Here is a 72,089-nt window from a genome sequence, read left to right on the forward strand (position 1 = left end):
TTTAAATTATTTTGAGTGTTTCTATGAAGCAGTTCAGAAATTTAAGTGTTGAGTATACTACAACAGTAATACAGTGTTGAAGCAAACTTGCAACTGCACCAGGAGAGCTGAAGACCCTGCTAACCACCAGCTGCCAGTTCAGGCCTTGAGGTTGGTATTTCTGGAAAAAGTAGCATTTCTAACCCAAGTATCTTTGGAGGCTGGGCGAGACAGAGCCCTTGGGCACTGCACAGCTGGTGGAACTCAGTTCTGAAGTTTCACAAGCATTTTCCCTTCAATGTCCGAGTGAAGCCTCTGGGGATAGGAGATGACTTGGCCACATCTGTCACTTTTAAAGCAGTGTTTTGGGTAGCTTTTAGTTCTGTTTTCTCTCTGGGGGCAAAGCTTGCATTTTCTAAGAACAGTCAAAAATTAAATTAATTTTCAAGAGGACAAAGAAAACAAGAAAATGGAAAAGTTTCTAGTCGAAGTCTGGGTTTGCACTTATAGGTATAAGCTATGTTTACATCACAGTTTTCTCAATCCATTTCACTCATAAATCGGTCTTTGCCAGAAATTACCCTTTCTTTCATTATTGCATATTTACAGCTTTTTTTTTTTCACTTATTCTTTTCATTCTTCCCTGTTACTGTTTACATGTACTTTTTGATAACAAAATCTCTGATGCTCATTCCTCTTCATGCCCTTTGGCTTCAGTCTAACAATGCTGTTTCGAGACCTGTGCGTTAGCCTCTGGTGAAACCAGCTGCCGCTTCTGACAGAGGCGAGGTGCCGAGCTCTGATTTCTCAGAGCAATGTGTATGTACGTGACACTTAGCTGCTGATTTTACTCTCAGTTCTCAGTGCTGAAGCTTCATCTGCTTCCTGTTCCATCCATGAGAGCCATGACATCATCTCCATGGTATTCTGAAATATTGTCCAAGAGTCCTGTCTTTTTCCTCTCAGACTTTATTGAAGTAGTCTGTCAGCTTTTTCATGGTTGATGGTGTTGTGCTCTATGTCTCCTGTGAATTAATTCCTTTTCAATTAGTTATTTTTTCAGCTTTGTAATTAGACTTTCTTTGTAATCTACAAGTATGAGTGTTACTGTTAAGCTGTTCTGGATCTGAGGTGAGATTTTATCTGTTCAGGACCTTGTTTGAAATGCTTATTTACCTGTTTTCTATATTAAAACTATAGCTGCAATACTATTTTTTCCACCTCATTTATCATAGGTCAAATTTCTTATTCAAAATCTTGAACTTGGTGGGTTTTTTTACAGTGAAGATAAAAGTACTTGCAGTATCATCCCAGTGACAGCATTACATGCTTTCAGCTAATGCAGTCTATGTACCTACTTATGTTGATCAGCAGCAGTAATGCTAGTTCTTTGAAGAGTGAGGTCATTCACAGATGTGTGCATAAAAGTGGTCATACTGTCTGCACTCAAAAGATAGTTGTTCTTTGGTGAATCTCCACGTGCTTTACAGAGGTGGTAGGAGAAAGTAGGTCACGAGTAATTGCCCAAGAACTGGTGGGTCTTTTCTATTTATGCTATAGATGACAATTGCAACTTCATCACTGCATTAATGCATTTTCATTATTTCCCAATTGCTACTTTCCAGTGCCTTCTCTCTTCTAGGAGCTCCTTCGGATCAAGGACCCAGTCCTTTTCTCTGGTTTGCTCTACTTCCCTTCCTGCTGTGTGTACTGCCTGGTCCAGAAAGAATGAGCTCTCCTAATTAACCATAAAAGCATCTAGGCACATGATGCTAGGTTTGATTTCTAGTCTGGATTCCAAACAAAAGCATGCAGTTCTAACAGCTGCAGTAGCCAAGGTCAACTTTTCCCTTCTTTCTCTCTTTTTTTCTTTTGAATGTGGCTCCAAGAAAGCACATCTGTTAGGCCCATAGAGGCATTTAGGATAAAAAATGAGGTGCCTATTTGATGATTATATATGTGGGCCTCAAATACATTAATCCTGCTTTCAGCACTAGTTTTTGTTTGGGATTTTGCCTTTGGTCATCAAATATTTCCAAGGTGCAAATCCACACTGATTCCAATAGGCTGACATCTGCTTTCATAATTTTATATTACTTCTAAACATTTAAACTATTGTTTACAGTATTGTCTCACATACATTTTGTATTGCAATAGGAAAGTAAGTAGAGGTGAGCAACAATACCTGTATCTTCATTGTGCTTGCCTTTAGCAATTTGGGGATTTCTTAGGTGTTTTTTTTAATAATAAATGTATAGTAGTTCTGTGTGTTAGTGTAATGAACTGTGTTCCTTTATGGAAACCTGGATGATAAAATGATGGTAGTGTTTGTCACGGATGTCATTTTAAAGTCCATCAAATGCTCAGTGCAGCCCCGATAACAAGAGTCCCATGAGAAAAGGTTGGATTGTTTCGTGTTGGTTAGTGAAGTAACAACTTTATCTGCTCACAATCTCCCGAACAACATTCTATTTTGAGATATATTTATCGTGGCATAATGGCGGCCAATGAAGCCACTGACAAGGTTTAGACAGTGAGCACAATTCCCCATGCGGGCAGCACCGACGAGAATGTTTCCAGGAGCGGGACTCCAACAACAACTCGGCCTCGCATCTCGGCAGGTACCGCGAACGAAGGCACTGCGCTGCGCCCCGACAGCCTCGACCCGGCAGAGCAGCCGAGTCCGCGCTCCCGATCGCCCCGGCCGCTCTCTCCCTCCGTCCTGCCCCGTCGTGTACAGCGCCGCGCACCTCCGGCAGCGGCCCTGGCGGCGGAGGCCGAGGCGGGGCCGGGCCGCCCGCCCCTCCCCCGGCAGCGGCAGTAGCAACAGCGTGCACCCAGCAGCGGCGGTCAGAAGTGGCTTCTGTTGCGCCGCCGGGTGCCTTCGCTTCCCGGGTCCTCCCACTGCCGTATAAAGTCTGGGGCGGGCGGCAGCGTCCTTCGCCCGTGCCCGCAGCGGAGGAGGAGCGGCAGCTCGGGTGCGGCGGCTCCCCAGGCACCGGTTTTCCTCCTCGTTTTCCACCCCCGCCCCCTTTCCCGCCCGCTCTCGGGGCTGGCGGCGCGGGGAGCGGCGGCAGGCCGGTGGGTGCGGAGGACGAAGATGGCGTGGAGCGGCGCCCGGCCGCCGCGCCTGCTCCTGCCGCTGTTGCTGGCCCTGGCGCTGCCGGCGGCGGCGGAGCGGCGGCCCGGGCCCACAGGTGAGGTGCGGGGCGGCGCAGCGCGGGAGTTGGGGAGCGATGGCGGAGCCCCGCGGTGCGGTCCCTCGCGGTCCCGCCGGCCGTGGGAGGTGTCAGGGGATGCCCTGCCGGCCCGGCGATACCGGCGCCTTTGTGCCTCCCGGCTCGGTAACATCCGCCAGAAAGGGAGAGCCCTCCCGGCTCCTCTGCGGACACTGGAAGCCGTGGCTTTCCCCATTTATTATGTTGTTTTACATTTACCCCATCCCACTCCGCTCCGCAGTTTAGAATGCCGCTTGGGCGGTGCGGGAGAGGGCTGCGGCGGCGACCAGGACAAGGCTCCCCAGGTTGCTGTCGAACGGAACCGCTTGGCTGAAAGTGCCAAGCCGCCGGTGCGAGTAGATGCATGACCCCCCTTGAAAAATGTTCCTTAATGGGAAGTGGGTCTTCCTGATTCTACTCCACCCTTCCCTTCTCTTTCCCTGAGACAAGGTGTTGATGAACATGTTTTTCCATGCTGGGAAAAGGATAGCGTCATTCTCTAAACTGTAGGAACTGCTGGCGAAGTTTACTACTAAATGTAAAAGGCAGCTGGAGACTTCAGTGCCCCTTGCCGTCCCTCAGAAGCTCACTCACTTTCTGCTCATGTTTTGTAGTCACTTTAGCTTCAAGGAGCCAGAAGATAGACAGAAATTTTATCTTCAGCCTGTAAAATAAAAGAATGTGTACAGGAAATTCTCTCAGAGAGAGGTGTCCAAGCACATGGATGTCCAACTATATGCCAAAATTTTGAACTGTTTTAGAATCTGTACTTGTAATTTCCATTCTAGGCATAAAAAGGTATTTCATCCTACTAGATTATTACTGCATGAAATCAAAAATAGTTTCATTTTTTGACTCGTCTACTCAAGAATGTAATCAAGTTATTTTTAATATGTAGCTTAATATTCTTCTGGTGTGCAGAAGGAGCCTCCTTTTTTGAGAAGCAGCCTCTGACAGCAAGTTTTAATTGGGATAAGAAAAGTGCTGACTTGGTTGATAACTAGTGTTAAAAGAAATATTTTTATTAAAAAAAAAGTGTTGATGAATACCAGACTCTACTCAATGAGCTTCTCATTTCCAGTTTTCTTAATGCTTTGCTGTTTTTAGTCGTTCAGAGGATTTCTTTGAAGGTTATGATGTGCACTGTGGTTCGCAGTCTGTCAGGGGCGTGTGAGCATTACTGAACTTTCACTGTTCCATGGAGGTGCAGCCTAGGGGGGGGGAATGTGGTGAGTAGAAAGTCGAGCTCCTACGCCTGTCGTAAAGGCAGTGAGATTGCAAGTCAAACTCCTTTGGAAATTGGTTGTTGAAACCGCATTAATACTTTCTCAAACATTTACATTCAAATAATGCTTTTTTTTTTTTAAACCACACTGTTAATATGTGAGATCTCAACCTGATCTGAGCTAGTAGCAGACGTGGTAAAGATTTTTCTTTAATCATGCTGACGTTCAGAACTGTGAAAAGTAGAGAGTGCATCCAGACAGCATTGTAGGATTCAGCAAACTAGAAGTGGGCCACTGTGTCTAGTCTATATAATTAAAATGATGCTACACAAAGTGGAGAGCTACAAAGCATTGATGCATTTATATTTAGGTATTTACACAGGAAACTATTAATTTTTTTTTAACCCTTATATCTTTTCCCTGAGTCTGTGCTGTGTTGCTTGAAGAGGGGCAGACCTTACTGTGCCTCCAGCACTAGGAGTCTGTGTTTTTATAATTTTTAGTCCCTTGATACTTTATACAACTTGGTCTGAAGCAGCAGGCAAAGACACTGTTTGCCTGATGGATTTTAAAGTGGTCCATTAGCATTGCTTGTTTTAGAAATAAGCTGGGTCTGAAACCAGCTTGCCAGGCTTTACTGCTTTGCTCAGAAAGGCTTGGAAAAGTTATAGCAAGAGAACTGCCTGTTGCACAGCAGTAGTCACTTGAGTAATGAACAGTCAGTGTAGCCCTGTTGCAAACTGTATTTGCGGAAATCTGTCCTGTGCTCCTTTGCCACAGGCTTATGTTTCAAGCAGTCACAGAGACCAGCACTGTTAAGCTGTGAAACTCTGACTCCTGTATGGTGCAGATACAAAAGTTTCCTGTTAAAACAAGATGTTACAATATTTCTGTTGTGCCATACTTGCTATGTGCACGTTGCTTATGGTTTAATGCATTCAGGATGTGTGGAGAGCAAGTGGAAAAGACATTTGTCATTGTGCTAGTAGCAGACACCACTCTCAGCAATGGACATAAATGGTGTTCCTACCTAAGATGTTTTATTAATCATCAGTTTGAATAAGAAATGGCTTTGCCACCTTTGTGTCTGTTCCCCAGAGTGGCTGTGGGGATTTGGCTGGGTAGAGCGCAGCTGCACTGAAGCGTTCAGGCTGCCTGTTGTAATGGTGACAAATGGGTAGGTTTTGAGTTAGGCCCCACGGTTTGTTGCTGCCTGTCTATGCTCCCAAAACGTGAGCGATGGAATGATGGGTTGGGAGGGAGTTTTTCATGGAGAGGGTTCTGGCAGTGTGACTGGCTTTCCAGAGCATGCCCAGGTGGAAGGCTATGAGAGCACTCGGAGCCAACAGGCTTTTGTTCACCCAGCATCTGTCAGATGCTGGTCACAAACTTTTCAAGCAGTGATTGCTGACTGGTCTAGCTGTACAAGGCTTCACTTGGAAATAAAGTGTGTACTGTTGACATTTCTGTGGAATTGTTGGGGTTCAGCCAAAATGATTTCTCTGAGTGACAGCAAGCAATCAATAGACCTTTCCTTCTGACACGCCTGTGGTGCACAAAGAAATTGGCTGATTCAGCCATCTTGATATACTTACCAGAAGTACTGAAAGACTTGGCTTGCATGGTGGAGAAGAGGCTGTTAAGTAGAGCACTCTATGCCTGCTGCTGTTTCTCTGCCTCACTTTCTGTTTCTTTCCCCTCTTCAGCTGCTAGTTTTGTCCCATGTTGTCACCACAGTATCTGAAACTGTTACAGAAATCTGTCTTGGGGAAAAAAACTAGGTCTCTAGGGAGCTTTATGCCTTTTTTGTGAGGATTGTATGAAAAAGCTGCCACCTGTCTCTCTTAAGGTAAAGGGTAAAGGTAGTGACAGACAGGTTGAACCCAGCAGGAGACTGTGTTTGGGTGCACCATCATCCTGCCTCCCTGATGAGTATTTGAGAATGTATGTAGCATCGGTGTACACCACTTCAGATAGGTAATGATTGCTCTCATAGATACCTTTAGGCTCCAGCTTTGAAATAAATGGTGAATAACAACGTGTGCAGAGCTGCAAAGTCATTCTTCCGTCGTGTATTTTTCCCTTGAAAATACTTGTTCTTGAAAACACCCAGAGTTGGCAGTCTTGAGTTGTTCTTAGCACACTGGTTTAGAAGGCTGCACAATGCCAGTCTCTGTTGCAAAATAAAATTAAAAAAATAAAAAAAACCCATTTTTGGCCAGACTTTTCTTTCGTTCTTTAGGTGGAAGGAACAAATAACCCATTGAGGTAGACCACAGTGGTGGATATGATATTGTTTCTTTCTGTGCTTTGCAGTGGGATTAGATAAGATCCCTGCCACTTTGACTGTAAAATGCATTTGTAATTAAAACAAGAGAAAGTAAAACAGTTGTAACGTTTATCATTACTATTTGAGGCTGTCAATTGCAGTGCAAAGGTATGGCAAAGTGACCACCATGGTTTTGTGTGAAATGGGTTTCTGTGGAGGATCTGAACCAACATTATTTCTCAAAGTTTTGGGTTTGGTTTTTTTTTTTTTTTTTTTTGCATTGGTGGCATATTCTGGAGTCATGATTTATGTCTGAGCTCTTGGCTTTTTAATTCACTGCTGCTTACTTAGGCAAAAGTGACTCAGTCTCTTAATGGGGAAGTGTTTAGTTCATCTGTTGAATTAGCAACATTACATTGTGTAATCAAAACCAGTATCTTTCCATTTGTGTAGAGCTGCTAGTCTGAAAAATGTAAGTTACTTGATACACTGCTCAAGTGAATTCCATTGTTGTGAAGAGTAAGTATGATTGCAATGAAGGCATTCTTGGTTTAATTTAAAATGTAAGGTTTTATTACAGTTTTTGAGTGACCAGTTGCAAGGCAAACAAGTTTGAAAGTGAAAAATATTTTCATTTGAACATAGAGCATGGTCCTCTCCAGCATGAAACACAACTTGACCAAACAAACCAGTAGCAGGAATGTGTGTGTAGTTGTAGGAATGCTGTGGGTCTAGAGAATAAATGACAGTCATCAAGGAATACGTGCTTGCGAGCACGGCCTGCCACCACAAGTGATTTTAGTTGGTTTAATAGAACTGCTTCTGGAATATTTCCCTAAGGTGACTCCAGTTTGCAAAATAAGGATTATATTGGTCATGAGGTTGCTAAATATGTAAAGTTACTGCTTCATCCCAGATATGTTTCTTTTTCAGGAGATAGAATTATTTTTACAATTTGTAGTAGAAGGAAAACCAAACAAATGACAAGTCTACTAATGAAACAGTAAAGGTTTTTTTTTTTTTTTGATCAGAGTAATCTGGCTTGTCCATGTTCTCAGTGGATGTGTGTCTCTACACTGAGACTGTAGAAGCTTAGGTACATACCAATTGCTGAAATTTTAAAATTGTTGACAAATTATACAGTTGACCTATTTGATCACTTCATTGTGTTTCTGCTTGAACCAAAATTAAAGATATTGTGGATTACTGTATAATTTCTTTTAAAACACATGACTATTTTTGTAGCAGAATACAAAGTAATTACAGACCAGTTTCCTTAATAGTTTAAGGCTAAATAGTAGAACCCTGCCTTGGCTTAAAATTCTACATTCAAATTCATACGATAATTCTGAAGAAGCCCCTTTTATTTTAGTAGTTGAGTCACCAACTCTCATGGTCTGCCCTTTGAAAGTATTCCAGGATTTCTTCTCAGACAATTTGCAAATCTTTTGATCCATGGCATATATTGTTTTAGAAGATAGACATAGAGAATAAAAGGCAGGGGAGTAGGGAGTCGGGAGTCCTTTTTGATGGTGGTACTCATTCTTGTAATGTAACTGCAATTATGATTTTAAAGCTGAAGTGTGCTATTTGTAATTAGCACAAACAAACTATAGGAAAGAAAAAAAGAGAAATACTGAAGAAATTAATTCTGAGAATTAACTCTGTACTTGTAAGCCTGTTAATGTACCCAGTGTGTTAGGGGTTCTCACTGAAATAATCTGTGCAGAAAATAATCTGCATCTGCTAGAATTGCTGTTGTATTTTTTTTAAGTAAAGAAGGATTGTTTATCTTTAGTTTTGTAGTTCACATGAAACTTTAATACAGCAAAATGTTTCCTTAAGCTATCCTCATAAACAGTTTACTAATTTTGTTTCACATCACTGTAAAGCAATTGCACACGTGTTGGATCAGAAACAGGCCAATAAACTTAACTAAAGTTGCTGGGTCAAGTGTCCAATGTGAAAAGCATCTCTAAATCTATGTCATACGTGACATGTTATGGTGTCTTTTGTCAGGACTAGGACAGAATGTCATGATGTGAAGGAATTTCATGATTTGAGTTGTTCAAGTTGGGGCACTACCTGTACCTCACAAGTGCGGAGTTTAAGTTGCTGCATCACACAGAAAATCAATCTTTGAAATGTATGGGGTTCTCCCCCCCGCCTTTCAGTGTTACATGGCCTGTGTTTCTTTGTAGAATTTTGCGTGTCTGGTATCTGGATGTTGGGGCAGATGTGAAGCTGCAGGGCAGCTTTTTCAAGTAAACTGACTTACTGAGCTGGTAACATCCACTGGCAACCATTGAAGGAACCGTGGTGCAGGCATGAAGGACAGTTAGGTGTCTTCATGATTACTCTGGGTCCAGCTCCATTTTTTTTTTTTAAGCAAAGATTAGTCTAAGGAGAAACTGTTATTGCAAATCTTAGCTTCTGAGTTTCATTGATGGATTGATTAGATGAATTTTTGGAAAATATACTTTAACAATGTCTAGTGCTGTATGTGATGGCTCTATTTAAACAGCTGGATTTGTTAAACAACAGCTTAAGAAGAGGCATGCTTTTCTTTTAGATACATATTTATGAGGGAGAGAGAGAGGGCAAGGCTACAAAAGGCAGAAGCTGAGTAAACTTTCTCACTTAGACAGCTGATGTTAATTGTGTCCCACTCTCAGCTGCACAGCCCTGATGACAGTTTATAGCAGGGCCATCCAATCGATGCGTTCAAGCAAGACCCAGTCTGTGCCATGACTCCATCCGCTCCCACTCTGCAGAAAATTTTTGTGGTTTGATTGCTATCTGGGCACTAATAAACAGCTGTAACCTGATCTGTTCCCTGCTTGTCAGGAAGTTAGGCAGCTCTTGTTGGAGGAGTTGCTTTGTGCATGGCAATGATGTCATTTACAAACAGTTTTTTTTCTTATCTGGGAACTGAAGAACTGTCTTTGCTTTACTACAGAATAACTGATTCAGTAAACAGTGTCTCATCCAAGTCTGCCAAAGCTGATGGAAAAAGTCTTGACTACTGCTGCCTGTGTCTGGTTTTGTTCAGCTATCAAAATAAGGAAATCTTGCATTAGAGTGTGGGCCTCGGCACTGGCCAGCACTGCACCCAGGACTGGTGTGAATGATTGATGAGTGCACATATAGGTCTTAATGAGCTCTTGTTGACTATATATTCAATACTACTAAATTAAAAGGAAATTAATTAAAAGCAGAAACAGAATCAGCTTTCAAACATTTTCTGAAATCAGTTGTATATCAATATTGGAGTAAGTGCTAATCTTTTTCTGAATGTGTGTGTATGTATATGTGCATATACAGAAAAATAGTTACAGGTATAGTGTGTGAGTGTTGTCTTTTAATATTTCTTTTAGAACTGTCTCTATTCAACAGCTGATAATTTCCCTGTAAAGATTTTTAGGCACTGTATCTATGTGACATCAGAAACGATGTGATAAAAGGTAGGCAGTAAGCAACAGCTCAGCAGGCTTGCCATTTGAATCAGTGTACATGGAAGAGAGAAATGCCTATCCAAATCCCTGGACACTGTGAATTAAAGCACAGGACAGTTACTTTGCTTGAGAACTTCAGTATTTTCTTAACAGACTTTCAAATGCACAGTTGCTACAACACTGTTCACCTCTTCATCAATGGATTTAACTTGTAGATGATGTTTAACAATAATGGGAACCTTGTTTCTAAGTCTTGGAATACTTATATTCCCAATAATAGGAATCAGTTTCTAAGTCTTGGAATACTTATATTTGAATTCAGTTTGTAGAAAAGGAAAAAAAAAATAGTGTCCTGTCTAAGGGCTGTGCTATTCTAGAATAAATTCTACACTGTAACAAAATTCAGAACAGCATTTGCTTAATATAAGCATGCGTTTCTGCTAATCCAGCTTCTTTGTTCCTTTAAAACTGTAACAGGCAACATTTACTGAGTGTGCAACAGTACTAGCTATTAAAATGTAACTGAAACTGGGAAATTATACACCCTGTATTTCTTTCCCTAGACAGCTTCTGAAAACTTCTGCCTTTACCAGTTCTGTTCCCTGTGTTGGGACAGTGTTGGGAGTTTTGATGCCAGTAGCTGTTGCTCTGTGACTTCAGCAAGGTCTACAAATAACCTGGAGTAGTACAGGAAGGATTATCCATGGACAGCACATGCATTCAGTGATTCTTAATAACCATGAATGCCACTTGTGGTCATAAACTGTTTGCAACAGCTTAAAGGCAGGAATATATTTTCCTTTCTGCAGGTTGAAATGTTTTGAGGATCAGGTGGTAGCTGAGGTGATACTTGTGTGCCTGAATTAGTTCTTCAATAACTATGGTTATACTATCAAAAGATACACTTCTATTTGGTTTAATGTGTTTGATTGAAAGTGGAGAAGGTTCAAGTCTGCTACTAATTAGCCAAGAATAATCTCCAACTTTTTTGTAAATTACATAAAGGATGTTTTTTCTGCTCTTCATATTTTGCAGTAAGACATATTGAAGTGTAGTGATTAAGAGGAGGTTTATGATAAAGAGGAAAACAGACAAAACTTTCAAAGAATATTTGTACAGGAAGATCTGATACTTCAAAATCTGGCCTTTAAGATTTGTTTGAAGCATTGGTTCATAGAAATCCATCTCTCATAGAAGAATGTGTATTGGTATAGGAAATCAGTATGTACTATGCATTTGGCAGTTTGTCCTTAACTTGCTATGTGTTAATTCTAATTTAATCTTCTGTTTTAAATCTTACCACTTTTCATTCCTGTGTGAGTTTTGAAGTATATTTAGCCTCTCCTCGAAGGATATTTTTTTAACAGCAATCCCATCATGCTATTAAATTACAGAGGATCCAGTCTTATAAGGTGATCATGGCTACAGTTAATGGGACTTGGAAAACTAGTCTATTTCTCTTGCTACTCAAGCTGTGGGGTGAGTGAGGGCCTGCAGAGTAGTGTTCTGTATGGAATACAAGTTGACTGTATAATATAAAGATCAGATTAATAAACCCCAGACACCTACCAGAAACCTACCAATAAATAATAACAGAAACGCAATCAAAAGTTTGCTGTTAGTTGGGGCTATTTACTGTCACCCTGACAGCTCCTTCTCAGTTTAGCTTACTTTTGAACGTTCTTCATTAGTGTACTCTGGAAGTGTAGTAGGAAGAAGCCAGGCTGAAAACACTTTCAGTTGTGTTGTGGTTTAGTGTGTCCCTCCAGTGATGAAGCAGCATGCTCCTGTGTGATGTAAGGCAAGTTAAGTAGACACAAATATATCACTTAATTAGTAGGCTTGGATTAATCTGTGAGCCTCTTCAAATATCCATCTTATCCACATTCTCTTCCAGGTATCTGCCAAACATATGCCTTAGATTTAAGGTCATGCAAATCACTGCCAAGATTACTGACCTTTCTTTGACAATATGTATGTATCTATTTTTAAAATACATGGAAGTATTCCTAACAGGTTTTTAGTTCCCAGATTTTTTCCATGTTCTCTGTCAACTGTTTATTTGTTTGCTGGGAAATTTGGTGCATTATTTTGCCATTGTACATGTCTTGGCTCATTTGATTAAGAGGTTGATGCACAGTTGTTACTCTGTTGAGCAGTTCTGGGTGGGATGTAATCTGCAAACAGGAAAGTACACTATTTTATGTAGACACTAGAATATGGAAAAAACTGTATTCCAGGAACCAAACATCATTTGTTTACCATTAGAAGATGCCAGTTTTAAAGATAGAGATAGATTTTAATGGCATAATGTGGTACCATGAACAGATGTCCTTTGATCTCATAGCTCACTCCTACTCCAGAGAAGTCCACAGCATTTTGAATCCAAAGACTAAATGTCAGCTCCTGTGTGGCTGTGAGCAATATCCTCAGTTTTGGCTGCTCTGAAGCTACTGTACTAGTGCCCACAATCCCTGGTAGAAATTATGTAGTAATCTCTGTCAGGGTTCATTCAAGATAAATAAGAACCATGTGGGTGTGCGAGGACTGACTGCAGTTCTTTGTGTACTTCTTTGCCAAAGTACAAGGAGAGAGGTCACTGCTTAAAGCAGTCCTGCCATGGCAATTCCTGGCTGAGACCTTGCCAGGCAGTGCACCAAGACAAAGGCTCTGGTTTATAGTTCCTGTTTCTGGAAATAAATATTTATGATGCAGTCAGATACTTGATAGTAGCAGCACAAAAGATTGAGAGAGATGAGATGTTTTGATAAACCTGCATTGGATTTCCTAGTATGTTGTGTGTGCTCTGTATGCAGTGTTGTCTTTCACAACTTGAGTGCTAAGGGGTTTCCTAATTTGCATGTAAAAATGAATTCTGTTTGTCACTGGATATACTTTTCTTGGCCAAATGCCTGCTCTCTTAGGCTTGTTTTCAAAACAGAACAGCTGTTTTGTGAATGTAACTACCAGGAAGCTGTCTGGAATAATTGTACTCTAGTAACTTTAGCACCCTCATACCTGGCATGAAGCTCTTCAGAGATTTTTTTTTTCATGCCTTCCTGTTGAACTTCAGTATAGGGTTTGCATTTCCTTTTTACACAAGCTGACTTAACTTGTGGAAATAAATGCCAAGCTTGGTAATCCCTTCCAGTGTCTGCCAAGATGTCTCTGGCAGGCTGTGTGCTGGGTGAGCCCATACCTTCTGTGGCATCCCAGTACCCTGCACAGGGGGAGGGCTGTGACCATCTCCTCTGGTCTTGGTTTCATGTATGTTTGCTTTTTGGGAATGCTGTTACTGTTTGTCAAAATATTACTGTGAGTGTGTATACAGCCCCTCGTGTGAGGGGAATAGCTGGACTTAAGGAACTGGATAGCTCAAGTCTATATGTAAGACCATACAGTGCAACTCCTTAGAGTAGAGGCCTGGGTGGAAGGCAGGCAAGGGTTTGTGCCAAAGTGTATGGTGAAGCAGGAACCATGTCTATCTGTACTTGGAGTTTTTGCAAATACTGAGAATTTTGTGGCTCACTCACTGGGGAGTACTGGGCCACAGTGGAAACTTGAGGTCTGCTGCTCCATCCACCTGGGTTCTTGTTGCACAGATGGAGCCATGGCACGGTGCAGCTATGCTGCTGGCAAGTCCGGGCCTGGCTCTCAACCTCTCAGTGCAGTGTTTGCCTGCAACTTGGCTTGTGGTAAGGGCTCTGGTGCTGCACAGAACCTCTGCACAGGGGCTTGTGGGATCAAACCTGCTCCTCACAGCAAGAGTATTCGGTGGCTGCAGCTAAAATAGATGTAGCTGAGCACATCCTGAAATGGAAATAGCACTTTGGTAAACTTACTCCCCTGGGATTTGTGGTGTACTTGCACGTTGACACTCTTGTGAGTTCATGAAAGCCACTTGGGATTTGTATTGCTTAGACATAAATGGGACAGATGTTCTATGAGGTTGTTGTACCTAAATAAGGAATAGATTTTTTCCAAGTGAATGAAATTTAAAAAGTTAAAAGGGAATTTGCAGAAGTATTTTGTGGTCAGAAGCATTCTCTTTGCTCACTTCTACCAGAAGAAAGAAGTATTTCTTGTGCTATGCTTGGTGGGAATCTGCAGTAAAATTGGTACAAGTTGTCACTTCCATCTAAATAAAATCATAAGAGCTTACAGAAATTATGTTCTGTTTTTTAGGGTTTTTTTTTTTTTTTTTGGTAATGTATTACTAGCTAGAGGGAATGGTCCTGCTTTCCTCAACAGGTTAGTAATACCCTCTATAGTGTGCCAAGGTAGCTCTCATTTGTTGTACTTTGCCTTGTCGATCTGTATATGCTATGGGCAGAATAAAAGCATGTTTCTCTGCTTTTTGGTCAGACTCAGATTTCTTAAAAAACCCTACAAAAACCCCAAACCCAAACAAACTAAAAAACCACCAGCCTACCCCCAAGACTCAAAACAGACTAAGTAGTCTATAAAGAAATTCTAATTCTAAATGGATTCTAAATGCTATACTTAGGATTCTGCCACACTTAAAATTTACTGAAGTACTGCATGCACCTAAAATTTTGTGGTCCAGCAGAGACATGGAAATAAAGCCTTTTAAACCTCTTCATCTGTAATTAAAAAAACAAACCCAAGATTGGTATGTATGCTAAAAAAACCCCACTTTTCCAGTGTGAATTAATACCTTCATAAAAATAGCTGCTTCTGTGACTGCAAACCTGACTCAGGCAGCCTGCTTCAACTGCTTTGTAGGCTGTGAGTGGAATACAGGTTCTTTTTTAAGTTTCATGTCAATATAAACTGCATTTTTGGTTTGCTCAGCTCCATTATATATAATTTAGGTTGAAATCTCTTACAATTTGGCACATCATTCTCTTTATTCATATTCCACAAAATTCAAGTGATATACCAGACTTCATGTGAATCTTGAAATACATGAACAATGTGTAGGTGGAATTACTGTGTGTTCCATTAAAAGAGAGTAACAATATCACATAAAGAACGGTAGATTATTTTTTACTTGCCAAACTATACTTGTACATTGATTTAATACTTTCTTTGATGTAGTCAGTATGGGAGGAATGTGAAGCAGCCCACATTTTGTCATTTGCCTCATGTTGTCAAATATACATTTTTGAAATCTTTACTGTTAGCATTCCCCAGGAAGAGGGTAGGTGTGAAACATGACTACCTCAAACCAAATACCATGGTTACAGTCAGTGCTTGACTGGTCACCTAGTAAACTTTCAATAATGGATTCCCTTGGCTTGGCAATGCAGTCTGATATGACCAGATTTTTCCAGTTCACTCTCATTGGAAAATGCAATGCTTAGACAAAAAAACTATTTGTAACTTACTCTGTTCCATGGAGAAAAATCCTCTATCCTATTCTGTCTTCAATTCTGTTTTAGTCATAGCATAAGATATCATGTTCTCTATTCATTCTGTGGTGACTCCTGTAGAATTACTTTAGATTACACAACCTTTAGAATAAATGATTTTGGACGTATTGAACCATTATTGCTGTGAGTCAGTGTGTCTGTGAACACATTGCACTGGAATCCTCTGTGAAGGCCCTCTGAGATCATAGAATTATAGAATGGTAGGGATTGGAAGGGACCTTTAGAGATCACCTAGTCCAACCCCTGTGCAGAAGCAGGTTCACCTAGATAGGTCACATAGGAACATGTACTCTTGGTATTCTGATTCTTGCTAGCACTGAAGTGGGAAAAAGGTGGAGCAATTTATCATCCAAAACTGTCTTCCCAAAATTTGTGGGTGTTCAAGTTGAGTTTGTTCTTTCCTATGTATTCTATTGCAGGAAAGTTAGTCTGGTTTAGTATCTTCACTAGGACAGGTGAGGAAAAGGAGCTAAAAATGCCCCAACCAACCAACATCTGTCAGGATGTGAGAGAAATGCACAAAATTGTGCCTGGTGGGCGGGGTAGGTAGAGATGTTTTATGTAGTTGAAGAACTTGGAGAATTCTGAGTATTTGAGTTCTCAGTTCTTGAGAGTTCTGGCACTTGAGTGACAGATAAAAACTATAGGAGCCTCAGTCAAGGCACAGAAGATTGTTTTTTGTGGAGTAGGTATTGGGCACATGGTGTTGTCACTTCTTAAAGGTGACATCAGTTCAAGGAGTGACTAGGTGAGAGCAAGGTCACAAAGTGGATTGAGTGTTTTGGAATAAATGGAAACCTGATCCAGGTCAGGAAAGCCTATAAACTGGGACTGATAGAAAATGCAGAGAAAGCATCATATATGCTTGTCTTATTCTTACTTTTCTTTGTATAAGCTATTACAACAGGAATTGAGGATGGACCAGCCAGGCTGCTGTCTGACCTGATTGTTGGGAGTGACCTGTTGACTAGGACTGAATCTAGGCCTCATTTCAGTGTAAAAGGCTGCTGACATTAGTCTCCATAGTTTGCCTGCTGTGGCTATTTTAGACAGAGTTGAATTTCATTAGAATAATTGTTACTGTTGCTCTGCAATCTATGTATGTACTCTTACGGGTGTTTTTGCGTGATTGAATGGAGGTACACTTGAAGTACCTTGTACTTGGCTGCAGAGCATCTCAAGAGTAACTTGGAAGGTGCGTTTCTTCCAGGAAATGGGAAGCAGATCATTGTCTTGTGTGTGAAATTTGCTGATATCAAGTAAAACAAAATGGCAAGTGGTGATTGATTTGAATGCACTTGGGATGACACCTCAGGTGTCTGAGGGCTGCCAAGTCTGTGGTAGTGGACAAGACTGAAGGGTTGATGAAAATATTTTACACAGCAGCCACTTCTAGCTCATGTTATTGTGCTGGTAAAGATAAACCCAGAGGATGTTTCTTGGGAAAGTGAAGCAACACTGTGGCACTGTGTCTGGAATGCTCATTAAAGGCAATTCATTTTACTTTCTTGTAAGGACTAATCTTATGGGCTGTGTTTAGAGGGCAGCTGTTGCTTGAGCTCAGACCAAATTGTGCTCTGGGATCAAGGCTGGTCTGATTAAATACTCTGTGTTGGACAGGGGAACCGTCATTCTCATAACTTTGGGTTATGTACCTCTACTATCCAGCATATCATATAAGGTGCTGAATGTTGTTTGGTACTTTATTTGAGAAACTGTTTAGTGAGAATTCCTGACTTCATTTGAACTATGTAAAAAATCACTGGGGTATGAAGAGGAAATTGATTGCATGGTCACTTACCTGCCTGCAGTAAGAAGGCAAAAATAGCACTGCTGTAATTGATAGAGGCTCCGAATAAAGAAAAACCCACAGCACCCCATAGTCTTGTCTCTGCCCAAGGGCATAAAAGCACTAAACACTACCTTTTGGGAGACTAGTTTTCACGGTTGTTTTTCTGTGTTGTTTTCATGAAGAATATTAACCACTTGCTTTCAGGGGATTTAACTGAGTTTGGATGAAGTTTTGTGGTGCCATTTAGTCCTGTGACAAGAGGTCACAGGCAGGATCAGCTCAGAATGAAAAGTAATGTTTTCGTTTTAAAGAGTCTTTCCTGTCCAGCAGTCATACTAGCTTTGTTTTCATGTCTTGAGCTAGTTGTGTACTGAGTAGATTTCTTTACTTCCCCTTCCTGAGGATAGTTTTAAGTACAGCACCCTTGTCCATAGCAATTCTCATTTGATAATGTCTCATGACTAAAATATGATGTTGTATTTGCCTCCTCTCTTGGAATTAAATGCAGGCAAGTCATAAAGACCTCATATCCAGTGCTGTTCTTTGCATTTTCTTGTTATGAGCTGTGGCCTGAAAACATTTTAATATACATTCCTCTTTTTTTTTTTTCTCCCTCAGATAAACTACTAGTTTTTACTGTAGCAACTAAAGAAACTGATGGCTTTCACCGTTTCATGCAAACTGCAAAGCACTTCAACTACACAGTAAAGGTATTGGATGTTTTCATATTGTACATCCTTTAAGATGGAAACAGTGCAATAGCAACTGAAATTGCATTAGGTTCCTTGTGTGGTGATGCAAAGTAGAACAGTTACAGAGCTCAGGGACAGATAGGGAGGGCACTTGCATATGGCCCTGCTGCTTGCCTGCTGGTCACTCTCTGAACTGCCATGGGAGGGTATTTCTTCCACTGCCTTAGGAACTGTTTTACCTACTGTCATCAACATCCTTGGTGACTTACAGGTTCTGGGTGCTATATGATTTATCATATAGCCTTTTAGTGCACTTGATTTTGTTTACATGAGTACTTCTGGAAGCTGCACTGCATTCAGAGAGCTTTCCTTGCTCCTTAAATAAGTCTGGATCCGTGCTGTGAGGAAGGACGGAGAGTTACAGCTGAAAGTGTCACTGTGTTCCCAAAAACCTGTAATTCTCTGAGAGGACAAAATGTTTTAATTGTTCTTGCCAGCCTTTTCTGCCTTGCTCCATGTCTCTGTGTGTCACGTACTGAGGTTGGCTTCTGTGTAACCTTGGTAAAAAGGGAAAATGCTAACCTCTTTCTAAATTTCCTCACAAATTGGTTCTGCAAGAGATAATCCAGGAACTCAGATGATGTTATGAGATTTTTCTCCTCACTTATCACAGTGTCTGCACTGTAAGTATGAAAGTTTTATTTGGTTCTCTGCATTTTGACTTCTACGACTGAACTTGGAAGGCTGAGAGAGCCTTTCCTAATACAGTAATGCTCTACTAAAGCACCCAAGAAGCCTGAGCTCTGTGTGTATCTGTTGACTATGCAGATTTGTCCCAAAACATCATGCAGTGTAGTTCTTCCAGGTTTTATAAGTGTCAAAACCCACAAAAAGTTAATTTATTTTTTTGAGATGTAATTTGCTATAGAGCTTGGTTGGGGAGGAGTTTTATTTAGCTGGTTTTAACAGCCAGCTGTATATGGGGAAAACTCTCCTTTCCTTATGTGAAACTGCTCTGGAGGGATTTCAGAAAGACTGGAGCTCACAATTCATATTTATAATATCCCAATCCACCAAAGTTTCTTACGCATCCTTTTCCTAAAGTGATTATATTGACTTTTAAAGGTCTCATTCAGAATGTTTTTTCTAAAAAAAAATTTGAAACAATTCTTTTTGACTTTTTTTTTGTGTGAAAGAGATACACTTGAATAAATGGTGGTAGCACGCGATTGCTTGATTCTTATTTGGTTAAGAACTGTGTCTCATGTTTTTGCAGTGATGTCATTGTACTGAATGCTGCTTCAGACATGGAAAACTTAGGATGCTGGAAATGCTGGCTTGCTCAGCTTTAATGTATTGCTTCTACTTTAACATCTGTTTTTAATAAGGATCTGCTTTAAAAAGCCTCTTGCTTTTATGTACTAGGAAAGAGTGGGTTTTTTTTCTCTTATTCCAGGTACTTGGAAAAGGTGAAGAGTGGAAAGGTGGTGAGCTGCCTAACTCTATTGGTGGAGGTCAGAAAGTTCGCCTGCTGAAAGAAGGCATAAAGAGCTATGCTGATCAGGAGGACTTGGTTGTAATGTTTGTTGAATGGTAAGCAAACCTGGCTTCTTGCCTTTACATTTTAGTCTGAGTAGACATGCAAAAGTAGCTGCTGTGACATGCTGAAAGAGGCATGCTGCTTTTCCTCCTCACTGTTCATTTGAGAGAGTTTGCCTTTATTTTTCTCCATTCATAAAAATAGTAGATTGTTCTTGGAGCATAATGGATTTACGGACATAAGAATTGTTCATAGTTCTGCAGCCTCCGGGGTAAAAAAAAATGTTATTTGGAACTGACAAGCTTTTAGGCAAGCCTTCATGCTCTTCCTGTTAAGCTGTGATGAGAGCAGGACGTGACTGTGGGCTGGGAGTGTAGAAATGGGGAGAAGATTAAAAGTATATCCAGAAAAAAGTGTCTATTAGGGACCAGAGCATGATCTTGTTCCATGAAGTAATAGTGATATGGAGGAAGGTGAAAAAGCCCCTGAGGAAAGCTCTGAACAGAAGTTTTTATGTGTTAGAGAACTGAAACAAGAAGCTTGGTACCAGATACACCCCTGGTGCCTGTTCTCTCTGTGCAATGGAAGAATGGAGAGACAGTACTGCTGTATCTGCCAAATTATAGCTCATATCACAGCTATGCTTGAACATCCTCACTGGAGGCCAGATAGGTTTCTCTCTGTCACAGAACAGGGAGCTCAAACATGTACAAATCTCAGTTTTTCCACTACTTCCCTCTGCTTTTCTTTAAACTCCTGTTAACAAAAGCACGGTCAGAGCAGCTAAGAATCCTGCTCACAGCACCCACCAAGCTCTTCCACTCTAGCGTTAAGGAGAGCAGGGTCACAGTTTTAAAATAATCATTGCAAAGAATGTATGAGACCAAGTCTTCAACCAAGTACATGAAGCCCTGATTGTGCAGAAAGCCAGCCTTGAGGAGGCAGCTGAGTGGGAGCTTGGAGAGGTTTCTGCATGGGTTCATGCTGCTATTACTGAGTCATGTTGGAATGTCTGCTTCCGAATTTTTTCTTTTCAGATTTTGACCTGCTCATTTAGTTAGTTATTTTTTAAAAAATTATAGCTGAAGAATTTTGGAAGGTAGAAGTTCATCAGGATTTATGCAGCAGAAATAATCACAAAAGAACAAGTGGTCTGACAATGATATTTAATAGAAAGATCGTTTGTTGTTTTATGTAAGTTAAGAATTTAGGAAATTTGGAGTAGCATATTAAGCTGGTAGCTTAAAGGTGCTACTCAGTTTTCTGTTTTAATTTCCTATCTTGTGATAAATAGAAGATCTAGAAAGCCAATGTCTAAATAATCTTAACTAATTTATGAAAAAGATTTATAAGGGAAACTTACTATGATGAATGCTTTCTTTTTATGCTTAGCTGACAGTAAAAGTAACAGAGTTTGGAGGTACACACTCAGTTTTAATTTTTTTTCATACTAACTTGATCAGTTTTGCATTTGATAACTGGAAAAAGCATCTTTATATATTATGTATGATTGGTGTTGTCCTACTGGTCATACAATAACCAGAACTTTTAAAGATTAATTTAGGAAATTCTGTTCTTTACTAAAGACTTAGGTGAATTAAATGTTTCCCCAAACTTTGCTATTTACATTGGCTATCTTTGTTTAAAAAATTATTAGCCTGATTCATCACCATTTGCTCTCTACATGATAAAATTTGTTATCAGATTTCAGTATAGCTCAAGTTCTTCTCCAACATAGTTTATTCTCTCAAGGGGCAGACTGCTGGCATGGATGAGAGATTACAGGGGACCATGTGTGTCAAAGTGCAGATACCATAATCTTTCTTGCCAAGAAAAATCTCAGAATTTGAGACCTCCCAAGTTCTTGAGGTCCATAATCCCAAGTACATGGAACTGATCCAGATAGGATAAAAAAATAGTTTACTGATTCTAGCATTATATTTTAATTGTAATGAGCTTTTTCATTTCCAGGAATCCTGGTTTGCAATTTAGTGTTGGTCAATGTAGTAGTTAAGTTTGGAAAAGACATATATAGTAACTTCCTTTCTTTTTCAAGTGTTTTTGATTATACTCTTTGTGAAGCATTTGGAATATTAATCTTGGGGGTGGGGAAAGGAAATGTCTGGTTTACTTACTGTAACTAGGCAAATAATTTCTAGTGAACTGTTTACTTAAACTTAGCTTTTTGTCTTTTTTTTCTGAGCATTTTTTACATGGCTTAAAATTCTGGGAATAGTTTGAACTTCTTCTATGGACAGCTTGTGTCTAAGTGCAGACAGCAGAACACCTTGCCTGCAGATGGAACACTATTTAAGTTAGATTTGTTTTTGCAAGAGCTAACTACTGGTTTACTTTGAACCATTTCAGACTGAAGTGGCTAATGGCCAGTATAGACTGGATAAAACACTTGATGCTGTGACTGTTGTCCAAAACTCCCAGCCATCTATTTGTATCATGGAAGACTTTTGAAGTCTCTTAGGTTTTTGGTGGTTTTTATGGGCATTTTAGAACGTTTTCCAGAAAATAAGGGATAACTACATTTTCTACATAAAATGGTTAAAGTGTGATCCTGGTAGGGATACAGTGTAAATGACAAAGTATCTGTGCTGCAGAACAGTCCAGTTAAGTGAGATACAGGACCTGAATTGCTGTTTACTAGTAAGCCCTATCTCTTTTGTATTTTAAGCACTTGCAGCTCCAGTAGGAACAAGTCCTTATTACAAATTGTGGCTGCAAATGTTGCATACTCAGTTCCAAAGGACCTGAGCAGCCATTGCTGATTCCCTGTGATGATGGGAGTACTGGGTATGTAGCCAGGGTGCTTTGCTCCATGCAAGGCTACAGACTTGGGGAAGAGTGACTGAAAAGCTGCTCCTCAGAAAAGGACCTGGCGGTGTCGGTTGACAGTCACTTGAACGTGAGCCAGCAGGGTATCCAAGGCAGCCAATGCCATCCCGACTTATATTAGAAACTTAGTGTGGCTGGTAAGACTATAGGAAAGTGATTGTTCCCCTGTACTCAGTACTGGTGAGGCTGCCTCTTGAACACTGTGTTCAGTTTTGGGCCTCTAAGAGAGACGCTGAAGTGCTGGAGCTTGTCTGGAGATGGATAGCAAAACCAGTCAAGGGTCTAGAGCACAAGTCTGATGAGGAGTGGCTGAGGGAACCTGAGGTGTTTAGTCTGGAGAGGAGGAGGTTGAGGGGAGACCTCATGACTCTCTGCAACTACCTAAAAGGCCATTGTAGTGAGACTGGGGGGGTCTCTCTCCCAAGTTAAAAGTGATAGGAAAGGGGAAATGGCCTCAGATTGTGCCAGAGGAGATTTAGTTTAGATATTAGGAAGAACTTTTTCAATGAGAGAGTTGCTAAGCATTGGAATAGGCTGCCTAGGGAGGTAGTGGAGTAATCATTCCTGAAGATACTAAAAAGATGTGTAGATGAGGTGCTGAGGGACATAATTTAGTGGTGGGCTTGTTAGTGTGAGGTGAGTGGACTTGATCTTAATGATCTTTCCAACCAAAACAATTCTATGAAAAGAGGAGGAGGGATGAGTAGATTTCAGCCCTAAGCATCTGCCATTAGGGAGCTTCAGGAAATGGGACTGGAGCTGTGGAAACTTTCTGTTTTGTTCTTTTTTTTTTTTTGCACGTTTACTTTCTACTTAATCAGCAGGATTTATGAAGAATAAATGAGGGAGCTTTTCCAGCTTTTTCCTGGATATATCCACACTTTTTCTTCCCTGACAAATTTTGAAGCCTTGTTTAGAGTAATGTGCATCAGCCATAGTAACAGTACGAACTGCAAAGGATAGTCCTGGGACCTGCTCTGTGATGGTCTTAGTGATGTAGACCTGATGTGAATCCTCCCTTACAGCAGGAGTTGAGTGCTGGATGGATTGAACAGTTCAGTTCTATGCTAGAACTGAATCTAGCATGACAAGTAAGCAAGGCAAGTGATGGTTTTATAGGTTTCAGTTTTGACTCTGGAAGTTTTCCTGTTGCATGGAGAGAAAAGCAGGAGCCTCATAAAGCAGCGGTTATGGAGACTGGCAGCCAGGGGCGGAAGGCTGGTAGAAATCCTGCCCAGAAGGAGGTGTGGAGTCAGTAAGTCACCTCCTGACAAAACAATGGGCCATGAAAATTACTGGAAAATGTAGATCCATACTAGATTAATACTCCTGCATAATATCCATTAGCATGTAAAGTTTATAATGATTGGCAATACATTTCACAAAACACAATACAGAGACAGTATTATAAACTGTGCTGTATTGAGTAGCATATCCCTTTCACAAGCAGAGCCTGTGGCCAGCCCAGCATGTTGCTCAACTTTGGCTTTCTTTTACAGAATGACAGTCCTTGGATGCAGTGTTCCAGGGGTGTTTGGTTCCTTCCTGCAGCTGTAAGTCATTGCAGCAGCAGCTCTAACCTGATCAAAGAGGAGAAGCACAGCCTGCCATAAGCTATTAAATTAAAGCCTCAGACAAATCTCTGGTTTTGTCTGTCTTGAACTCGTCTCCTGTTTCTTGCTGGTTCTTCAGGCTGGCTTTGAGTCAGGCTACACCAATTGAATGGAAAAGGGAAGGAAGTGTGTTCCTGGATATTTTGGGCAGAAACAGGATTTTTTTTCAAAACTGGGGAAACTCCAAAATGTACAATATTTTTTTTCATGCATCCTTCTGCCAAAGTTATAGAAAAACAAAACAGTGAGAGTTTTCAGAAACCACTTACTTTATATAGACTACATAACACACTTCCTCTCCAGGGTTCATATTTTGCTCTATAGTGGAACTCTTTTTCATTTGTAAGCCAGCTGTTGTTCAGTTCTCTTGGGCCAATTGCATGAAGTCTCCTTTGAAGAAAAGATATTTTAACTATTTTGAGAACTGTTTTGTGTACTGCGAGTGGAGGTACTGCTGTCCTTCCTAGCTCAGCTGGAAGACTTTTGCAAGAACGTTTGTCAAGTTAGACCTTTTGATAACTTAGTAGCTGTACCATTCCTTTGCACTATATCAGGACTGATGATTTTCAGTTACTAAAGTAGATGTATGGAGTAAGAATATAATTACATTCAGATGAGGAAACTGTGAGGTTGAGATGCTTACATTAAATCCAGATATTCTGCTACTTCATCCAGGGACTAAACTAGGACCACAATTCCAATATAGCTGTCACGATCTCATGCTGTGAAAAAATCACCCTTGAAGTGGTGAGCACATTAATGATCTTATATGTAGATGTCAAGTACAAACAGAGGAAACTTATACTCTGATGGTTTGGATTTTCTCTTTTTTCAGAGACATTGATTTAGATATGATTCAACAACAGGCAACAGTCTTGTGATACTACTTTCCTACCTGAGATTTGCCAAACCCCCACACATTTGTTTCTGTTTTGGAGTAATGTTGACCTTTGGCTGTGGGTAATTGTTTTTAGAGATGAGCCCTCTAGCTTTAGGTGTCTGACATCTATAAGAGTTGAGAGTCAAATCTGATGAACAGGTAAAGGCAGTTGAAGTTTTTTGTAAATGAATGTGGTGAAGTTTAGAGCCTTCTGAATCTAAAGCACATTAAAGAGGTTGAAGGAGAAGTATATATATTGTCTGGATGCAACACAGTTTAAGTCTACGGCCAACTAGATTTATTGAGAAGTATCTAAGTAGTTTCTTGATAGAGACTTTTCAGAAGGAGGTCAGTGGTTGCTGCTGTGTTTTTGAAAAAGTACATCTACATTTTCCCAGTGAAAGTCCCTAAATCATCTTTCAGTCCTACTCATTCTATCTGCTAAATTTTTGTTGTTCTTAAACGCATTAATCATTTTCTGAAGGGGAAAAATATATGTATTTTTTTTTTATCTCAAAATACATGGAATGTGAAAATCAATTTCAGATAGGCAAAACCCAGAGGCAAAAGAATGTCCAAAATATGGAAGGTTATAAAAAATTGAATATAAATAAAAGAGGAAATTGTATTGAATAAATAGTATTGACTGAAGTTTTTCTCCCAGAAGGGTATAAGATTTTTACACGGTGGTAAAACGTAATGTAATAAATCAGTTTTCAGAATCAAATAGTTGACTGTATGATTTTTAAATTTTTTAGTCTCACCTCTTCTAATTTTGAAGAAAGAAGCATTAAAATTAAGCTAACCTAATGGATATTTTTGTTTTCAGCTATGATGTTATCTTTGCGGGGGGCCCTGAGGAACTGCTAAAGAAGTTTTGGGAAACTAATCACAAAGTGGTGTTTGCGGCAGATGGCCTAATTTGGCCAGATAAAAGGCTAGCGGACAAGTATCCTGTTGTCCGGAGTGGAAAACGATTCCTGAACTCGGGAGGCAAGTGTGATTCTTCAACACATTCTACTCTTGAACATGGCTTACTTCTGTTACCTTTTTTGTGTATTTCTATGTGAAACTGTTCCTGACTTCCCCACATCCAAAATCAAGGGCTGGATTTGCTATCTTGCTTTTGATCTCTCCCTCCTCCCTTGACTAACTCCTTTTCAGAGCTCAAGGATAATTTTCACTCAAGCTTACATAGTATTTTTTGGAAATGGCTTGTAAAAAGCAGGTAAATAAAGTGACAGCGTAGCAAGCAAATGTACCTTACAATGAAATGCTGTGCAGGGATGACCCAGTTCCCACTGATTGAATCTACTTCAGAAACAAGCTCTGTCAGAGCAGCACATGCACAGTTTAGTTGGATCGAGGAATTTCCTGACTAAGCTACTTTGTTTTTGAGGATCTCTGCATATAGTGTAGATTAGCTAGTATCTCTGCCTGGTCTGACAGCAAGGCTAAGGCAACCATTCCAAGAGAAGTGCAAGTTACTTCTGTTAATCTCAATGACATAATAATTCTGGAACCCTCCTTTAAATGCTGGCTTTGCTAGTAATTTTGCAGTTGATTAATACATGCACTGATACTGATATTGTTTAACTGCTAGAGCACCATGCCACTTCTAGGTACATGGTTCCTACAGATCTGGGAATGTCCCCATTCCTTTCTTATTGTTCTTTATCTTACCCATCTGCCCTATCTTTTTTTTTTTTTTTCTCTTTTGGCTTAAACATAATCTATGTTGTTTTTTAGTTGGATTCAATTTGTAGTTCTGGCAGTATTAGATTCAGGCTTCTCTGCCAGCAATGAGTGATTGATGAAAATGAAACTTTTTCCACAGATGGACTTGTTGGGGGCTGAAGTAGTATAGTCTCATGTTTTGGAGTTCTCAGGACCATCCTACATATATCTCTGCTTCCTACTTTTTCTCTTAAAATAACATTAATATAAAAATAGCCCTTAATTATGAACTCCTTCAAATAGAACTGGTACATATCCAGGAGGAAAACTGGGTTTTGAGCCAAGTTGTATGAATTTCATACTTTGCTGGCAGAATGAAGTCCCTAACTGGGGCAGCATTGGCAGAGTAGTCCTTTTTATGGAAATAACTTCTGTGTGTGTGATATTGCAGGATTCATTGGTTATGCTCCACATATAAATCATATTGTGCAGCAATGGAATCTGCAGGACAATGACGATGACCAGCTGTTTTACACCAAAATCTATATTGATCCATTGGCAAGGGTAGGTAGTGATTGACTTTCTCATTTGCTTTCACTAGGAGCAACATGCAACTCCTGATAAAACAGCAGGAGAGAAAACTAAAAGGAATGCTGTCTTTTTATTCCTGAGTGCTATGATGAGAGTTCTGTGCTTTCTCTGGAGGTTCCTACTATCAGAGTGATGAACAGGTTTCCAAAGGGTCATGACTTCATACGTTATTTCAGACTGTCTGCAGATCCAGACAGGTTGTGATCCATTGTTAGAAATAACAGCTCTGAGATACGTGGTTGAACACATTCATCTCAATGAGGGTCCCATGTGCTTGTCAGTTTGATGGCTGGAGACTATTCCATTTTTCCAGAGTGTCACTGAACTACTTGCTGATCCAGTGTTTTGTACTTTGGCTTACTTCCATTTCAGGTCCTGCCTGCAGCTGCCTCTGACTCTGTAGCTTTCTGTGCAGATACTTTCAGTAACACTGCATCGTAAATTTTTGTTGAAGACCTTGCTGTGCCTTAGCTTAATAAGATTCTCTGCTGAGTGCCAGCATTAAAGCATGATGGATGTCAGAGGTGTGTCCATGACACTGGAAAAAGAGGGCTAAGGAAGATTAACAGTGAATTAATGCAGAAAGACTTTTAGGAGCTGATACTGCAGAACTTTGAGGTTGATTGTGAATGTTTGTATGCTTAAGGCAGATGTGAAGTTTCTGACAGGCCTGGGGCATTGGCCACCTCTTGAGGAAGTCTGGTCAGTGTTTGACCATCCTCTCAGTAAAGAAAACTTCTTAATGGCCAGTCTGAACCTCCCTTGCTGCAGATTTGAATGTTTCCCATGTGTCCTGACACCAGATCCTAGAAAGAAGAGATTAGCACCTCCCTCTCCACTTCCCCTTCTGAGGAAACTATAGAGAGCAATGAGGCCACCTCTCAACTTTATTCTCCAAACTAGGCAGACATGCCTTCCAGCTCTTAATATTTGAATTCGTTTTATGCAAGCTAAGTTAGATGCTAGATATACAACTGAAAGGACAGAATCTAGAGACATTAACACTGACTCTGCACCACAGTCAGAAATAATATGATTAGCTGCCTAAACAAATTGTCTTCTAGGCAGAAAATGTGTACCTCTGTACAGTGCAGTACTGCAGTTCAATTCAAAATACCTCCATGGTGCTGAGCTTGGGATACTGTACTATGTTTTAGCGCTAATTCTCTGTATGGTAATTCCCAATGCTGCAGAACATGTAAAAAAAAAAAATCTTAAACTGAAACAGAGTATTTTAGCTGCATAAGGGGTTTTAGGTGTGTTTAAAAGGTTATATACTTCAAACGTGTTCAAACTTCAAACATGGTACTTGAAATAAGAATTGTGGTAGGATTAATAGTACAGTATTAGAAACATGTTTTAAAACCACTAGTGTCTTCTGATGTGATATTTAAATTTATCTTTTTCATTTTTGAGACTGAGAAGCACAGTATGTTTTGTTGCTTGGCCAAATCTTGTTAATTTTTAAGATAATACACAGATGTTCTTTGGCTTTTACTGCCAAATTGTGGTTTATTTGGAGAGTTACGACCTTTTTTCTTCAGGTTGAGATAAAGTTTTTGCATATGTGGAACTAACTGCTACACAGCTGCACAACTCAGCAATATAGAACTTTAGATATAATTCCTAATTTATATCTATATTACTTGCCATCACTGCGGTTGAACTGCAACGTTACTGTAGAAAAATTACCTTTTAGAATGCATCAACATCTTTGGTACTTTTATTCAGGAACGCATTAACATTACTTTGGACCACAGATGTACAATTTTCCAGACCCTAAATGGAGCTGTTGGTAAGTGAATGCGTGGTTTTATCGATTAACACTTTCTTTGCTTAACCATGAATATAATTCCCTAAACATATGCATGTTTTAAAGAAATATTTGAATGGGTAATTGGAAAATTAGATACAGATCTTTTGGTTTAAATATCAATTGATTTAGCCTATTGATAAAATTGATAAAATATTTAATTTTAAAATAAAATAGTTTTCAATACATGAAGTTAGCAACAAACACAAAGTTAAGAACCTTTTTTCCATCTACCTTTCATAAACTTAACTGTAGGAGTAAGATTGGTAATAAAAATTGCATTTTAGATGTTCTTAAGCAAATGGCTATATGTAATGAAATGCACATGAGATAGTGTAGAATTTCCTTTATGCAACTCTTGTAAATTAAAAATAAAAAAAATTACATCTTATGCAAACTTTCTTACCTTTAACCTGCAATTCTGAAAAAAATTTTGTAGCCAGATCATGATTTCTCTATAAATAGCATGTAGTTTTATTTGGCATAAGAAGCTTAGAATTCAAGATCTAGAGCAAAAGAATCAATAAAAGATTACAAATAAGTGACAACAACAATGACAACAACAAGGTATATTGTATCAGCAGGAACTTAAAGAATGCTGAAATTTTACCTTTTATTTATAAACTGCTATTACTTTACAATCTTTGATTCGCAGATGAAGTCCTTTTGAAATTTGAAGAAGGAAAAGTAAGAGCAAGGAATTCAGTGTATGACACGTTACCAGTCACCATCCATGGAAACGGTCCAACTAAAGTGAGTGACAGTTTGTTTTTATTTTTGTGCAAACCCATCAGTTGTAATAAAGGCATAAACAATGGTGGAAGGGTCTGAAACAGTCATAGTACACACCACTGCTCACTTCCGATTGATGTTAATAAGAGTTGCAAGAATAAAATCCCCATTCTAATAACTCTCCAACTTGTTATTCTGCTGTCACTGTAACTTGATGTTGCTGGTGAAACAAGTCGCTCTGCTCCCAAAGTCATTGATGTGTGGGATATTAGAAGTATGTAATCTGATGGTGTTTGCTAGACATAACACTTCTTGAAGCTAGTGAAGTATTGAATGGTAATCAGAACACTAGGTTTACAGGGGAGAAAAATCTAATTGAGAGTCATTGGCTAGGGAACAAAACAGTAACACTTCTAATACACAGACTTTGTGTCTTTGTATGCACATATAAAAAAATACATTTTCTGTATAGGCAAAAAAAGATATTTATATGTGTAAGTATATGACTGTGTGTTTATGGGTGTGTGTATACACACACACACACTCAGAGATGCACAGCTGTTTTTTCTTGTAGCATCTTCAGTGTCATTCATTACTGCCTGCAGTATACCCACAGCTCATGAGCTTTGGGCTCACCATAGAGCACTGTCTGTCCTGTGAAGCAGCTGTTTTGACAGATTCTGTGCATATGTAAGGATTCAATGGTCCAGAAGACGTGGCACAGTTTCTCTGGGAGAAATAGCTAGGTTTTGGTCACACGGCAGTTGCATCAATTTGTTATATGGGAAAGTAGTATAAAGATATGTCATTTCTAATAGCTTCTTACTGGAGGATTGGGCATGGTTACCTTCTAAGTTCTGAATACGTGTTCCTTACTGTAGCTCCTTATATTTAGAAAATGAATCCAAGGAAAATGAAATAAAGTTTGAAACTCATTCATATCCCTGTGACTGCTACTGCTTAGTTTTTGCAGTGCATTTAATCTTTGGAATGAATGAATATACTGATTCTTTTAGCTGTTTGCCTCTGGACTGCTCACTAGTGCATACAAACAAACAATTTCTTCTGTGTTGCTACAGTTATTTTTGTTTCAATTGAGTCCTCAAGTTATCTAACGTCACTGACTTTGCTGACACTTTGCCAATGAAAAGAAAAGAACAGTATTTACCATTGGGCAAGCAATTTAGGTTGAAATTCCTTATACTAATCCATGAGTTTTGCTACATTAAACAAAACTCAATCTCTGTATGTAGTTTTAAATCAAGAGGAAACTCTTTGCTCTATACCACTTTTACAAAGTGATTAGATTCTTCTGTTATAAACATATAATAGAATTAAGAGGACAATAGTAGTGTTTATAAGAGCCTTCTGTTTTGTTTTTAATCTCTTCAATTTGCAGATTAGTAACTCAGACCCGCTTCTTGGAAATGGATACTAAATTATCCTAACATCCTGATGTGTAGTGTTTTTCTTCTAAGTTTTCCACCAGTGCAATGATTTTTTTTGGTGTAATACTCATTTCTGTAGACTTTTTTTGTACATCTCTGAAATTAAGTTCATTTATATTTGGTATGCATAAGCAAACACCCAAAATATGATAAAATGCAGATTGAGTATTGGACTGGAGGGTGTTTTCTATGTAGATAATGTTCTATCCTTACAGTTTTTTGAGGACGGTAGAGGAGGAATTAATTGCTGTCTTCCCTCAGGCAGACTGTTACTGACATGAGACGTCCCTTAACCATTGCAAATGACATTAGAAGAGTGAAGTTCTGCACAAACTTCCCATTGAATCCAGGAGGACAGGACATCGCAGGCAGCATATGAACACAAAAAAAATACATGTTTTGTTCAGTGCCAGTTCAAAATATATTGAGAAGCTAGATGTTGCTTTAAAATGTATCCTGCTGGCTGGCTTCCAAATTTTGGCATAAGTTGTCAAAATTACATTTATCTTCTACATTTTTCTATGTGTTTTTCATATGATCACTCTCTGTGCATTGGGTAATGGGCTGATCATTCTCAGATTTGAGAAAAGAATTCTAGTTTAATAATTCAAAAATTTCTTTTTCTTGAAATCATGCCTAGTAGCTTTTGAGAGCTGAATAATCTGTATAGTCTGTGTCTTGGCAATCATACAAGCATTTAGTTGGTATTTGTTATACTTGCAACAAATTTTTGGTTTAACTGAAGCATTAAATGTAGGTGCTAGGAGAATTTAAACTGTGTTTCATAAATATGAAGAAAAAGTTTTTACCATCTATTTTTGTATATTAATTTGTTGTGGACTTTTTGTGGGTTGTTTAATTTAAAAAAAAAAAAGAAAAAGACAGTCAATTGCCTTTAGGTATAAGAGATCTAATGAATAAGCCTGAATACTTTAAAAGGTAAAAATGACCATTTGTATACACCACTCATTAATCTGAATTGTTAATTTGTTTAACAGATTCACTTGAATTATTTGGGAAACTATATTCCTAATGCTTGGACACGGGAAACTGGTTGTAGTATTTGCGATATAGACTTACTAGACCTGTCAACAGTAACGGTAAGAATCCTTTTCAGTAGAATGCAGTTCATAGGTGTGATTTCCAAGGCAAAGTAGCTTCAGTATGCAATATTATGGTTTGTAGACACTTCAGGACATTTTTTTTCTGAGAAATGAAACTAGTTTTTAACTTACTGGAAGTATCAATACTCTTTGAAAAGTTTTTATGCATGCATTTGAACATAGGTTTCCCCAATAGTACTGAAGATGATCCTATCTCCAAAACCCCTCCAAGTCGTTACCTCTGATCACTGACCATGAATAAATCATTTTTGAATCATGCCAGTGAGTAGTTAGAAATTTTTTGTAGGTAAGAAAACTTCAAATATTTCAAATTTTTAACTGTAGACCTATGAAGTACTTGATATGCATCAGTTTAACAATTTCTCTTACAAACAGAGGTTAACTATTAACTGTAACATAGTTACAGTTACTGTTTTCTGAGTGATACATAGAAATAGTCAAAACTGCTTTACTTTATAAAGGGTGATACAGATATCTGTTTTGTACAAACAGATATGTTTGTAGAATAAACTTGATGTGACTGCGATCAGCTTATTCTTCAGAATTCTTGCAGGGCAATTACTTTAGCTTTTTTTTCTTTTTCATTTTGATTTGAAGATAAACTTTCAAATGCTGCTCTACTGAAATATAGTGTTTGCACTCCCAACATAAAGTTTACCTGAGGAGAAAATAGTTGTCTAAGTTTTTCTTGATGGTGTTGGTAATTAAAAAGTGATTGTGGAGCATTTAAATCTTAAAGCCAGTAATGGGGAGTAATTTGCAATGATTTACTGGACAGGTTCCTCTAGTTTATGTACATCTACTTGGAATGTATCTTCCTTACTGTAATTCATTCTTTGGACTTAATAACTCCCTCTCTCTGCCAGCAGAAATAACAAGACTTTTCCTTGGCTTCAGTAGAAGTGTCTACTTCAGGCCTTTTTAAGTACAAGCAATATTTCATTTTCTAAACGTGTTTCTGTTCAGGCCTGGCTGGTTGCTACTCAATAAGAAATCTTCAGTGAAAATAGCAATACTAGCTCTGTGCCTCTAATCATTTTTTCCATATTGTTTTATTTAACTTTCTGCATTGATACACTCATATCTGCTAAGGATTTTGCTTGTTCTTCTCATAAACAAGTGGCAAATTGGACTTGATACCAACAATGTTTTGGGTTTCGTGTTCCTTTAGATGATTTCTGGCATGTATGGGTCCTTGACTTGATGAGCTTTGATATTGCATGTCAATGTTTCGGGCTGGATTTACCTACAGAGCTTGGCTTTAGCAGTATGAAACAGATAAGCTCCACTGTAGCACAGGTAGCTGAAACAGTACTTCTTTCTGTCACAGGCATAGGGATATCTTTCCTTCTGTGAATGTTGGGTAGGTGCATACAAGGTGGGGATGGGGACATTGCCCCAGGGACAGTGGATCGGGTGAGCAAAAGAGCCAAGGTATTACCAGTGTCAGTGTGAGTAGGTGCTGTGAGCGTGGCCTCTAAAAAGCTCAGCTTTGAGGTTACCTGTAAAGGAGCTGAGAGCCATGTGTACAGTCTCTTGCCCAGTCCTTGTCCACAGAAGCAGGAATTTGTGTGTCTGATCAAAGCTGAGGTGTGGAAACACTCAGCAACTGCTTTTTTGTGCTAATGTCAGCAGCCTGTGCCATCCTCAAGTACCTGACCAGGTCAGAGCAGGGTAATGGAAAATAAGTTGAAGAATGCACCTTGATTCAGTAAGTGTTGCCACTTTTCTTAAGGTTTTTTTTTTTTAAACCTAAATTCAATTGGACAACAAACTTGATCTCTCTAGAGTCACTTCTTAAATCCTAAATCTTGTTACTGGTTTGGAGACTTCTTTGGAGCAGGTGGGAAGGATGACACCACTCATCCTCTCATCCCACTGTCAACTCGTGTGGCAAGGGTTCCTGGACTGTGCTCTGCATAGTCACATGGAGACATTGTCCTGTATTTCTTCCAAAAATTGTCATACACTCAACTACTGCTTGTGAAAAAAGCAAAATGAGAAAATCTGCCAGAGAGCATGTAACATCCCAGTGCAGACTGGATATTTCCAACATGTTTTTGTTGAGGCAAAACTGGGAAGAACAAAACTTTTGACTTGATGTACTCAAAATGTTGGTTATTAAAGTTGTTCATTGTAATGAAGATTCAAATAATGCAGTGACAACTCTTTATAGCATGGCGAACCAGGGTCTGGATTGATGAACTTTGCTTTTAGGAGATGCAGCAGAAAACTCTCTGCTTTGAGAAGATGCAGATGGCAGGAATTTTTACTCTTAGTTTTTTAAACATCGTTTTCCTTCATTGACGTTCCTGAAATTTTAGTGTAGAGCCAAACAGCTCACACTTCAGCATACTGAAAGAGTGTTGCTGATTCCTGATTGTTCCTACAATCTCTACAGATCAAACTTGCTTCTCTTTGTCCTGGACAATAAGAGAAAAATGACCTAGAAATAGATAAATATGCAAAATAAATGATTACAGCAGTTCTAGTGTTCTAGTATGGTAGCCCACGTGCATGCATAATTCAGCTTAGTAAGCCTGATGGCACACGCTGCTTTCATCACTGCTCGCAATCAGCAGTACCAGTTGCCATGACACCAGCCTCAATGAAGTCGTTCCCAGACGATATTACAGTTGCTTTTTTCAAGACAAGTCAGTGTACTTGTCTTCATCAACTCTTTTGAAGTTTGAGGATGTCTGCATGAGTATGTATTAGGTTTGCAGATGAAGTTGTGAATAGGAGACAATCAAGGTAAACACTGGTGCCTAATTTTTCCAATTTGGTGCATTTGTCAGTATGTTTCTGGATTTCTGATGTAGACTATGACACTAAAATCTCAACAGATGCTGAAGGTTTATCCAGACTCTTTTCAAGTGAGTGTTGGTTTGCTTAAGGAGAACTAACTTGCAGCCCTTTATACTCCTAAAAAGTTACTCTCTGAACCTTGTAGTGAATAAGACAGCTATAGTAATTGTCTGGTTTAGAGTTGGGGAAAATTTGTGTTTAATCAGTGCAATTCTTAGTGTAGGAATTGAGGCCTTTGAAGGTTAAATTTCTGTGTCTTGCATAATTCAATAATATATTTTAGGAATACACAAAAGTGCTGTTTGAGGTTTGTTTTTTTTTTTAGTGGTCTCTATATCAAGCACATACAAGCCAGGAATTAATACCACTGTTCAAAAGATGTGATTTCACATTAAAATAAGATGGATAAAACTTCAGTATCCTTTGATGAGAGGAGAGAAGCTGTACTTAGTTCATCAAAAGTCTTGATAAAATCAGTGAGCAGGGAAATAATGCGAAACCCACTTAAAATGATCAGGGGAAACAGTGCATGTAAGTGTATGAAAGAGTATTGCAGTCTTTGGCTTAAAGTACAGATAAGTAAAATACTTTGTAGTGTTTATTCTTTAACTCTTTAAAAAAAAAATGGTCTTCCCTATATTTTCTTGTAAATGTAATGTATATGCATATATTGCTTTATAAAAAATACATTTTCTCTGCAATTTTGACTGTTCCTTAAATGCTTTTTTTTGCTATTTTTTAAAAATAAGAATTTAAAAAAATATAATACATAATTTTCTACTTTCAATTTCTGTTCCTGGAATTCAAAGAGTTTTTTAGCAATACTAAATCCATTATCTTGCTTATTTAGTGAAGTTGATGAGAATAAAACAGGGAGCATGCTGTTTTGAGCTAGTTGGTTTTGATTGTTTGAAAGCTGCGTGACCTACGTTACTACATGACATTAGTTACTTTTTAACATATCTAATCTTAGAAATGAGGCAAATCTTACTGGTTGTGTCAAAATATCATTTTTTTTAGGAATATCCAAGAGTAAAAATTGGTGTTTTCATTGAACAACCCACTCCTTTCCTACCTAAATTTTTAGACAGACTGTTGAATCTGGACTACCCAAAGGAGGCACTCAGTGTGTTCGTTCATAATAATGTAAGTATGATGTTACTATCATGCAAAGCTTAAAGTTTGGAATTTGTGATATGAATGAAAGTATGTGAGGTAGTATATGGATTCTATGTATGTACATAGGTAAATTGCGTAGGAAGAGATAACATTTCAGAATTTACTATGCAGAAGTGGACAAAGTACATAAATGGAATTATGACAGTGCTTACTGAAGTCTATTTGAAGAAATTGCTTAGATTCTTTGAGTGGTGATAAAGATTCTAGTTTAAAGTGTATGGTTCTGAGGGAAGTAGAACAACAGAGTTGAATAAGAGCAGAATAGTTCCAGTTGGAAAGGACCTGCAGCAACCATCTAGGGCAACTGCCTGACCACTTCAAGATTGACCAAAAGTTGCGGCATGTTACTAATAACTGTTACCAAATAGTTGACATTGGATTTGCTTTTCACCCTGTTGATACCCCAGTGCATTTATGTTTCCCTTGATGCTGCTGCTGGGTGTCTTGGGAAAGACTGGTGTGTCAAGGCATATTTTTGAATGCAGTACAGATAAGTTGATCTTTTGACTATATTTTTGAATGCTTTTTAATAGTTGCCTAGTGATCTGATATTGCTCATACTTCACGAATGACTTCAGTATTGTTGCTTTCATGAGTGACAGATGTGTGTAAGACTTTTGGAAACACCTGGACTGGAGGAGAAATGGGAGGAAAATGTAATTCTGCCCTTTTTCACTTGGCATGCATTACTGTTGATATTCTATCACACAAGACCTGAGTAACAAAAGTAAAACTTATCTTTGAAGTCTTTAATTTGCTTTTGTAAGGGAATGATAAAGCTATAAATGTGAGATATATATATATATATATATATATATATATATATATATATACACACACACACACACACACACATATGAGTTGTAGGCTATGCTACATTTTGTTGCTTCAGCCAGAAGTCATAGAGTATTTGAAACTAATATAAAAGATTGAATAGCTTTTTTTTTTGTGAAAAATCATAGGTGAGGGAAAACCCTGCCCAATATTTTAGTTATGATGATGTCAGCCATAGTTTGCAAGAGCTACAAGGGAGGGCACTGGGTTGGAAACATTACATGCAGCTTAGATACCTTAAATTAGATGACTGTCCAACTTGGTATAGGTGGCAACTCTCTCTAAAGCCATTCTGGAGTGGCATAAAAACCTCCTTGTGCCACTGAGGTTGTAGTATGGGATTTGAAGTTTGTAAAATAAATGTCCTGAAAAAAATACTGCACGAACAGTCTGTGAGTCTTGCATCTTTGGTGTGGAGGTGCAGCTTTGATTTATAATGCTAAAATTCTGGACAGAAGAACTTCATTTTAATGACAGATGTACTGGAACATCTTCAGATACTGTTTGCCATCTGTTTTTAGAAAAAATACAATGTGTTCTTGGACACTATGTTTATGATTTCACAGCAGCTTGTATTTTTCATTCACTATAAACAATGTTAACGTGATTACAGGAGGTTTACCATGAAAAGCACATCAAGAAATTCTGGGAAAAAGCCAAGAACATTATCAGAAATATAAAAATTGTTGGACCTGAAGAAAATCTGAGTCAAGCAGAAGCCCGGAACATGGGAATGTAAATTCTAATTTATAAATTTGTTATAATGATGCGTACACTAACATTTTTTTGTCTTTTAAGTATATCATTTTACATCTTAAACACTAACAACTTTAGATCTTAATGTGGGAGCTTTTGTAGTAGAACAAGTTATATCTGTAAGATATGAACTGCTGAGTATTTTGTGGTTTATGTCCAATAGGAAAAGCTGTTGGTTATTGTGAAAATGTCTCTGGTTTGGAGTACTATAATACCCTGTCTTGTCTTCTAATGAAGGCACAGGCGATAGAAATAAAAGATGTCAGATTATTTTTACATTGTAGTTGTTTCAAACATGGACATATATTAAAACATGATTATAAACTGTAAAGTTTAAAAAAAATAGTATTGAAAGAAAATAATTATACAATACAACAAATTTTAAGGAAAAGTTTGTGCAGAAAGTCATATGTAGCAGTAATGAAAAAAGATAGAAGCAAGTGCAAATGTAAATAGAAATTTAAATAGAAATTCTAATTGCGGTGTATCTTCTAAAATTGTATTTGTGGTGTTTTTTTATTGAAAACCTTTTCAAGCTAACTTATCCCAGAGGGATTTCAAAGATATACATTTCACAATTGCAATTTTGTTGTTCTAGTTCCTCTTGCTTGTTTTCTTTTAAAATGATGTCATGTTTAGTTAAAATATGGTTAAAGCTTGACCTCACCATACAGGTAACAAAATGGTATTTCTTCCTATGATTCAAAGAGACGGGAGTATCCTTTTGAAGCGTTCAGCAGGAGTTTCTATTTCAGGGGGAAAAAAAAAAAAAGAAAAAGACTTACAAAAGAAACAGACTTTATATTTTTTCTCTTTTCTTCCCCCCCCCCCCACCTTTTGTTTTCACTAGGGAATCCAAATTTTTAGTTTTTTAGATCTGACAATTGCCAGAACTAATTCTGAACCTTAGAGTGTGCATCCTATGTCAGACCTGCCTGTTAAGATTTCTCTTTAGTGGCTGCAGCACTGGCTACTACCACAGAGTTGCTCATGGCTCTCCCTGTATGTCCATCAGTGAGATTAGGAAGATTTATAGACTAGGACTCCACCAGGTCCTTGCTATAGCTCTTGAGCAGGCTTCATTCACATAATTCTTCCACTGTTCTCTCCCGAGTCTTCCATGAGTGTCAGAGAAGAGAAATTGATCTCAAAAGGCCCTTTTGTTATTCTGAGGTTAAGAGCATATCATCAGCTGTTTGTGGCATCAACTGAAAGAATGAAGATCTAGTCTTGAGTCTCCTTGGTGTTCTTGGAAATCTGTTTGAATGGGGTTTTGTTGTGCTGAAGCTACTGGGAAACTGATAATTGACTGAGGTCCAAGCCTCTCCCATAGCCTTTCTAGGAAAGAGTACAGATGTCCAGAGTTGGTGTAACCAACCATTCATTCTTTATTTCCTGTAGTTTCTAAAGCAAATGTACAATGTTTGCAAACTTTTTGAAGTAGTGTTTGTTATGTGTAACCGAAATGAAATTCCTGCAGTTGCCTTTTTCTCTGTTTTTATCTAGACACCATAAGACAGAATCATTGTAGTGTAATAAATTTCTATACTGGTACTAAATCTCACCCAAAAATCTTTAAAACTTATCTTTTCATAGAACCCACTGACTTAGTGTGACAACGTTTTTGGTATGATATGTGGTCTTTTCTTGATCTGTTGTTGTGTTGTCCATTGTCTGGATGTAATTTGCCCCATGTTGCTCCTGCTTTGAAAGGCCCTTTTAGTAAAGATTCTGTTCTAAAGGAAATAACATATAGAGAAAACATGAAATATAATGCATGTGGAATGAGATCATGCCAAAATACTGCATTGTCCAGAATGTATGAGTGTTACTAGTAGGAACTTCCACATGAACAATGTAGATAGAATTTAATGGCTTCTTTCAATTTGACTGGAGTATATTTAGTTCATCTGCATACCTGGTCTGCTTGGCTGGCCTTGTGAATTTTACTTTTCCTCAAATAATTTAGCTCAGAAGTATGGGATGTGCACAGCAAAGGCAGTTACTATAAAAGAATTATCTACTTTCATCCCTTCAGCTGGTTTCCAGCATAATAACCTCATTTGTTTCTCACTAATACTGCAATGGGAGTAACTGGAAAAGAGTGATTCTTCAAACCTGTTTTAATAGTTTTATTTACAGAGATTGATCTGTTCAGTCTTCTGGTTAATTTTCTCCTGCCTCTATCTGTTTTATTGACTGATAGTTTTGTTCCATCTGCCTCAAGCACTTGCTGTCTCCCTGTTTCCAAATTAGCTGATTTTAGTATCTCTCTGATAATTTCCAGTAGATGTAGAATTAATTTGGTCTCCCTACTTGCATTTCACACAAAAATTCTATTTATGTTGAAGCAGCAAAACAAGCTTCAGTTAATACAGAGAGAGAGAATTTAAGCATTGAAGGTCTGGTTTGTTTTCATCAGAACAGTGGTGAGTATATAGTACAATTGGGTCAGTTTTCTCCTTACCTCATTTTTTTCCCCACTTCTTGTCTCAGTAAAAAGTGGTGATAAATCACGATGAGTTAATGACACTGTGTTATGTCAATATATGTAAGAAAAATGTGAGAAAATATCTTTTAATTTCATCCATTGTCATGCAACAAACTGCTGTCTACTTCTCTCATTCCCATAATAAAGAATAATTGAACCATTTACTTTCTTACTGCTTCTTGACATAGAAGGCACTTTTCTGTGCTGTGAAAATTGGATACGTGTTGGAAAGGACCCAGAATTGTGCAGTCAGCAAAAACTTGTTACAGTTCAACGATACTGGGAAACAGGAGTGCAATGCTTTCCTTATTGTGAGCTGAAGTAGAATAAAAAGGAAGGAAATTAAAGCAGAATAGAGAAAATTAAAGTTTAGGTGTATGCTATTTTCTCTGCATGCGTAGGACTTGAAACCCTAAAATAGCATTTCTGTCATTTTTTTAGCCTTTGTCTACAAGGAATTTATTGACATTCTTACAATTGGTTCTTTTTTCTCCAAGGAAGAACCGATTTGTAATTTTCACCATGTTTGGAGATGAGCTTTCAGCCAGGTTTTACAGAATTTGTTACGACGGGAACTGTAGAATAACATGAAATAAATTCAAGCAATAAGAGAAAATGGTGAAATGCAGAATTTCTCTGATTCACTTCTCTGACCTTTCATTTATGTAAAAAGCTTATTTTCCATAATCTTTTTTTCCCAGTACTTAGAGACTTCAGAGCTTTGTTTTCGAGAGGCTGATATTTTTCCTTCCTCAAAACTTAGTAATAGAATTAACTAGAATTTTCTCAACTTTTTGTGGGAATATCATTGAATCAGAACGGTAGGGGTTGGAAGGGACCTTTAGAGGTCATCTAGTCCAACCCCCCTGCAGAAGTAGGTTCTTTATGCAAGTTTACATTAAAAGCTTTTAAAGATTTCAAGAAGAATCGTACATCAGAATCAGTTCACCGACTTTGTTGTTGAATTCTGAATTGAGTTTGAGGTCTCCTACATGTTTCTTTGAGGAAGTTAAGTCCTTATCTCTGAGCTCCCATTTGGTGTTGAGAATGGTTGACATAGACACAGGAGGATTCCCTTTCAGCCCTTTGAGTAGGGCAAGTATCTTGGCTGTGGTAGAAGGAAGAGCAGGGGTTAAATCTGTGTCTCTTGGATGTCAAGTGATTTCTGTCGGAGAGTTGGATTTTCTGGAGCTGCTTCTCTTGAACACTTAGCAGTTTTGGGTTTCAGACTCAGATGGAGGACAAACTTTTGTGTGTGGCAACTTTCCCACCCATATCTGATTTCAGTAACTTCCAAGTGTAGTAATTGTAGTAACAATACTTAACCCTGAGATGCAAAACTAAACATTAGGTCTTTATCTATTTTGTGGCTACATTTGTTTGTGTTTTTAGTGATTGTTGATAAAAGCTTCTTTATAACTTTGTGGTTATCTGGAGAGATGCAAAATATAACCCTAAATGGCAGGTGATGTCACACAGTCTTTCAGGGAGTGTTGTAGACTTGTATCTGGAACATCTTTCGTTTCAGAGGTGTGTAAGTGCTCTCCCTTTAGGGCTCACAGTCCACATTTGGAATTGTATTTCCAAGAAATTGATTAATTGCAGATTTAAACTATTTCAAAACGTGACTCTCCGGTAAAGAAATTGTATGGACCATATGTCATACTACTGTGAACAACTAGCCCCTTGGAAGATCTCAGTGGAAAGTTTGAAGAGAAGAGCAGTGACACTTTCCCTTTTCAGATGAGGTCACTGTTCCAGATGGGCTTGTGGTTTTTAAGCAAAGTTAAACATTGCTCTGATTGCAAAATACTTTAAACTGATCTGCTGAGCTTCACTTCACACTTCAAACAAAATACATCTAGGCCTTCTATTAAGTTTTTGTTAATTGCTACCCTGAAATGGCTTTAAGTTATACAAAAAATGTAGCTTTCTTTTCAATGTTGGTCTTGGTTTATAAGCAGGCAGAGTGTAAAGCAAGAAGATTAAAGGTTTTAGCCTTTGAATTTAGATTAGAAAGTATATTACTATGCATATGAGTGGCTAGAAAGTACCTTCTGCTTGTTTCTTGCTGCAACCTGGATATACACAATAAATAGTTTCATGTATAATCTGGGATTTCTGCATCTGGAGAAGTTAGCACACACTGTGGGAAGGGAGCAGTTTAAAGCACAAGAATATCCAGAATTACTTTTGTTTACTTCAGAAAGTTATGTGGCTTTTGGTGTTGCCTAAACAGAAGACTCATGTGAGTGGACTTGCTTTATTAGTTTTGACAGAAACTTTAAAACTCCTTTTCTACATATCTGAAATGTGAAGTATTTTATGAAGACTTCTTAGGGACCTTAAAGTGTGAAGGCAAAACTTAACATTTCATATTTGACATAGTGACTTGTATCTAGAAATTCAAGGAGAATTGTGCTTTAAACATGAAGTTTTACCATTTAGTGATCCAGTCTTCAATGCTGTATAGAAGGAAGTAGGGACAAAAAAGAATCAAACTATGGTCAGAATAGTCTTGATTTTTTTAAAAAATCTTTTTTTGTGTCCACACACATGTAGTAAGTATGTAAAATAAATACAAAAACATATATTTATGAATATATATATAATATTCTTGATTACAGAGGCTGAAGTTAGCGGTAAAACACTGTAGTTGATTTGTACTGCATCTGAATTTCCAGACTATTTAAGGTAGTAATACTTTCAAAGAATTTTCAGTAGATTATTGAATGATCAAATGTGACCAAAACATTGAATGTAGTATTTCATGGCTCGTATTACTGCATTAATAAAGTACAGAAGGATTTTCAACACCATATACATTGGACTGGGTTTAACAGAATTCTCTGGCTCTGGATTTATAGAGATGATATGAGGGAGAAAATGCACAAGTTGACCACACATTTTAAAATTATGCAATCAATTTTCCAGTCATGTTTGACGCAACTAAATATAAATCAGTTCCTTCCTCTCCCATTTTCGTAATTAAAACCATTAGTTCCATTCATATTTTTGTTAGCAACAAAGGGCTCAGCTACTTTTGGCGAGTTATTGGACGGTCTTGTGGTTGGAACCCTGGCCTGGCATCAACTCTGTTGGTCTCTCAGGTTTAGTTTCCTCATTAGTAGAATGAAGATAAAGGAGATTAAAGTTTTTGGAAGAAAATTAACATCTAACATCAAGTGCAGTGTAAAAGTCAGGTTTCTATTGATATAATAATAGTAATTATGTTAATGATAATGCTACACGTGAGTTGTGTTCAGTAGTTGAAAAGCTTTTAACAGAATAGCCTGGTAATGGAAAATGACATAAAGATTTAATTGCTGGACTGTTTTTTCAACAAAATAAAACTCCTTGGTTTCAACTGAGGCAATTATGTGAGAAAGTACTGATTACTGTCCGTGAATGAGATATCAGCTAAGGCAAAAACAGAAGAAATTAAATTGTGGGTGTATGTCCAAACATGCCAACTTCAACGGTAGTTGGAAGACCATTTCTATCATTTTGATAGTTAAAAAAATTGACTCCAATCATTACTGTCTCTTTAGTGTTTGAGTTTGATGAGGAAGAATTCCTCTTAGAAATTATGGAAAAAAGAACTCTGCCTTCTGCTGTGATTTCAACAGCCATACATCAAAAGTCTCTGAGCAGATGAAAGGTTGAACGAAAAGACCCAAAAGATATTAATTAGTAGCAATCCTTAACGACAGACAGTCTAAAGATTGACTAAGTGCTGTGCTAGGTAGTGGAGGGGAGTGGTAGGGAAGCAAGCAGGAACCCATGCCAGCAATTGCCTTGACTACTATGTAGTCTGTCACATCCACTGTTTGTTAGATTTTTCTGAAGTGACAGAGATCTTTTCTTTACCAGAAAACAGTCACAAACAATCAAATCAACTAGAACTTTAAAGAAGTGTTTTATAGACATTTTAAAGACAGAAAGTAAAATAATTTTAATGTTTCAAGCTATTAGGGTGGAATTAATGCAAGTTCTGTAAAAAATAGTGGGGAAAACAGACAAAATCAATTATATGACCAGCATGACAGAAAGTTACTGCTGTAGTATAACTTGAGGAAATTGTTCTATTTTCCCTCCTACTAGGGTATTTGATTTACCAAAATCTTTTACTATCCTGTTGGCATAGAAAAGCATACCAAATCTTGGCCTAGCAAGTGTACCCTGCCAGAAACATAAAGACTTAGTCTGTGTATTACTCTTACATTTGTAGTAGAATTTGTTTTCTTCTTGGTGGAAGCTTTCTTTTGCAGGTGTGGGGATCTATGCAAATAATTTATTCTTCTGAGATCAAAATTCAACAGATAGAAATATTATATGGGACAAACTCAGTTCCTTTTTCCAATTTCTGTTCACTGCCTGTGCAATTGTTTTGTATTTCTCTTTTCACTGTGTTATTCTTATAGGTCATAAAAAAAGACTAAGACAATATCTCTAAATGTGTCTTTTTGTCTTACATTCTCCATAAGGTTTCAACTACCATTTCAGATCAGCAGATCACATCTGTATCATCATTGCCCAAAGACAGTGTGACAGTGACCATTAAATGACTGTACAAATGAGCTGTATAAATTAATGGCTTGATTTCCACCCCCCCAACCTCCCAATTTTCCATTAGGACAGCACATAGTATCTCTCACTAAACTTGGTAAATGTCACTGAGTTTATTAAAAGAAAAATACTAGGTGATTGATCCATGTTTTAAATAGTTTATCACACTACTGTAATCTAAAGACATCTTCTATGATACTTCACTGCAGAGGGCTTTTAATGCAATATATGGGTATGGTTTGGGTTTGAGGTTTTCTGTTTTGTTGTTTGTGAATCTTTCTGGCCATGTATGAGTTAACCATTCCTTTTTGTCTTTTTAGGGACCTTTGTCGTCAGGATAAAGCATGTGAATATTACTTCAGTATAGATGCAGATGTTGTGCTGACAAATCCAAAAACTTTAAGAATACTGATAGAACAGAACAGGTGCAGTATATCTCTTGATTTTATAGATTTTGCTCCTTCTTGAAACGATTCTCTGGAGCATATCCAGAGAAAATAAGATCCTGTCTGTTCTTGCAGAGTTAAATCCTCTTTGTTTACTTGTGGTACTTCATTGTCATAGTTCATAACAGGCTTTATGACCAACAATTCACAAAGCGTTTTGTTCCTGTCAAACAGAAATTCCTGCTAGGAATTTCAAATGCTTCAAAGTTCCTCTGAAGAAAACGGTAAGCAGATTTTATGAAATTAAGATTTCACCAACTAGTGATTTCAAAGTTGTTCACACATAAAATGTTAAAAAAAAACAATCCCAAGGAACAATAAAACAAACCCCCTAAACAGAACCAACCAAAACTTCCTTAGAGATGTAATAAAAAAGGAAAGGTATTGGAGATCAAGTAGCTGTAATGACCAATCTTTTCTTGTATTAGTATGATTTCTTAAGTTACACAAAGCTGTGACTTCAGCATCAGCAGCTTTCAGCAATCTGGGTCTGTTGGAATGCTATGCACTTCACTCCTGCTGATTTGTAAATTTCCATGTCAGGTAGGTAGGTAGTGTTTGCCTCTTCATAACAAATCAGGGAATCTCAGTTGTATCAGGTAAAATATCCATGTCTGTTTTAAATACTAGTGAGAAGAGATGGAGCTTAAGTGAAGATGTGGTTGACAGCCTTGTTGCCAGGCACACTAGGCGGGTGAAACAGAAGCTCTGCAAAATATATGTATCAGTAGGCAGACAAAAAGTGTCACTTCGTTCCTTTCTATCCTGGTTAACTTAGAGTTCAATAGAGTTAAAAGGGGATGTCTATTTGATTCTATTAAACTCTATTTGACTCCATAAATTGACTCTGTTTGTAAGCCAAGTCTCACTGTGTGTGTGTGTGGTTTTTTTTTTTTTTTTTTTGGTTGGTTTGGTTTTTTTTGGTATTGTGTTTTTGTTTGGTTTATTTTCTTTTTTCCCCTCCACTTCTTTGGCTTAGTATAATGTCAAAAAGCATCATAATGGGCAGTGTTGGTTTTTTTTGCTTGATCGAATCAAGACACCTCTGATTTATAGGAGTCTTTGATTCTGTTATATTGTTGTTTCTGGGCAGTGGGTACTTGGATGCTGTTTCTTCGGGATTAAGTTCATCTTAAGTTCCAAAAGTTGACAATCATTGGTATTTTAACTACACTAGACTCCAAACTTGGTAAAGCTGGTATATTTTGACTTATAGTCTACATGTAACCGTTCATATTTTCTTACTCTATATGTCAATTTGCAGAAAGATAATTGCTCCACTTGTAACTCGTCATGGAAAGCTTTGGTCCAATTTCTGGGGTGCTTTGAGTCCAGATGGATATTATGCTCGGTCAGAAGATTATGTTGACATTGTCCAAGGGCACAGAATGTAAGTAATTGTTAGCTAATTTTTTAAGCCGGTTACCCAGTATGGTTATTAGAAACATATTCTTAGGTTTTCATGCAATATGGTATTATTCATGAAGAGCTTAGATCACTTAGATCAATTATTGTTTAGCTTTTTCTGTTTCACAGAAATGAATTTGTTTTCTCATGTATTGAAAAACAATTCACAGCTTGAGTGAAAAGCAAAGTGTTGATCATGATCAGCTGCTGTTGGTAATGGAGACAGTCATTACTAGTACCTGTGTGATTGTATCTGGTAATTCTACTAGTGCATAATAAAGAAAATGGTGAGAAAAAACTAATGACAAATCCAAACCTCTGTATTCCAGGAATCTCGGTCAAAAGAAACGATTGCCTCATTCATCAAATGATTTAATCTTTTGGGGGCAAATGTTTCATCAACTGAACAGCTGTAACTTTTTAACGTGTTCCTTTCTGTATATTATATCAGATATATCTTAAGGGAGCCTTGAGAAATATTTCTGTCACGTAGCCTCGTGGGTGTGTCCTTTCGCTAAATTAATGTGGTGTAAGTTTTTCTGAGCTTGACTTTCCCATGCAGTGGTGCTTTTTCATTTCACTGGAAGAACAAAAAAGTCTGAATTAGATTGACTGCTTGAATAGTACTGGCTCATTTTCAGTCGCACTGAAAGATGTGCTCCTGGCACTGGGAAGGAGGAAATCTGCAGAGCAAGCATTTTGACAGCAGTGCTTTTTCTGTTGATGCTGGTCCAACTCACATAAACATGTGGCCTGCTGTGGTCCATGGGTATTTGTGTGAGGAGGTCAGACCCAGCTGTGTGAAGCCTCATTGAAGTCTTTAAACTAATTAAAAAATCTGCTTTAGAATTACTTTCTCCACCTAGTAGTGTAGAATAATATTGAAAAGTTTGACTGATTGCCTTCATATGGAAACATGAAGTACATCTGTAGTTAAAAGTCTTTAGAGAATTTAACTTTTTTATTTTTTATATCAGTACTTCATAAAAGTTGAATTACTGCCTATGCCTGTGCTTGAGATATCCCCAGTGTCCAGCTGTAGTATTTCCAATGTCTTGGAAACCTTTCAGCCTCAGTTCCTGAAACTTGCTAAGTCTTGTTGAAAAATAGAGATGCTGATTTAATAGAACAGAAGACAAATTTGTTTTCATGGCTTTAAATTCTTTACATTTGGGTGGGGTTTTTGTTTTATTTTTTACAGAGGAGTATGGAATATTCCTTATATGGCAAATATATACTTAATTAAGGGACAAACTCTTAGATCAGAGATGAAAGAAAAGAACTACTTTATGCGTGATAAGATGGATCCTGACATGGCTCTCTGCAGGAATGCCAGGGAAATGGTAAGATGCATCTATAACAGCTTACTATTAAATACAAACAGGCTTCTTTGTGTCCTGCTACACTTGACTGCTTCACTTGATTGATCTTGGATGAAATATTTTGATTTCTAATTCAAAGTACTGGCCAATTTTTGTGACATAGAACACTTTTGGTGTATTTCTCTAAATTGTCAACAACAGAGGTTTTTGCAAGGCTAGTGCACTGACTGCATGATGGTTTTTATCTAAATGTATTGAAAATCCCTGTTGAGGTTCCAATAATGTCCTCATTGGTGCAACTTCAACAGGTGAAAGAGGACTGAACTTCTCTGTTTTGTATGACTTCAAACTTCAGTGCATTTCAACTCTATTATGCAAGTTTGTATAAAATGTGAAACTTCTAGCACACTAAGTTGGAATATTTTGCAATTTTTGTGTTTAAGTAGATACATATGTAAACTTATGGTGGGCAGCGTTAATATAAAAAGGCTAAGTGAGATAAGAAATGGTAGGAATCTTCTTAAGGGGCATGAATTACTCATTAATTTCTCTAGCCAGATTGAAACTGTATTGGAAATTTGTTACTTGCATTAATCTGTAAGTAATGAGAGAACTTACTTGTATTGTAAAATTATTAATATGTAAATCCACATTTCTACTGACATTTACACTAGTTTCAGCACAGAAACAAGTAAGATCTAAACCAGGCCTATTTCCAGACACTTATAGCATTGAAAAATAATTTTGCTGAATTGAACAAGAAAAGTTGGCAAGTATTAATTTTTTTATTCCCTCATAACAAGGCATGATCTCCTTTGTTTGTACTCATTCTTCAAAATATCCCCATTAAATGATATTGTATTCAAACCTTCTCAGCATCAGTTATTGCAAACTTGTGCTTCCCATGCGCTCGTTAAACTAATATGACTGGCTCATCAGAAAACTGCTTTCTCTTTTCCTCTTTCTTAGTCTGTGCTGTAAGATGGTCTGGTACGTGCTTGATTTTGTATTGCAGCAGATAAGAAGGGGCTGGTGGAAACAGCTTTGACATGTGTATTATGAGCTTTGCTTGGAGATGCATGTTGCCTGTAAAGGCGTATCAGCTTTTGATGAAAGGCTGCGATTTCCCTCATGTAACTGTGGAAACCTAATAGTGGTCGGAAAAAAGAGAGAGAGCTATGTATCAGAAAACTGATGTGCTGATTCTCCTTCATTTTAGACTTTACAAAGGGAAAAAGACTCCCCTTCTTCGGAAACATTCCATATGCTCAGACCCCCAAAGGTGTTACTTTATTTTTTTTTTATTCATTAGTTCTTGTTATGTGCAGTATTCTTCTACCACAGGACAATGCTTCTCCTCTGTCCACTTACTGTAATGAAATACTGCTCTAGCTTTCTCTTCAGTCTTCTAAGGTTCAAGTTTTTTCCAAGGACAGGTTTGTCGTGACCAGCTCAAAGTGTCTTAGAGATGCTCGTTGTTTCCTCAGGGAGTTTTTTCAGTGCTTCTAAGGTCAAGGTCTGCTGAAGTTGTGCTTCCATAGCTAAAATTGATTCATCAGTCCTAGGAAAGAGTAAAGCTCAAATGACTAATTAGTCTGCCAGGTTATCTCAGTGACCACACAGGGCAGTTGTGAAATCAGTGTCACTTTAAGCTGTTTTTCTTGACCCAGACCCTCCTTATTCTCCCTGCTGCAGCTACTTGTGATTTGCCGAGTGCCCAAAACTGGGCATGCAGTTAACATAATTGTTACCTTTCTAACAGTTTAACTCTTTTTCAGACATAAACAGAAATACCAAACTATCCAAATGGTAATATCTTCATCTGCTGCAAATCAAAGTCACAAACAATTCAGAAAGAACATTTTAGTCTGAAAAACAGTGAACTAAAAAAAGCCCCACAGGACCTAAGTTTCTCTTTGAAAAGACTGTTTTCTGCTACTATTTCTAATCGATAGAGTTTTGTTAATATTTCCTGTTAATAGCTTGATATCTTACCACAACTGATAGGTTGCTCATACTTTGCAATGTTTGCTCAGGTGAACATACTTCAAAATGTTGAGCTGTTTCATACCCTGATCTGAATATTCTTATATGCTGTATTTGCCAATATCTTTTTATTTCAGGCTAATTCACAAGAAAGATCATGTAGTGAATACTCTGAAATAAATTTCTTGTTCTGACTTTCTTTTGCTCTTTTGTTTTTAGCTTATCCTTTCAGTCTTTAATCAGAAACTAAACTCTAGATCACAGACTCACAGAATCACAAAATTTCAAGGGCTGTTGGTTTTCTTGTATGAGTCTTTTCAGTTTGAGAACAGATGCTTCCAGTGTGTTTGCTTAGGTTTCCTGGAAAACAAATCAACCTAGCACTTTCCTGGATTTTTCCTTTCTGTAACTGTATTTAGGTTTGTTAGGAACAATATATGTTTTCATTTAGTTTGTTTAGAAAATAAATTCAACCAAATGCTTGTGAACATATAATTGGGAACACTAATTGGTGATTAGAATAAATACTCAAAATTTAAAGATGCTAAATGAGCAGAACATGTACAAAATGCATGTAGAAATTTGTAATATTTTATGAAAGTGCAGGCGGAATCAAACAGACTTAATAAAGCTATTAGTTTTGTTAAGATGGACAGTTTTTCTAATGATGTTTTCTCTGCTTGGTATAGGGTGTTTTTATGTATATTACCAACAGACATGAATTTGGAAGACTTCTTTCTACAGCCAATTACAATACCTCCCACTACAACAATGACCTCTGGCAGATATTTGAAAATCCTGTGGTATGCATCTAATTGTTGTTGAAACAGATGTTTTAAAAAAAAAAGAAGGTTTATGTATTATAAAGGACTTGAGATTTAGACTTCACATGGAGAACATTTGTTTGTTATGGACTAAATATTGGTTGCATACTTACATGTTTACTCATTTAAGTAAATGCCAATGTACCATATTGACAAGCCAACTGATGACCAGAATAAAAAGTTGCAGATATGTCCATAATATAAGAGATTTCGTGATTTTTGACATTGTGAGAACCAGTTCATTTATGGGTATAAGAAATGATTTAATTGTTTCCAATACTTTCAGTAGAGTAACAGAATAGAAATTATTTTTTGTCAGTCATGAATTCCTTTGTTTGCTTTTAATGTTTTAAATCATATTTTTTAGGACTGGAAAGAAACCTATATAAATCCCAACTACTCAAAGATCTTCACTGATAATATAGTAGAACAGGTGGGTATAAGTAGTTTTCTTAAAATCTATGGGACTGACCAATAGTAAATTGGCATAAGGACACTATTTCCATGCCAATGCTTATTTTTGCTCTGTGACTCAACAGCTTTTTGATCGTCTTTTTTGGGATCATAACTACTTTTTTTCCATTTTGAAAACTACAAGAGACAAGTCCAAAAAAGAATTGCTGGATTACTCAGAATGATGTAGTTGTCCAAGTTACCTTCTCCAAAATACAGATGTATTTAGGTTATTTATTTGAGACAAGCTGATACCACTAGCAGAAGGCCTAAGACAATTTCTGTAGCAGATTGCTGTGTTTTCTGGTATCTAGGAAAAGCAAACTCATCTAGACGCTTTGCTTGGAGTGTGCTTTTGCCTTTGGATTCCTCAAATCTGCCTGTTTTTTTTGGTCTGCTTGGCTGCTTGCTTTCATGATCCAGATAGAGCACTTCTAAGATGGTAATTGTTGTACTAGTGTTGGATGATCAATTCTGTGACAATTTGGACCAGTTGTTTAATGAACTTTGTTTCCTTAAGAATCTGGGATAAATTGTGTTGATCTTCAACCCAATATTAAGTTCTAAACTGATTTTCTTGATAACTTATAATGTAGAAGATCGGGGTTGTTAGAGCAACCAAGGCACAGACTGTGTGGGTACACTGATGCAGCTGTTAATGCTGGGTCATGACTTAGCAGCTTGCAGTTTTTGCTTTATTCTGTGAGAATGTGCTTGTAGATCAAGACAAAATGTAATTATTTAACCTTATCTAAATTATGGCACAGGTGAGAATAGCTGATATTCTTTAGTGACTAAGTGAAGATGTCCCTTCTTAGCTGTTGAAATGGTAGCTGTTAAAACGGAACTCTACTGAGTGATGAATGTAGTTTTAAATTGGTTTTTTCTTTTGCTTTTGTAGCCGTGTCCAGATGTGTTTTGGTTTCCAATATTTTCTGACACTGCCTGTGATGAATTGGTAGAAGAAATGGAACATTTTGGACAGTGGTCTGGTGGAAAACATCAAGTAAGTGTCAACCTATATAATGAGTGAGTACCTTAAATAATAAGTCACAATGTACTGCAACAAACATTCAAACAATTACCAGTGACCAGAGACATCTGCTTTGTGGGATAAAATGGTTTAGTCTACTACATAGCTTGTTGTTCAGTAGATTTAGAGATATTCTATAATTAAACTTGTGGTGGATTGACCCTGACTGGACCATTCAATCATTTTCCTCATCAACTGGACTGGGGAAAGTGTAATGAAATTCTCATAGGTTGAGATAAGGACAGGGAGATCACTCACTAATTACTGTCACAGGCTAACCAGAATCATGAGTTATTGATTGGGGAAATTAGTTTAATGTATTACTAACCAAATTGGAGTAGGACAGTGAGAAATAAAACTAAATAGTAAAACATACTCCCCACTCCTCCCTTCTACCCAGGCTTAACTTTACTTCCAATTTTTTTGGACTGTTCCCCCTCAGCAGTACAGGGGAACAGGGAATAGGGATTGTGTTCAGTTTAGCACACGTTGTCACTGCCTCTCCTTCCTCCTCATGGGGTCCTAACATTCTTCTGCTTAGGCATGGGGTCTTTCCCATGGGAGACAGTCCTCCATGGTGTTCTCCAACGTGAGTCCTTTCCATGGGATGCAGTTCTTCAAAGACCACTCTAGCATTGGTGTTTGCTCTTTCAGACATAGGGGAAGCTTCTTGCAGCTTCTTACATAAGCCACTCCTGTAGTGCCCCTGCTACCAAAACCCTGCCACACAAACCCAATTCAAACCTTGAACTAGTAAATTCAGACACTAAAAGTGGTGTAGTTTCTGTAGTAATTATCTGACAGTTATCCAAGGCTTATCTTGGGTAGCTGTTGATAACATGAGAGAAATTTTGCTCGTTTACCTCAAGTGCCAATTTGTCAGACTTGTCCCTCTAAGCAGTTACTCACAAGTGTTATGAGCTATTTGTGTTTGTAGAAAGTTCATGATATTCGTTAACTACTGCAAAAACAGGAGGAATGTTTGTCATTCACAAATGTGGTACCCTGGAAATGAGATAGATTACAGTAATTATTTTACTGCAGAGGAGCCTCTAGAAAGGATTTTTATTGTACTTTTATCTTCAAAATTATTTCAGCATTTATTACCATATCAAGTTGAGGCCAATACTGTCTTGATCTGATATAACTTTAGTTGCATCTGAGTCTCAATAAATTAAACCATTGCACCAGGAAGACTTTATTTACAGGCAACAGATCCAAATATTGACTTGCCTTTTTAAAAAACCTCCAATTTTTACTTATTTATAGCTCAGCACTTTTTTTTCCCCACGGCAGTTACCTGAGGAATTACTGTACAGTAAGCTTACATATGCCAACTAAAGCATTGCTTTGTTGCAGTTTTGTGATTCTGAATATTTCAAATAAATATTTATAGAAGTACCAGGAACATTTCATGTCTGTGTTTCAAGGCTATTTATGGTGTTTCTATTAGGACAGCCGTATTTCTGGAGGTTATGAAAATGTCCCAACTGATGATATTCATATGAAGCAAATAGGATTGGATAATGAATGGCTACATTTCATAAGGGAGTTCATTGCACCAGTAACACTGAAAGTGTTTGCTGGCTATTATACCAAGGTATGGATTCAAAACTTGTATAGGTAAATATTGCATGGCATGACTAATTCTAAGTTTCTTATTGAATATACATACGTGATGTAGCAGTAGTTATAGACAAATATGTTTTTAAATGTTTTTAACTGATATTTAAACAAAAAGAACCCCAAAGCAACAAGAACCTGATGTATGACTTAAGTTCAAATGCTGAAGTCCGACTTCTGCTTATGTATTTTATTTCAGGGATTTGCTTTATTGAATTTTGTTGTAAAATATAGCCCTGACAGACAACGGTCACTCAGACCTCATCACGACTCCTCCACATTCACAATCAATATTGCACTCAACAAAGTAGGAGAGGACTTTCAAGTAAGTTGACAACCTACTGACTTGAAGAATGTTGATAATTTCCGAACTACAGCCCAAAAGGATATACATTAAGACCACGTTGAAAAGGAAAGAGATGTATACATCTCAAACTGAGATGTATTATCCCTTGATAGTTTTGACAAGTACTACATTTGCTTGATTGCGGGGTCCAGAACTGTTGATGCATTTAGGCTGAATTGATCAAAATAGTTTAAGAATGTGGGACAAAAGAGGTTTAAAGAAAAACTTTGGAGATGTTAGCCATTTTGTTTTTAGCATTTTTGAAATGCTTCATTTCATAAACCAAGTTTTGAAAAGACTTTAAATAGTCACAAATTGACCCAAATAGTTTGTTTTTGCAACTTTTTTAATGATTCTTTTTCAGATGTTTTGTGGTGGTTTCTTTGTTAGTTTTCTTTTTCCTGAGAGAAATTTTCTACCCTGATATTGATTCAGATAAAACTGTACACAGAGTGTGGAGATAGGCAGGGCAATGCCAGTAATACTGAGCTTTGACTTGTAGAAAAACTGAACCTATTTTTCTTTTATCAGCCAGTATTTTTCACAGTCCTACTTTAGACCTTCATTATGTGTTTATCAAAGTTTGAAAGAGACAGCCAGATTAGTTTGTTAGCATGCCTATCCAGGATAGCATTTTCTCGTAGAACATCATTTCCTTTTCTCTGGTGTCATCTGCATTAAAGTTACTGAAGATGTGTTTGCCAGAGTTGCTGCTTGAATGAGTTGTTATGCAGAGAATGCTATAGCAAAGCAAGCGGAAATTTTGAGTTGCAAATGCATGTTTGTTGAAGTGACAGAGGATTGAGCAATACATAACAATCTTGTTAGTAGGGATAGTAAAAAAACCCAATCTTAACAGCCTATTAATAAAAAATTAGATTATGGATAAATAAAACTGAAATGACTCTATTAAAACACAAGATAAATTTTTAGGATTTTATTTTATTTGTGTTTTTACTACAGGGAGGTGGATGTAAATTTCTTAGGTACAACTGCTCCATTGAGTCTCCCAGGAAAGGATGGAGTTTCATGCACCCAGGAAGACTTACTCATTTACATGAAGGACTTCCTATCTTGAATGGCACAAGATACATTGCAGTATCGTTTATTGATCCTTAATTTTATTTTTTTTGTTTGTCTTTTTCAACATCAGTGTTTGATTGTCTACAGAAAAATTTATTTATAGATTTCTTCTGGAAGATGGTGATAAAAGAAACTTTAAGTTACTGTACTTAGACAGCAAAGTTACTTTGGGCTAAAAGAATAAAAAAAAAAGAAAATTATCTAAAATTGTTGGAGATTTCTCAATATCTGCTCTGAGCCTTGAGTCACAAAGTAAACATATCCTACTTGTTTTTCCATTCTTTTGTCTTGTAGGAGGGCAAGTGGAAAAGCATTTTATAATAAAACCATGTTTTTGTTTGGAAAAAACCCGAGCAACCCTAGATACAAAATTACCTGAAAAAAATATTGTGGTTTTCATTCATTGAAGTTACATAGTTAAAGTTTTTGTAGTGTGTATATTTGATACCAAGCAATTAAAAACCATGGCATAAAACCAAAATCAAGTGAATCTTGTATACAGTTGTTGGAGATAAGCAATAATTCCATGTGCTGGTATATAGTGAAGGGAAAACATGTCAGTAACCCGTTTTCTTAATTTTTAATACTGAAATGTACACCTTCAGAAGAAAAAAAGTGGATATGGAGCCAGGATTAAATAATGTAGCTAAAAAAAGATGATTTGTCCTTTGTATGGAGAACTCATCCATTTGAATATTTACTTTCTTCACCAAGTGACCTTCATTTAAAATGAATTATTTTTCTAAATACGTAATTGCACCCAACTGATGTGGGAAATGTGATGTTTATTTTCAGAATGCTGGTAAATTTCAATAATAGGGTGTTTTATATAGACAATTTTCTACTATTACTTAAAAGTACTTGAATTTTGTATCAGGAAAAGGAGGTGGTGATAGTTTCCCTTTTAAAACTAAGGGTCTTAACTTGACATTAATTTTAAAGAAATTGGTTTTAAATATTCCTACTGTATCTACTGTTTGTAATTTAAAGAAACTTGAAGCTATCTCAGTCTGCCATGCCAAAATGCACAATGTATTGGATAAACTTGTGAAAAATAAAGGGTAATTTTAAATTAATGTAACAACTTTTACTTGACTGTGTTAGATAGCTTCTTTGCATATTGCTGTTGTTCTTAGAAAAACCTAATCTAAATATATCTATGGTTCCTTTAAGAATGTTCACCAGTAGATATAATTTCTCTAAGTATCAGTTTTTGGCTTATTTGCTCTATTACTATTGAAATTATTTCTTATGAGAGTTGATGCCTGTGAACCAAACCTTGCATTACACTTTCGGAATGCCCTCAGCAGGTGGATGTTTCTTCTTTGCTGTAACAAACCTTTCTTTTTTACAGAAGCTTTCTTTGGAGCTGAAAGGACTGGGAGAGGATTATTCTTGTGCTGAAAATAAGCATCTCTCTGTATTTCCCTCTTCTGCTGTTTTGAGGAATTGGGTTGTAACCATATTTAAAGTTATGCTGAAGCAAAGATGTTAAAATGCAGTAACTTCAATAATGCACTAAAATAGACAGGCTTGGGGGAAAAAAGGTTTTTTACAGGAAATTATTTGCTTCCTTTTAATTTCTCTTTACACTGCCAACTGTTCTCCATTTCAAGCGAATACTTGGAGTTTGATATCTCTTGACTTTCTTTCCAAATATGGAACACCTATGTCTTAATAAGAACAAACTTTACAGGTAAGAAAAATCTTCAGGCCTTCAGAATGAAAGCAGCCTTTATTACTGATCTTTTTCTGAGCATTTGCCTGTGGTTTCTTTGGGTAACTCAGAACAGAATAATGTTTTTGCTACCGGATCAGTTACAGACAGTTTACTGTTGTGAAGTGTTCTCTTGGGGGTGAAAAACCCACAAAAACGTAATCCTATAACACACAGAGGAAGTTCTTTTGCAGATCTTTTTCCCCCCAGAACTTTAATTTTAATTATGTATTTTGTAATTCTCAATTACATTTGGTTTTTAGTGTATACTTTTTTCCCTCAGCGTGTACATGACTGCTTTACTTACTGTTACGTTTCTATGTTTGCAACTATTAATTCACTCTGTCACGTAGTGTCACGTAGTGCTATGTTTACCGTGCAGCACATTTGTTGGAAGGGAAAATGTGTTTTCCATGCTCACATTACTAAGATTCTCTCTTGTTTTGTTATTTTTTTCTTTTAATGAAGTATTTGCAAAGGCTAACAAATGCCTTTCACATGGACAGCAATGTGTATGGAAGTGTCCTCATTAATTTCTTAGGAACTGACAGATACCAGAGAAAAAAAATTGCTGATGGTTCACCTTGAATTAGTTATGAAAATTTTGCTGTACTGTTAGCATGTGAGTACATGAGCTCACAAAACCTAAACAGAGTTGCCACTATTAGGCAATTATTTTTAATTTTCATTACATGTGAAGACTCTTGTATCACCCAGCAAAGTGTTTTGGGGAGGCATAGAAGATGTATGCATCTAGAGTAAAACAACTACCTTAATTCCAGCAGTGTATGAGAAACCTGGGGAATATTGGGACATACGTGCTCTGCAACAGATGAGACGTTTGTAAAATATTTGATTTATTCTGCTTTCATATAGCTTTATTTTTCACTGTGAAGCACTGAGAAACTGGTGCGTGTAAGAGGAAGGAGAACAGTTTATAAGCAGTAGAATTTTTAATATTTTTAATCAAAAACAGACTGGGAATGTCTTGGTTTTATTTCATGTTCATGAAGTATTCAAACTCTACTCCTAAAAAATGTTCAGGACATTGGGTAGTATTTTATACATTTAATCTTCTTTAACATCACTGTGCAGCAAAAAATTCCAATATGTATTTGTCACTTCGTTGTTTTTTTTTCCCCATGAGATTGCTGCTCAGCTCTTGCGGTGAGCTGGTAGGAATAAGACTATGACAAGCCTGAAAAGATAGATTTTCAGTGAGGTAATAGTAATGAAATCTATTTGATTGTGGCTCTTCCTTTTGTAATGACTTTTCCTCCACATCTGCTGTATTCAATGAATAAATATTAATTCAACACAGGTCTTCCACAACAGATTTTCTTTTGCAGTGTGTAAGAAATCAGGGGACAGAGACATTTGAAGAGACTGAAAAGTCTATAAGGAACCCTTAAAATCCTTTCTTTCCATGTGCACGCGTTATTTTTGGTTTTGTTTTTCTGCATGAAAGAATTTGTTCAGATTTTTCTTTTCAACTACTTCAATGAGCTTTTTAAAGAATATATAGATTTCTGTTTCTTTGATTTATTTCTTATATGATCTTCAGTGCATTCAGTTCTGAAAAATGAATCCTCACTTCATTACATGACAGAGTAGACTGTTTTTGAAGGAATGGGAAGACAGTACCTGTGGCTGAGGTGTTAGATAAATTGCTTGACTGTTGTTTTTTTTCTTTTTTTTTTTAATTGTAGGATTTTTTTATTATATAGAAGAGCATGAGTTGGAGGGCAGAGCCTTTATGAAATGCATTTGTAGAATTTATATTGGCAGCTTGTTAAGAGCTGAGACTTGCATTGTAGAATTAACTGTGGAGTTGCAGGAATAAGGAATTTAATTTATGACTGCCAGGAAATCCCAGTTGTTCTGTTTCTTCTCTCTAGCTGCTGCCAAGAAAGATGTCTCTGACAAAAAATAAGTTTCCAGCCAACACTAAAACTGAAATGAGAATTCATGGTTCAGGATTTTGTTGCATCCAAGTTAGTCTAGATCTAATGGAACAGATAGTGTTGCTCAACAGTACAGAAGAACCTTATTCTTGTGAACTAATCAAATGTTAAACACTATTGGAAAGGGATGCTTTATTTACTAGTAGTATTTGTTGTTGTTTTATTTTTGTAATTTTCCCACTTGACCTAACTTTCAAGATCTATCTAAATGCATCCCACTTATAGGACGACAGTTATCTTTTAGTGCATTTTGGGACTGGTAGGTGGTCAAAATCAGGAGGGAATGAGTCAGAGCACAGGAAAGTTCAAAATTCACCCCACAGAATTGCTTTCTTCTGCACCTACTGGCACAGAGCTCTGCAGCATGTTCCTGTGGCTCCTTGATCCTGAACAGGAGGAGATCTTTCAAACAGTTGATATCCTGGCATGATGCTAAGACTGCTAAATGTAGAGGGATTATCGTTATTTTCTTTTGCTCTTGGTAATTTATTACTTTTGGAAAATTAGTTTTCTGGATTGAGCTTCAATTCAGAAAAGCTATTTTGGCTTTGCAATGCCTCTCAGGATTATTTTGCACCAGAATCAAATGTGAAAAGCATGTATGTCTTAAGATATTTAACAGAGTAAGGCAATGGTTCAAAAGTAGGATTTCAGTCATCATGATTGCAGCCTTTTTTGGCATCAGTGCAACTTCAGAAGTAGCACAGCTGAGAGCCTGGCATCCTGGAGGATATTACCCATGTTGAAGGCAGCGCCCTGGGGCAATACCATGCCACCTAGGTAGTTAACAAAACTGTTCTCTTCAAAAAGCTTGCTTGTGTTTTAGGTCTTGAATGTTGTTCCCTTTGTGCTTGCCTGCTCCACTTACTAGTAGTTACTCAGAGTGCTCGAATTTGGCAAGGGAGGTGCATAGTTGGAGAGTAACAGATTTATTCAGGAACTAGTCTTCTGGCTTAAAACCAGAATTATTCTGTTTCCAAGAATTTTGCTTAGTTGTGAAAGGAGTTCCTCAGCTGCTAATGGCTTTGCACCATTTTGTTTCTGCACGTTTTCAGTAGTGGAGAGCAGGTAGAGCAAGAAGGTAGCAAAGTAAATTTAACATAAGCCACTTTCTTATTATAATGCCTGTAGTAGAGACAGAGCATGAAAACATCACATTTTCACAGCTTCAGGTGGAATGGCAGTTCATGTGAGCAATACCTTAAGCCTGTGAGATGGTTTACAATGCTCAATACCTTAAGACATGAGGACCTACCCTTCAATGTGGGCTTTACTGATACTTCAGACTTTCAGCTTTCTCAGACTTTGATTTCTAATCTTTCACAATGTACAGCTGTCCACTGTTGTGTATGAAAAGGAGGTTTGCAACACTGCTGCTTTCCACTTTGTTTTTAGAGTAGTAATTTTCAATTCTATATGCTTGGAAGAATATACTTTAATTTGAAGTAAATTATTTTTTCCATATAATATAACACCAGAACTAGCAGAATAACTGCTCAGGTTTTTGTTCCTTCAAGTGACTTGGTGGCTGATAACAATTGTTTTTCCACTCAAAGGAGGTGTGTCCACGTGCTGTTAATATTTCAATGATCCGTCTTTCTCCATCCTGTCCTTTTGTGGCAGCAGTGAGGATGGAGAGGTGAAGCTTGTGAGGGTATCTGAGTGAGCTGTATCCTGCTCAGAACCCCAGTTGCACTCAGCACACTAATGATAGAATTTTTTTTTTTTTTTCCTGCTGTAGTTGATACCAACTTAGTTGCCCTCAGCATGTGTATGAAGAGCTTGGAGAAAATGGAGGGTTGCTTTGGAATTATAACTTCTGGTATTTTAGCTCCTAAATTCTAGCAGGTATCTGAGCTTACAGGAGATGAGGATTTTGGAGGATGTAACTAATTTTTTTTCCCCCATAAGCTTCTAATTTGGATGTGATGGTAACTGAAGACATTTCTGTAAGAAATGGGTGTCACTTAATGAGTTTGAAAGCACAAAGCCATGGCAACTTTGGAAGGGCAAGTTCTCCAGCATGAAGTAAGGACAATGCATGAGAAAATGAGGCAGAAAGTATTAAGTATAAGCTACTAAAAGCTAGTTAAGTACCATGTGCATGTATGAGGAGGGTGGGTGCAAAATGTAACAATGGGCTTCTGGCACAGCCAAATTTAGAGACTTGTCATCTCTGAATGAGTTTTGCAAACTGTGATTCACATGGGAGCTGTTTCAGCCCATCATTCTTTAAAACACGTACCATGTAGAGTAGGAGAGATCTTAGTGGATGAAGTAGTGTATGAAGCCTTAAAATTTCCAGATAAGCTTGTCTCAGAGCTGTCTTTGTTGTGCAGTCATGAACTGTAGAGTGGAGCTTTTGACAGTGTTATTTTCAGAATGCAGAAATTCTCAGTTTGTGGACTTAATTCTCATGTGTTAACCTGTGTGAAAGCATTTTGGCCATATAAGATATGAACTTTTTGTTCTCTTAAGACTCCTTGCCTGTGCCCCCATCACTCAGGCACACATGTGCACGTAGCTTTCCATCCAAACTGTGCCCTCTTCACTTCTCATGTGCTTGCCAGATGTCAGCTTTCCAGCAGGGACAAAAAAGGAAGCAACAGTGCTGATGGCTTCTGCATAAATGTAGACAGGAGCAAGGAAGGCAGAGACAAGGGATCTTTATTTTAAAATGCTCTTGAAGTGTAAATTTCGAACTGCTGCTTCTGGGGTATGAAAGATGCCTTATGATCAGAACTAGGGAGCTATTATATATCGAGAGTATAACTGAGATATACTCTGTAGAAAAGCATAGAAGACGTTTCCCAATTAAACTTTTTTTCTTGTAGTTTATACAGCCAGTGGGGCGAGGTGGGTGCAGAGGGTCACTGCTGAGTGCTGTTTCTCAGATCCCCCAGGTGATCCTTTCATTCAGACCTCTGCTATTGCTGGAAACTGGTGAAATAGGTGACTGCTGCCATGATGTATATTTGGTGAAGGCTTTTTAGGCTTCATGTCATTATCCATCGGTGCATATTTGTATGTGTGTGTGTGTACAAACACAGAACCCATGCTTGATCTTTTCTACAGCCTGGTTGTATCTTGTCCGTGTGTTCTACAAAGAGGACTTTTTTTCATTGCACTGCTCAGACTGGAAAATGCTTTCCTTGTTCTGAAAACTATGATGCACAGAAGAGTAAACAGGCAAGGCTTGATTTTTCTCTAAATATCACTGACACAAAGGGAGTATGAACTTTCCATGAATTAATTGATACATATTAGTTGTTCAAATGGGAAAAGTAGGAAAATGAGATGCTCTTTAGCTGAACACAGAGGTGTAGGAACTGCTGTGTGTTTTTCTTCATTAGGTATAGATAATCTACCTGAAACTGGATAACACAGCTGTGAAACACTTGAATAGATGTACCAACGTGTTTCCAAAATAGCTGTGCAGGTGTTCCTGAAATATTGTTTGAGCAAATAAACGGATCTATTCTTGGCAAGTCGTTCCCATTCTTTCTTAATTTTAGTCCAAAGGGAACAAAAGCACATTATGTAGCTACAGCAGCATTAAAATGCTGGGAATCAGAAGCCTGGAAAAAAAAATAAAAATAAAATTGAGATTATATTGCTGAGTGGAGGAAAGCTTTGCAGCCTTTAAGACAACAAAACTACTCTGTACATGGAGTATTTTATGACCTGAACTTGTTTTAGAAATCCATCCAGAGTTGTCTGTTTCTGATGCATTTCTTGTGAACCTGTTAGGAGCAGGCTGGTAATTGTAGAGTGGCACCAGGACTTGATGGACATTCAAGCAGAGGTACAGAGACAAAGCAAAGCCCCTGGACAAGAGGAGCCTGGTAGCATAGTGCCTGGCACCAGTGTGTTTTTTTCCACAGCATTGATCTGTGATGTTTAAAATGTTCTAATATGAGGGGATTTTTTATATAACTTTGTGAATAAGTAAAACTTAATTTAGTTCTTGAGCAATGTAATTCACTAGAACTAGAGAAATATGTTAACAGGCATTCGTTCTTACGTGAAATACATAATCTGAGTGTTCAAGTACAAATTCCTTTTGACAAAGTATAGGATGTCTGCAGTAAGCAAAGCATATTCTTTTTACTGGAAATGCCCTTACAGAATGATTTGATTTCTTTGGATAGTGGGGTTATCTATTCACAAAGTAAAACTCCAGCTTTTCACTAGCAAACAAAGAATTGGTCTCACAAGGCTGAAAAATATTTCCTTACTTCACAAAGAAACTTTAGAGAAGGATACCCTTGTGTTAGTAATTCATATAAATACTGCTACTGTGTAGTTACTCTTATTTTATAAATGTAGGTTAGGCTTTATCTTTCCCATTGTAAAAATATTGCGTCTGCTCTGGTTTTGATGTGTTTATCTTCAAGCCGAAGACTTTATGTGCAGCATGCTGTATTGTAGTGCTAGTTTTTTACTTAAAAACAAGCCAAGGAAGCTCTTTCAGAATGAATATCATCCACAGAACATTTGCTTGTGATACAATCTTACATAAAACTTCACTGGATTTTTATCTTTTCTCTTTTAAATATTTAAGGATAAGAGTGTTTATTGTTAATCGTAAGAATGTTTTCCTTTCACTAATGAAGCTTGCAGATCCAAAAAAAGCTACTGAAGATAACTGGTTTGAGATTCTTTTTTGCTTTCCATGAGGAAAGAAATAAAACTTTTTATGATGAACTTAAGCAATTGTATACAAAGTAAAGTTATAAATCTTCATGTATAGGAAGTTAGTTTGGAAAATTTGCAAGGCAATGGAATTGAGTAAGCTTGTGGCAACATTGAATATCATGGTCTACTATTAATGAGAAAAATAGCATTAACTGCAGTGTCTTTTTCAGTCCAGTTGCCAAGCTATAATGGACAGTGAAATATATTGTGTCATAAGTTGGCAGTTTCTCTGCTTGCTTTTATTTTCTGCTCCAGGGGGCTGAATCCCCAGCAAACATCTCTACTGTCATTTGCCACGTTTGGCCATGTGAAACATGGTGGATTATTTATAAGGCAACTAAGAGAAACTCCTAGGTTCCCCCTGCCCCTCCAACTTCAGTTTACTTTTTATGTTTCCTTGTCAACAGCTTTTATATAACTTTGAATCATTACTGTTTCACTTTACTGTGCTGCCTTATGTATGTGTTGCTTGGTGGAATGTCTCATGGTACAAGCAGAGTACTAAGACATGGTATTGCTTCATATTTTGTGCCAATTTCTTTCTTGAATCTGATGTTTTCCGAAATGCCTGTGGTCCACTGGTAAAGTGATTACAAGGATGCCTGCAGTCTTTCCTTACCACTTTATTTTAAACATTTAACTTCTCTGTTTCCTGGAAATGGGTGGTAGATACAGAGCTTCTTTCTGCATTCCTACCTGGCTTTAGTTCAGCATGTTGGTAGCCCTCTGTATAAAATGAACCTTGATAAAGGGAATATTCATCCTTTTCAGCTACCTTTCCAGCCTCCTAAGTTTTGAATTATGAATGTTTTTCTTTGTAGTAGAGTGGTGTGGGAAAGGAGAAAGCACTCCCAACAACACAGCCAATTCCATTGGCAATATAAATGCTACTTAGAAGTGAAGTGTGGTTTCCTCATGACATGCTTCTCCAGGCACCAGTTCCCATCTTTATCTTCATTCCTCCTTCAGTTCAGAAATAAATGTATTAAAACCAAATGTCAAAGAATAACTTTCCTTTTAGGACATCAGTAGATTCAGGGCTGTTTAAAGAATGGTGGAGATAGTGGACTAATGGCTTTGCACAGTGTCAGTCTTGTACTCATTAGTTGCTCATCAACTTATTTGAAGAAGCAGTGGATCTCTTTGAACTGGACGGCTGCCTGCTGCAAATTGAAGTGCATTATGCTTTGGTTAAATGATAACACATGTAGCTATAAAGCAATATTACATGGTGCTTTCTGTGCTCATATTCTTGAAGTTGGGGCAGAAGGTTATTAAAAATCTCAAATTCACTAAACTTAAACCAAGAATTATAACAGCAAAAAACCAAAAAGGCTTGTAATTTAAGAATTGAGTAGTCCCATGCTAACTTTCTGTCTGCTAAGCTTTTAGTTGTTTATTCTGCTATTTTGGGTATATATCAAGTAAATATCCCACAACGTAATGTAATTCATTTGGTGGCTATTAAGAGTAATCTTAAAAAACTCTTCTTAAAAAGGAAACAACACTAATTTAAACACAATTAAAATAGCACTATGTATGATCAATAAAATAGTAAGATCTGTTTTGGGACCATACATGCAAACTGCTGAATATCTACACATCTGACTTAAGCTTCATCTTAGAAATGACCTTTCTCATTCTAATTTTTGGATATGCCTGTTCTATAAAATCTTCTGTAATTTGCTGGAGAGGTCAAAGTATTTAACCTAGTTAATTAAAGCATGAGCAGAGACGGTAGAAAGAAAAAATGCTTTGTCTTACATTTTATACTTTTTCTCTGGTGAGCAAAATTGAAGATAAAATAGTGCCTTTGTACTCTGTCTGCCATCCTGTGGCCAAGATCAAATTTTGCAGATTCTTAATAAAGGTAGGATGGATTATAGAAATTAAGATAGATATAATAGCTGCAAAAATACTTAAATGTGATTCTTAAGATACAGTTTTAAAATTCAAGTCTAGTAATATGTTCCCGTTTGGGTGGTGTGCATTGGCACATGTATACCTAAAAATCCATGAAAAATATTTGTATACTCACATTTTTAGATAGTAGATGCTATTTATAACCTGGGAGGCGATGAAGCAGTGTCTGGTAATAGAGCAGTACATGTGTAGTCTTTCATCTAAATACGTAAAAGTATTGTTTAAGTAGATGGGAAAATTGAGGCTGAGAAAAATGGATTTGTTCATACCGTTTGGCAGCTGATCTGGGAAGGGACTGCAGAGTCTCATTTTGCAGTCTTGGCTTTGACCTCCAGCTGAGTGAGTCAGTAGCCAGGCGAGCTTCCATGGTTTCTGACGGCCATCCCTTCCCAGCAGCTCCACACAGATCTGGGGGCGGCAGGACAGGACGGGAGGGGGCTGTGAGGGACATGCTTCAAATACCAGACAGAGCTTCCTGCCAGCTTGACGTGCAGAGCAAAAAGTAAGGCAAAATTTTCTCAACGAGCTGATGTCTAGTGTGGGATCTCTTCCTTGGTCCTATTCTGTGCCTTTCTAAAAATTTCTTCTGTTGTGAAACCTAAGTCTCTCAGATGTAGGAGCCAAGAGCACCACCAGCCAATGCATTGCTGTGGGAGCATCTCTTTCCTTGTCTTGTCTGTGGGAAGCTCTCCACCTCCCCAAGCTACACAGTCTGTCCTGCACCTGGGACTTAGGCACTCATTTGACATTCTAGTGAACTGTTATTTCTGACTCTTAAGCAGTTGTTTGAATGTTAATATGTAGGGGCCATGTTAAAGCGCGATGAAACAAATTACTTTTTAATTGAACTCCCAGATATTGGATGTGCTGTTTCAGTAGGGTGCACGTTGTAAGTATGAAGTGCTTGGAGAGGTGGGACCTTTTTTCTAAACATTTCTGCTAATTATTTGGACATGAGAAAATAATTGTTATCTCCAAGAACTAAAATTTCCTTTTTTTTCTTTGAAATCACTGTTCCAAAGATTGAAACCCTGATTTTATTTTTTTTAATATCTCCAGTGCATATCAAAACATTGTCGAATATTTCAGGTGACCACTGACACGTAGGTTGGGTTATACCTTGTCAAAACCAAGTCAAAAAGAATATACAACTTAAAGGTATGTTAAAAAAAGTACTTGCAAAGAACCATTTCCTGATGTCTTTTAACAAGAGGAGATGGAGACAGACATTTTTATCAGCTCTAATTTGATGGGTTTGCCTCCCTAAAGTAGGTAGTAAAGTAGGAAAAAGTTAAATGACAACTCTGCATACTTTAGTGAATATACAAATTGGTTATGTGGTTTGTAAACTGCAGAGGAAAAGACAAAATGGCAAAGTTATTTATATTTTTTACCTAAAAACTGTAAAACACTTGGGCTATTGTGTTTTATAAATATTCATTGTTAGTAATGACTCTTAACTGCACTGGACTAGATCTTGAGCAGCTGCTGACTGATAGCACAAAGATTTCCCTTTCTATCTCAGAAATTCTCTGTTGGCAAAGTTCAGTTGTTTCAATGTAATTTTATTGTCAAAGGAAGTCATTATGAGGAGAAAGCAATTTTTTAGTGAGTAAAGCCAGTTTGATTTCTTTTTTTTTTTTTTTGAATTGGCATTTGAATTTATGGGTGTGACAAGTCAGAGAATACAACTGCAGAGTTGTTTACAAGTTAGAGATTATTAAGTCCCTCTTTTTTTGTGAGTTTGGAACCACATGGAGCCTATTCATGTGGGATTTCCTGTCTAGATGGAGTGAATGGGAATAGTGTTTTAAAAATATAGCTGGAAAATAAAGAGATACTTAAACCAGTTTTTAAAGACTAATCCAGCAAAAATTCTATGCCTTGTTTAGTGGTTACTTAAGGTTCTTCTCCTTCTAAGTGCACTAAAAGCCAAAGGACCATAAAGGGTTAAGAACCTTCTTTCCTATAAGAATGGAAAACGTAGCCAGTATCTGTTTAATTACCCAAGGACTTCTGTGGTTGCATGTTCTGGGGTAAGGGGGAAGGAGCAGCTTTCTTTAAAAATAACACAGATTGCTGGAAATAAAAAAGTTCATCGCTCTTGTGCCACGTGTCAGCACTGTTCCACAAGCACCACAGTGCTGGTCTTCTCCAGTGCCCTGGATGCCCTGGTTATCCTACGGAACTTTTCAACCACAGCTGGGCTGTTGGCTGGGTAAATTGTGTTGTGTTTATCTTAAGAGGTCATTCTTGGCCAGGAATGAATACAGGTCTGACAGTCCAGATAGTTTTGAGAGTACGAAGCAGTTTGGGAGAGACCAGAATTTCAGCACATTGGTGGAAAGTTTGGGAGCTGCAGAGCAGGCTCAGTGTGTGTGCAGGGCTGCTGGGCAGTCGCTGGGAGACATGTTTGTTTTCATGGCTCTGCTTTCCTTTGACAGCCATCCCTGCTGCAAAGGAGGAAGCACAGATATGAGGGATGGGACTGCTATTCTGCTGCCAGAGGATCTCTTTCCTCTGTCACCCGTTCTGCTTTGTTGGACTTGGGTGACATAGCTGTGAATGTCCTGCTGCCATTTTTAGTCCTGACTGACATTTATAGCATCAGACACAGAAGATGTTCCTCAGCTCTGAGTGAATGAAGCCTCTAAATCAAGAACTGTATGTCTGCTAATAAAGCAACTGCTTACTCATCGGATCTCACTTTCTCACAAATTTTTCACATCTCTGGTCAATTTTCATTTCCTAGATATATGGAAAGTATATATCCATCAAAGAGGATGCTATTAAGGGCAAATAAATGTCTGTGTGTAGTATATTTTATTTGAATTGTCATTTGGATGGAGGCACTTTCAGAAACGGCTTTTTAACTGGAAGACTGTGCTAGTGCTGAAGTGATTCAGAGGAAGAATAAAGCCTGTGAAACTCACTTTGAGCAGGGCTGGAAAGAGGCAGTAATTTGTCCCTTGCTCCATTATATAATTTGACAGCAGGTTAAAAGTGCTTTCAGCTGCAGAACCAGCTCTTCTAAAAGTGGTTGATATGGACAACAGATTTTCCCCTCTCCTGATTTTTTTTTTTGTGAGGAGTGTTGGGTCCTGTATTTGCAGCCTGTGAGGAAGAAGAAGCAGCTCAGCTTGAAGGCATGTGCCAAGCTTATCCCAAAGGACATGGACCAAAAGCCTTGCCTGCAGCCAGGCAGTGGTCTCTCTCCATCCCACAGAGAGACTCAGTCTCCTGCAGAGAAGTGTTGGCAGCTGCGAAATGGAAACCAAGTGATGGGTGCTTTTGGCAACATGCATCTCTCTTTTTATAAGGCATAACAAACTTGCCTTTTACTGCCTATCACTTGCTACCTCAAGTAACAGAGTAAACTTAGTGCTGCAGTTTTGTCTATATCCTAATATATAGAAGTCTGCCCTGAAGGAGTATGTGCCAGGGAATAAGGAGCAATGTTTCTGTTGAAGGTAAGGTTGCTGCAGGAGAGCGAAAAGTAGCCTCAGCTTTTTTTATGGGTTTGATTTTTTTTTGTTCAGAAAGAAGCCCCAGCAAAATTGCCTTTTCAGGAAATGCACAGATTTGCTTTAGAAATCTCCCCTCTGCTTCAACTTATTTACTTGGCCAACTAGTGTTTGGAATTCATTTAATTTGTTGTGACAGCAGCCATCATAGCCAAAGCATTAATAAGATAGCTACCAGAGGATTTCGATATTTGACTCCTTGCATTATCCTCATGCTCTGTCAACAGATTGATTGTGGCAAGAAAGGTTTTTAGAAATTTGACTTTTCCAGTGTGTGGCAATATCTCAAATAAACTTGATGGTTAAGGAAAAGTGGTGGCTTTTACAGGCTTTATAGGACAGATGTATATGAAAGTTGAGTATACTATTTATTGTATAGATGTCAACTGACTGTATACTAATCAGCTGCCTTTTCCTTAGCTACTCTAAAGTTGGTTTTCTGTCAGTTTCTTTTTTCCACATTCCCTAGCCACGTATGTACTTCTCTCCCAGTCTTGTATTCTGCACAGATGCTCTGTTGATCTTTGAACGCAGGCAGGGAAAAGCCCCTTGTAATTTTTTTCTTCTCCCCACCCCTCCCCACTTGGCTGTGGAGCATTTGGCCACTTCTCCCTATTCGCTTCCTGCCAGTATGGCTTCCAGATGTTTTCGTGGTGCTTCTTTCTTGTTTGCATTTGGATTGTCACTTGATCGTTATCACTCTGGTTTTCAAGAGGGCAGCCTTTGACTTGGTAGCGACTAGACATGAACCCAAGCCACAATTGTCTGACCTCAGCTTCCTCAGTTTGAGCTGGTGTTTGGATTTGAGATGTTGGTTTGGCCCGTAGCAAGTCAAACAGCCACAAAGTTTATTCTGAGTTTGGAGATGGATGTTACCAGTGACCCAAGACTGCACAGCTTCTTTGCTTCATGTTGACTATGTGAAGAATCAAACTTTTTTTTGCTAAAAATTTAACCCCCTTTCTGTTTGGAAAAATGCCATGGGCAACTTGAATCTTCAGTGAAAATGTATGACCTGGAAACCTAAGCTTGATGTAGTTTTGTTCCAGAGTGCTGTAAATATAATGACAGGAAGGTGAGCAGTCTCACTTTGCAGGCTAAAAGTGAGACCACCTCTCGTTGATGTTTGCAGTGACTGTGGCACAGACCTGAACTGAACCTCAGTTTCTTCCTGTGGCTGCCTCAATCATCTTTTCCTTCCCTTAGCACTGTGCAGGTCCTGGAGGAGTCTCAGGGGAGTCAGTCTTGCTGGAGTGACAGCACTATGAATAATCACCTAGGAGCTTTGATGCAGGAAGAGTTATTAATTATCAAGTCAAATAACAGAACAAGCCAAACCACCCAGTATTCCTCATGGCTCTTGCTACTCAAGCTTAATTCTCGATATGGAGAAGGTGTGAAGAAATATAACAGCTCTCCCATTTTCAGCCCACAGGAGGGCAACATCGAGCTGTAGCTGAAACTAACAGGCTTTGCCAAAGGAGGTGTATGCTTCACTAATTTAAGAATTAATTAGTTGAAACAAATTAGCTAATTTAGAGGTATTATAGACTACAGCTAGTTAGTGGCGTCTCAGTCTGCATCCACTCTTTGTGCTTGGTTGTATTTGTGGTTAATCTATAATTGTCTCAAATTGCTTTTGTCAACTGTGGTCAACAAGAACGTGTCATGAAGAATAAGGCAAGATTTGTTAGGTGGCAGCTCTGTTGTTTTTTTGTTATTCTTTACTCCTTCACGCTTCTCTTCTCAAACTGTATTGCATATTTAATTGTTATGTTGAAGAAAATGGATTATTAGGGTTATGGATTTACCTAAGAGTGCGTGTACATTAAGGACTAGGTTACAAGGGTCACAGGCTGAGAATTGCACAATCCTAATGGTTTTGAATTTTAGTTATCTGGGTGACATATCATCTCTAGTGTTCAATGCAGGTGGTTTTCAGTAGTCATGTGTTTCAGCCAATATAGCTGCACAAGGGTTTCCTGTTTTGCAATAACATGTAGTCTTCATAAATTCTGGTCCTAGTCTGGAGCTAGATGCTTTGGGAGGCTGAGAAGCCTGATTCCAGAGGAGCTGAGAAATGAGGCAGATGTGCAAGATCAGGAGTTTGGCATTCATGCTTTCTGAGACTCTGGACATGTAATGTTTTTAGGTTGCAGTCAGTTACTAAAATAAAGCATTTCTGCCTCTTTACAGGTAGCAGAGCATGCTAGAAATATTAAGCAGGACCAAAGGCATGTCAGGGCAGGACTGGATTGGGATCAGGTGTTTGGTACCTTTGTGTTATTAAGCAGGAATGAGCAGGCTTAGGGCTGAAGCGTGGCAGAGCAGTAAAAGCAGCATGTGAGCACCCTGCCTGCCTCAAAGTTCTGGGCTGACCAAGCGAAATGGGAGCACCAGGAATCATGCTGATAATGAAAGGATGCAGAGACCTTCAGGAGTACAAGACAAGCAGGGTGCTCCACGCACAGAGCCTGTGAGCTGCAGCCTCAGGCTGGATGAAGAGAGCGGGTCTGAAATGTTTTGGCGTTTTTGTTATGGGCATATGGAGAGTTATTTATCATTATTTCTACAAATGCTTTGTGCAGAAGAAATGGAGAAAAGTAACAGAATAAATGGCTAAAGACTTAGTTAAGAGATGCCTAAGAGGAGCCTCATGCAGGAGGTTACTGTACAGTCTGCTACCCTGTTCCACTGGAGAATGCTGAGCCTCACGTGATGGCTGAGCTGGTGATGAGAGATGAAGGGACAGAGAAACGTGACTGCAACAGGGACATCCAAAACCTTTCTTTAAACTTCACCTCTGCTGTA

At 37.9% G+C, this 72,089-nt stretch overlaps 1 protein-coding gene across 1 annotated transcript; it reads left to right on the forward strand.

The window, feature by feature from the left end:
* The first annotated feature begins 2,835 nt into the window (after positions 1-2,835).
* Positions 2,836-56,528, forward strand: PLOD2 (procollagen-lysine,2-oxoglutarate 5-dioxygenase 2). The gene is made up of 19 exons (XM_062005945.1): positions 2,836-3,176; positions 17,954-18,045; positions 19,484-19,620; positions 25,737-25,900; positions 27,036-27,148; positions 28,907-28,970; positions 29,644-29,741; positions 32,167-32,268; positions 36,121-36,246; positions 37,727-37,848; positions 45,250-45,354; positions 46,640-46,765; positions 47,984-48,125; positions 50,780-50,893; positions 51,282-51,347; positions 52,269-52,373; positions 53,854-54,000; positions 54,223-54,348; positions 55,333-56,528. The coding sequence occupies exons 1-19, from the start codon at positions 3,080-3,082 to the stop codon at positions 55,486-55,488; spliced, it is 2,202 nt and encodes a 733-aa protein (XP_061861929.1). The 5' UTR covers positions 2,836-3,079; the 3' UTR covers positions 55,489-56,528.
* Positions 56,529-72,089: the final 15,561 nt, after the last annotated feature.

Source organism: Colius striatus, chromosome 12 (assembly GCF_028858725.1).
Source record: "Colius striatus isolate bColStr4 chromosome 12, bColStr4.1.hap1, whole genome shotgun sequence".
Taxonomy (NCBI): Eukaryota; Metazoa; Chordata; class Aves; order Coliiformes; family Coliidae; genus Colius; species Colius striatus.

Excerpts from the sequence above, each read along its gene's own strand:
- PLOD2 (XM_062005945.1), top strand. The coding sequence starts at position 3,080 with ATGGCGTGGAGCGGCGCCCGGCCGCCGCGCCTGCTCCTGCCGCTGTTG. Across the intron at positions 27,149-28,906 it reads ATATTGATCCATTGGCAAGG|GAACGCATTAACATTACTTT; the intron begins GTAGGTAGTGAT and ends ACTTTTATTCAG. Across the intron at positions 36,247-37,726 it reads GTGTGTTCGTTCATAATAAT|GAGGTTTACCATGAAAAGCA; the intron begins GTAAGTATGATG and ends ACGTGATTACAG.